Source organism: Suncus etruscus, chromosome X (genome assembly GCF_024139225.1).
Source record: "Suncus etruscus isolate mSunEtr1 chromosome X, mSunEtr1.pri.cur, whole genome shotgun sequence".
Classification (NCBI taxonomy): domain Eukaryota; kingdom Metazoa; phylum Chordata; class Mammalia; order Eulipotyphla; family Soricidae; genus Suncus; species Suncus etruscus.
In genome coordinates this window covers 87,693,796-87,765,884 of record NC_064868.1, presented here as the reverse complement: position 1 = coordinate 87,765,884, position 72,089 = coordinate 87,693,796, and the positions used below count along the sequence as shown (strand labels likewise).

Below are 72,089 nucleotides of genomic sequence, written 5' to 3'. Positions count from 1 at the left end.
GCAAGGCAAGTGCTGTACCCTCTGTAATATCTCTCTGATCCCAATATACTGCTTATATTTTTATAATTGAGTATACATATATAGTATCTACCTAGATAAAGCTATAAAGTAGATGTATAATTTTTAATCAAAACTTAATAGTATGTTAGCTCCAGGAAGTTTGAAATTTTACTTGATTGATCATATTTTTAATATAAGATATATTATATATTATATCGTTATTATAATATTATCTATAAAAACTAATTCAGTAGATACTGACTTCAACAATGTAGGTATCTCCAAATCTACATCATTGTCTGTTGATAGACATGAAGTAGTCTCTGCTTTGTTATTGCTAACAGTGTTTCAGTGGCAAAGACAAATCATTTAATGGACATGGTTCCAGACCCTTGCAAAGAACCATGCAAAGAAGCAAATGTAGTAATTTCCATATATGTGTGGTGATTTCCAGGTTGAAATACATTGTCTGTTCTGGTTGCTATCAACTTTGAAAGAGAGGCAAGAAAGGATACCAGTTATTTCTATGTTCTTCTGAAAGTCAAGACAGACTGAAGTCAGAGATTTTCTAAGTCTGACGGCCATAAATTCCACTGCTTTGAGTGGAAGGAGGAGTCGAAGCAGAGCACAGTTACATGACCTCCAGGCTTGCTGGCTCCTTTCACTACTTCTCAAATGTCTGCTAGTTGAGCTCTCAGATATCTGGACACAGCTTTCACACTGTTTGCAAACCATCTGTTTGACCAGGAGCCTTTATCTAGTGTAGCACAGAGAAGAATAAAAAGGGAAGATGCCAACTCTGCCAATTCACAATATAAAATGGGACCAGGTCTAAGCTGTGTTCATTTTGTGTAAAACAGAATGAAACATAGCCTACATCATGAAATTAAACAGTCATACAAGGAATGCAAAGAATATATAAAAAATGTTGACGTGTAAGAAGAGTTCAAGAAGATATTGTGAATAATACCTTTTTTGAGATAAATTTTACATATCAAAGACATTATCCTGTTTTTGGAGGAGGGGCACACTTTGCTAGGCTCAGAAGTTACTTCTGACTCTGTGCTCAACAATCACTCCTGGTGTGGTTCAGGGGACCATATGCGTGCCCAGGTATGAAGCACTGGGTTGGATACATGCAAGGCAAGCTCCTTACCTGCTGTGATCTCTCTGGCCCCAAATTTATCTTTTTTAAGCATATAATTTTGTAGTTTCTAGTGTATTTACAGAGCTGTGAAATCATCACTATAATATAATTCTTGAATATTTTTATAACCCTAAATAGAGCCCTCCAACTCCTTCACAAGGCCTACCATTTAATTTACTTTAGTCTCTATATTTTGATGATTATGAAAATTTTCTGTATGTGGAATTATAAAATGTTTGTCATTTCATGGCTGGCTTCTTTTGCTTAGCTTATTTTCAAGGTTAATCCATATTATAGCATGGATAGGTTATTTATTCCTTTTACTGAAGAATATTATTCAAATATACATATATGACACATTTTCCCATTATGCAGTGGACCAATATTTTGGTCTGGTTCCAATTTTTGACTCACAGGTCTTTGAATTTCTATTGTAAATACGTTTGAATTTATATATATGAGTATATATACTCCATACTCCATATAATTTTTTGATTTATTTGTGCACTCTATTAACTGAGTTTCATTATGGTCAGAGAGCATATGCTTGAGCACATACTTTGTATTCTAGAGATCTAAACTCAATCCTCGAGACCATGTGGTTCCTTGCCCAATGGCAATAATGTCCCCAGGTAGAGCTGGAATTCATTATAAAGTATTATTAGATACATCCCCCAAGCAAACAGACAAACCACATAATTAAAGTTCACCCACACTATTACTGTTAAGCCAAATGAAAAGTCTGTGAAGAGTATTTTGAGGAATTGGAAAGCTATATCTCAAAGGAATTGAACCATTTTATAACTCTACCTGTAATGTATGAAGACATGATTTATTCTTGCTAACATTTGTTATTTCCATTATACATTTCAAGAATATCCATACTGGTGGGTGATAAGTTGAATCTGATTGTATTTTGGAAAAGATTGTTGTGTGTCGGCCACATTTTGTATTGCTTGCAGGTCTCTGGTGGAGATAGGATGGGCCATGAAGTGCCTTGGGCATTGCACATGCAACATAACTGCTCTTTACTTTGCTCACGTTCCATGTCCCCTAACGTTGATTTTAATTTATGTGGTTTTATAGTGCCGGGGATCAAACATAGGTTTAATGAATGCAAGGTAAAAGACTTTGTAGCTGATAAACTACATCCCTGCCCACTATTATGATTTTTAAATTGCATTAAGAAAAAAACCTAATGAGTTTGAACTTTTTTTATTTTTTTGTTTTTTTTGGGCCACACCCGGCGGTGCTAATGGGTTACTCCTGGCTGTCTGCTCAGAAATAGCTCCTGGCAGGCACGGGGGACCATATGGGACACCGTGATTTGAACCAACCACCTTTGGTCCTGGATTGGCTGCATGCAAGGCAAACATCGCTGTGCTATCTCTCCGGGCCAAGTTTGAACATCTTATCAAAAACATTTTAAGCAAGATTTTTGCTACTTATTTAGTATAAATTTGCTGAATGATACTTTGGGAAAGTCATTTTGATCATTATATGGATTTTATTCATAAGTGCTCACCATCATGTATCATTAGGGAAATTCAAATTATATATATTTTTTATTTTTATTTTTATTTATTTTTAATTTATTTAAACACCTTAATTACACACATGATTCTGTTTGGGTTTCAGTCATGTAAAGAACACCACCCATCACCAGTGCAACATTCCCATCACCAATGTCCCAAGTCTCCCTCCTCCCCACCCGACACCCGCCTGTTCTCTAGACAGGCTCTCCATTTTCCTCATACATTCTCATTATTAGGACAGTTCAAAATGTAGTTATTTCCCTAACTAAACTCATCACTCATTGTGGTGAGCTTCCTGAGGTGAGCTGGAATTTCCAGCTCTTTTCTCTTTTGTGTCTGAAAATTATTATTACAAGGGTGTCTTTCATTTTTCTTAAAACCCATAGATGAGTGAGACCATTCTGCGTTTTTCTCTCTCTCTCTCTGACTTATTTCACTCAGCATAATAGATTCCGTGTACATCCATGTATAGGAAAATTACATGACTTCATCTCTCCTGACAGCTGCATAATATTCCATTGTGTATATGTACCACAGTTTCTTTAGCCATTCGTCTGTTGAAGGGCATCTTGGTTGTTTCCAGAGTCTTGCTATGGTAAATAGTGCTGCAATGAATATAGGTGAAAGGAAGGGGTTTTTGTATTGTATTTTTGTGTTCCTAGGGTATATTCCTAGGAGTGGTATAGCTGGATCGTATGGGAGCTCGATTTCCAGTTTTTGGAGGAATCTCCATATCGCTTTCCATAAAGGTTGAACTAGACGGCATTCCCACCAGCAGTGGATAAGAGTTCCTTTCTCTCCACATCCCCGCCAACACTGTTTATTCTCATTCTTTGTGATGTGTGCCATTCTCTGGGGTGTGAGGTGGTATCTCATTGTTGTTTTGATTTGCATCTCCCTGATGATTAGTGATGTGGAATATTTTTTCATGTGTCTTTTGGCCATGTGTATTTCTTCTTTGTCAAAGTGTCTGTTCATTTCTTCTCCCCATTTTTTGATGGGGTTAGATGTTTTTTTCTTGTAAAGTTCTGTCAGTGCCTTGTATATTTTGGAGATTAGCCCCTTATCTGATGGGTATTGGGTGAATAGTTTCTCCCACTCAGTGGGTGGCTCTTGTATCCTGGGCACTATTTCCTTTGAGGTGCAGAAGCTTCTCAGCTTAATATATTCCCATCTGTTAATCTCTGCTTTCACTTGCTTGGAGAGGGCAGTTTCCTCCTTGAAGATGCCTGTAATGTCCTGGAGTGTTTTGCCTATGTGCTGTTCTATATATCTTATGGTTTTGGGGCTGATACCGAGGTCTTTAATCCATTTGGATTTTACCTTCGTACATGATGTTAGCTGGGGGTCTAAGTTCAATTTTTTGCAAGTGGCTATCCAATTGTGCCAACACCACTTGTTGAAGAGGCTTTCCAGGCTCCATTTAGGATTTCCTGCTCCTTTATCAAAAATTAGGTGGTTGTATCTCTGGGGAACTTTTTCTGAGTATTCAAGCCTATTTCACTGATCTGAGGATCTATCCTGATTCCAATACCATGCTGGTTTGATAACTGTTGCTTTGTAGTACAGTTTAAAGTTGGGGAAAGTAATTCCTCCCATATTCTTTTTCCCAATGATTGCTTTAGCTATTCGAGGGTGTTTATTGTTCCAAATGAATTTCAAAAGTGTCTGATCCACTTCTTTGAAGAATGTCATGGGTATCTTTAGAGGAATGGCATTAGATCTGTATAATGCCTTGGGGAGTATTGCCATTTTGATGATGTTAATCCTGCCAATCCATAAGCAGGGTATGTGTTTCCATTTCCGTGTGTCCTCTCTTATTTCTTGGAGCAGAGTTTTATAGTTTTCTTTGTATAGGTCCTTCACATATTTAGTCAAGTTGATTCCAAGATATTTGAGTTTGTGTGGCACTATTGTGAATGGGGTTGTTTTCTTAATGTCCATTTCATCCTTATTACTATTGGTGTATAGAAAGGCCATTGATTTTTGTGTGTTAATTTTATAGCCTGCCACCTTTCTATATGAGTCTACTGTTTCTAGAAGCTTTTTGATAGAGTCTTTAGGGTTTTCTAAGTAGAGTATCATGTCATCTGCAAACAGTGAGAGCTTGACTTCTTCCTTTCCTATCTGGATTCCCTTGATATCCTTTTCTTGCCTAATCGCTATAGCAAGTACTTCCAGTGCTATGTTGAATAGGAGTGGTGAGAGAGGAGAGCCTTGTCTTGTGCCAGAATTTAGAGGGAAGGCTTTCAATTTTTCTCCATTGAGGATAATATTTGCCACTGGCTTGTGGTAGATGGCCTTCACTATATTGAGAAAGGTTCCCTCCATTCCCATCTTGCTGAGAGTTTTGATCAAGAATGGGTGTTGGACCTTATCAAATGCTTTCTCTGCATCTATTGATATGATCATGTGGTTTTTATTTTTCTTGTTATTGATGTTGTGTATTATGTTGATAGATTTACGGATGTTAAACCAGCCTTGCGTTCCTGGGATGAAACCTACTTGATCGTAGTGGATGATCTTTTTAACGAGGCATTGAATCCTATTTGCCAGGATTTTGTTGAGGATCTTTGCATCTGCATTCATCAGTGATATTGGTCTGTAATTTTCATTTTTGGTAGCGTCTCTATCTGGTTTAGGTATCAAGGTGATGTTGGCTTCATAAAAGCTATTTGGAAGTGTTTCTGTTTGTTCAATTTCATGAAAGAGTCTTGCCAAGATTGGCAGTAGTTCCTCTTGGAAAGTTTGATAGAATTCATTAGTGAATCCATCTGGACCTGGGCTTTTGTTTTTCGGCAGATATTTGATTACTGTTTTAATTTCATCAATGGTGATGGGGGTGTTTATATATGCTACATCCTCTTCCTTCAACTGTGGAAGATTATAAGAGTCCAAGAATTTATCCATTTCTTCCAGGTTCTCATTTTTAGTGGCATAGAGTTTTTCAAAGTACTTTCTGATTACCCTTTGAATCTCTGTCATGTCAGTAGTGCTCTCTCCTTTTTCATTCCTGATACGAGTTATCAAGTTTCTCTCTCTCTCTTTCTTTGTTAGGTTTGCCAGTGGTCTATCAATCTTGTTTATTTTTTCAAAGAACCAACTTCTGCTTTCGTTGATCTTTCGGATTGTTTTTTAAGTTTCCACTTCGTTGATTTCTGCTCTCAGCTTTGTTATTTCCTTCTGTCTTCGTATTTTTGGGTCCTTTTGTTGAGCATTTTCTAGTTCTATTAGCTGTGTCATTAAGCTACTCAGGTAAGCTCCTTCTTCCTTCCTGATGTGTGCTTGCAAAGCTATAAATTTTCCTCTCAGTACTGCTTTTGCTGTGTCCCATAAGTTCTGATAGTTTGTGTCTTTATTGTCATTTGTTTCCAGGAACCTTTTTATTTCCTCCTTGATTTTATCTCGGACCCACTGGTTATTGAGTATGAGGCTGTTTAACTTCCAGGTATTAAAGTGTTTCTTCTGAGTCCCTTTGGAGTTCACAAATAATTTCAGAGCCTTGTGGTCAGCGAAGGTAGTCTGCAAAATTTCTATCCTCTTGATCTTATGGAGGTATGTTTTATGTGCCAGCATGTAGTCTATCCTGGAGAATGTCCCATGTACATTGGAGAAGAATGTGTATCCAGGTTTCTGGGGATGGAGTGTCCTATATATATCCACTAGGCTTCTTTCTTCCATTTCTCTCCTCAGGTCTAGTATATTCTTGTTGGGTTTCAGTCTGGTTGACTTATCCAGTGTTGACAAAGCCGTGTTAAGGTCCCCCACAATTATTGTGTTGTTGTTGATATTATTTTTCAGATTTCTCAACAGTTGTATTAAATATTTTGCTGGCCCCTCATTCGGTGCATATATGTTTAGGAGAGTGAATTCTTCCTGCTCTACGTACCCCTTGATTAATATAAAATGTCCATCTTTGTCCCTTACAGCCTTCCTGAGTATAAAGTTTGCATTAACTGATATTATTATGGCCACTCCAGCTTTTTTATGGGTGTTGTTTGCTTGGATAATTTTTCTCCAGCCTTTTATTTTGAGTCTATGTTTGTTCTGACTATTCAGGTGCGTTTCTTGTAGGCAGCAGAAGGTTGGATTGAGTTTTTTGATCCATTTCGCCACTCTGTGTCTCTTATACTGGTGCATTTAGTCCATTGACGTTGAGAGAAAGAATTGTCCAGGGATTTAACGCCATCTTTATTTCAAAATTTGGTGTGTCTTTTGGGTAGTCTTGTCTTAGATTAGGTCTTTCAGTTTTTCTCTTAAGACTGGTTTTGTGTCTGTGAAGTTTCTGAGCGTTTTTTGTCTGTGAAGCATGTATTCTTCCGTCAAACCGGAAAGTGAGTTTTGCTGGGTATAGTATTCTGGGTGAAGCATTCATTTCATTCAGTCTTGTCACAATATCCCACCACTGCTTTCTGGCATTGAGTGTTTCTGGTGACAGGTCTGCTGTAAATCTCAGGGAAGCTTGCTTGAACGTGATTTTCCCTTCTGATCTTGCTGTTTTCAGAATTCTGTCTCTATCTGTGGGATTTGTCATTGTGACTAGGATGTGTCTTGGGGTGGTTTTTCTGGGGTCTCTTTTGGTTGGTACTCTTCGGGCATGCAGGATTTGATCACATGTATTCTTTAGCTCTGGAAGTTTCTCTTTAATGATGTTCTTGACCATTGATTCTTCCTGGAAATTTTCATCTTGGGTCTCTGGGACTCCAATGATCCTTAAGTTGTTTCTGTTGGTCTTATCATAGACTTCTATTTTCATCTGTTCCCATTCTTTGACTAATTTTTCCATTGTCTGCTCATTTGCTTTAAGTTTTTTGTCCAATCTCTCCTGCTGTATGGAATTGTTATGTATCTCATCTTCCACAGCACCAAGTCTATTCTTAGCTTCTGATACCCTGTCCCAGAGCTTATCCATTTTGTCATTCACTTCATTTACTGACTTTTTCAGTCCTGTTAGTTGACATGTTATTTCAGTTTGGAGTTTTGTGATTTCTGTCTTCATATTTTCTTGGTTCTTATTAGTGTTCTGTTCAACTCGATCCATGGTTTCTTGGAGTCTGTTGAGCATCTTCCATATTGCTAGTCTAAAGTCCTTATCTGAGAGGTTGATTAGTTGGTTGGTCATTATCTGGTCCTCAGAATTGTCATCTTCATTCTCTATGTCTGATGCTGGCCTGCGTTGTTTCCCCATTGTCACACTTGTATTGTGGGTTTTTCTACGTGTTGTGGTGGTATTCATTGTCTATATGATGCAGGCAGCACACTCCTCTGGCTCCTCCCTTTCTGGATGGGCTGACTTGCCTCTAAGGGAGGGGAGTCCTCTGTGGATGAAGCCTCACACTGGGTCAAATCTTAGGCCCGAGCATGCAATAGAGAAGACAGTCCGGAGAGAAATGTTTGCTTTTGTGATATAGCGCCATTCTTAGTGTGATTTTTCCTTCTTGGTGCAATGGAGTTCTTTCCTTAGAAAGAGTGCATGGCCGCGTAGCGAAGTGGAGCCAAAGTGCTCCGCTGGAGCCTCTTTTTGCCCCACTCGCAAGAGTTTCACGCAAGAGGACAGTAGACAGACATAGACAGGTCACACTCACAGTTTTTCACAGTTGGGCCCCACTGGGCCGGTGTAATTTCGCGGATTTTCCCCGCCTGGTGTCACACACAGGGAGCTGGCTTTTGCAAAGCTTAGCCGTTTTTCATGCTCTGTAGTCCCTCCCTGAATATGGCGTCTGGGCGAGCGAGGTTTCTGGAGCCTCTTTCTGCCCCACTCGCAAGAGTTTCACGCAAGAGGACAGTAGACAGACATAGACAGGTCACACTCACAGTTTTTCACAGTTGGGCCCCACTGGGCCGGTGTAATTTCGCGGATTTTCCCCGCCTGGTGTCACACACAGGGAGCTGGCTTTTGCAAAGCTTAGCCGTTTTTCATGCTCTGTAGTCCCTCCCTGAAAATGGCGTTTGGGCGAGCGAAGTTTCTGGAGCCTCTTTCTGCCCCACTCGCAAGAGTTTCACGCAAGAGGACAGTAGACAGACATAGACAGGTCACACTCACAGTTTTTCACAGTTGGGCCCCACTGGGCCGGTGTAATTTTGCGGATTTTCCCCGCCTGGTGTCACACACAGGGAGCCGGCTTTTGCAAAGCTTAGCCGGTTTTCATGCTCTGTAGAAATTCAAATTATATTACACCAATAAGAATGGCACATATCAAAATATTAGGAACAATCAATGCCGGGGTGGGGGGGGATGTGGTGATAAAATAATTCTCATCCACTACTGATGGGAATGTTGTTTGGGTCAATTCTGTGGAACATAGTATGAAGAGTACTCAATTAATTCAGAATTGAGCTGCGTTATGAGTAGCAATTTCACTTCTGGGTATCTTCTTCCAGGACTTAGACACATTCATTTAAAAGTACATTTTCACATCATTGTTCATTGCTGCAATGAGTATACTAGTTAAGATCAAACTAGGTGCTCAATCACAGATGAATTAATTATCAAGATGTAATACACACACATTATATATAAATATATATATACACATTACACACAATGGAAAGCTATGAAGCTGCAAGGAACAATGAAAACAAGCAATTTGCTGCACCTGGATGGACCTGGGAAATAATATGTTGAATGAAATAAGTCAGGAGCTTAAAGGCAAACACATAATGATCTCTCTTATATGTGGTACATAAATATTTGGAAATAAAATATAGTAAATTTCGATGCATAGATCACTTTTGATCCCAGACCATAGGGAGAAAGACAGAGAAGAAAGAAAATTAAGGCAGGTAGGAAGATGAGAAAATAAACACTGGGAACACGAGTCCTGGATTTGGTTAAATTGGGGATGTGGGAGAGTGGCATAGTTATAAATCCCAAGCACAGTCTCAATGATACTGAAAACATGAGATCTAAGCTGCATTCCTGAAACATTAATGTGCCTGTCAAGGTTACAGGCAGTGGTTGGTGAAGTTGTTTGGGGGATGAGAGATGATGACATATGGGGGAGAGATGATAGAAGTTGACACTGGTGATGGGATTGGTATTGGAATAATATATGCCTAAAACTAAACTATCAGTAACTTTGTAAACCATTATTTATTATTTAAATGCAAATTTTAAATAAATAGAAGCTTCACAGAAGCTTTCTCAGAAAAGAATTCCAAATGGTCAAAAGGCACATGAAAAACTGCCCAATATTAGTAACAATCAGGAAATGCAAATGAAAAGAACAATGATATACCACTTCGTCCAGAGAGTCCGGCACTGATCACAAAGAGCAAAACAAGTCTTGGTATGAATGTGAGGATAAAGGGACTGATGATGGGAATGTTGGCCGGTGCAACCATTTGGAAACCAGCTTGGACATTGCCCACAAAATAAGAAATGTAGCTTCCATACAATTCAGCAATTCTCCTTCTTGATATATACTCTAAGAACCCCAGAACACAATGCAAAAATGCATTTTCCCTCATGTATTAATTGAAGCAATACTGCAATAGCCAAAATCTTGAAAGAAAAAACATGTGCTCAAGAACAGATAAATGGATAAAGAAGTTATGGATAAAGAAGTTATGGTACTTTAGAGAATGGAATGATATGCAACTGTAATAAAACAATGAAGTAATGAAAGTTGCTGATACATAGATAAATATGAGAATGAAAATATTCTGAAGGAGAGGGACAGACATAGAATGATCACACTTATTTGTGGTACATAAAGAAGCTTTGTAGGAGAATAATGTCCAAAAACAATAGAAATGAAGGCCAGGAGGAATGGTCTTTACTTTAGTATAAAGCTTGACACAAAGAGGGCAGGGTGGTTAGGTCAGAGAAAGGATCAGTTTTAGAGTGATAGTCAGAAGCACTCACCAAGGACAAGAAATGGGTGCTGGAAATTGGTAAAATGTGGTATTGCCAACCACAGTGCCTTAAGGAAAAAAAAGGAAAAGGAAAGAATTCTGCCATAGAGGCAGGATGGGCAGAGTGAGGGAAACTAGCTATATTGGTGGAGGGAAGTGAACATTGGTGAAAAGCTGGGTCTGGGACATGGTATGACTGAAACTCAGTCCTGAACAACTTTGTAACCCTATCTTGTGGTGATTCAATAAATTAAAAATTATCTTTGACAAGTCTGCCACTCCTTGTGTCCCAATAGAGTGTGAGTACTTCATGCAAACACACTGGGGATGTCTGTATGCCCTCTTCTGGGATGTGGATGCTTCTGGGTTAATCTTGGTGACTGAGGCATTTAGTGCCTATTACAGTCTCTACGCTATCTCCTAGAGATCATGAGTCTAATTGTAATTCTAGTATTTCAAATGCTTTCAAATATGTCTGCAATAAGTATACTAAGTCTTGGTTGAATTATTATTATTCTGACATTTAAAAATATATTTATTATGAAAAGTACATGTTTATTTTATATATATAATCTCACTGTTTCTCAGAACATGGAGCAAAACCACACTGATTTATTTCCAACTTTGACTATTTTGAGCACTTTACTCCAAAGTTATAAATCATGTTGAAAATTGGAAGCAGACTTTATTTACTAAATACAATTTTGCTTTTCTTAACTCATTTTCCACCTGTTTTGCCATTGATCATATGCTCTAAGAAATTAAACATATTCAAAAGGCAAGGTGGACTCTTGGTGAAAACTTTATCTTAATAGTAAATAGATTTGATTCTCATTGCCTGCTGTTGCTCACTAACTGAGTGTTTGGTCGTGGGTATTATAGTATGGCAAATAAGGTCTTCCCCACAACACGTCAATGCCATAATCACCACAACCTGTGTGTAATCTCGAATGACAAGAATGAATCCACAAGGAGCGTTTAATGTTATTGAACTTAGGAGGGCCCTAGTAATCTCAGTCAACTAATCAATGGAATGCCAGGAATCATTTTCTACCTAAAGTCAGACTTGTACAGGGAAGTGGTAGACAAGAGTCCTGGTGAAAGAGGAAGACTCAGTTTCTTTCCTCCCTATACTCTTGAGTCAAGGGTGTTGAAGACAACTCTCACTTAGACCATTGCGTTTCTTCATGCAATCATAAATGCCACATATAAATGATATCATTCTTCATTTATCCTTCTCTTCTTGCGTATTTCATTTAACACAATAGCTTCCTATTTCATCCATACAGCTTCAAATTGCATGATTGCATCATTCCTTACAGCTATGTACTATTCCATTGTGAAGAATCAAATAATTAATGATGGTGGTGGATGGTGAAGGATTTCTCTCTGCCACCCCAGGCCATGACGCTCCGCAACCCCCATTCAGGCTCTCTGCCCTGCTGGGCCCTCTGGCTTTTGGGTCTTTGCCTCTTTTGGTCTTTGACCAGGATGGAGGTCAAAGGAAGATAGCTGAAAGGAGTTAAGATGCAGGGCTACCTAAGAATGGCTATGCTTGAAAGGTTATGAGATAGGCCACACACATGTGGTGGATAGGGCATGAATAAAGATGATGCTTCCTGATGCCTGTCTCTGGATGAGTCTGATTCCGCCGTTCACCTAACCTGGGACCCGCCGGCTGGATGGGGTTTGCGGAGCCACGTGGCCTGGGATGGCAAAGAGAAATACCTCCATCCATCACCATCCAGCACCATCCTTAATTATTTGATTCTTCACCATTGTACATAGGAGAAACAAATATGAAAGGATGGGGGCCAGGGATCAAGTGTTAAATGAAAGTAAAGAACTAAATATCCAAGCCAAAGGCAACAACAATGGAATCAAGAAACCCAAACTTTTACAATGTAAATTTAAAGCGGACTTGTTATACTAGCAGGCTGGGGGTCCAGGGGATGATATAGAATGCACTCAGGGAATATTGGTAGAGGGAGGTGGACACTAGTGTTGGGATTAGCCCTGGTTCATTTTATATCTGAAACTTATGAAGAACTTTGTAAATAATAATGGTTTCAATAAAATAAAATAAAAATCAAAGACCTAAAAGAAAGAGCTATAACTATAAAAGTCTTAGGATAAAATAGGATTAATCTTTATAACCTCAGCTTTAGGAAAGATTCTTTGAAATGACTTAAAGAGCATTAGGATCAAAATAAAAAACATTATCTTTATTTGATCAAAATTAAAATCTCTGTAGTCACAACAAACAAATAGGAGAAACGTTTTGCAAATAGCACATCTGGTAAATAACTGGTATAGGGAATACAAAAATGAACTTTTAAATTTCAATAATAACAGTTAAATATCACAATTTAAAATTTATATAGCATATGACAGGCATTTCTTCAAGACACAAAAATTTACCATACACAAAGAAAAATGATCAAGATAATTAATCATGAGAAAAATACAAATCAAAACCAGAAGGAGATACCACTACACCCCCAGTCACCTTTATAGTCCCTAAAATCCAAAAGTCACAAGTATTGATGAAGATGTAGAGAAATCAGAATCTTCGAAGTGCTAAGTGGGATATAAAATAGTACAAATAGTTTAGAAATAGCTTGGCAGTTCCTTACATGATTAGAAAGAGTTACTATGTGATTTAGTAATTATATTTCTAGTATATATGCAAGGGGAAGAATTAAATTAAATGCCCTCTCAAAATATGTACAATATAATTGATAGCAGCATTATCAAAATAGCTAATAAGTAGTATAAACAGTGACAGAGTAGTGCATAAACATAATCTGGTATAATAAAGTCTGGAAAATAGCTCAAAGGATTGAGTGCATATTTCACATGCTCAAGGCCAGAGTCATATCCCCAGTATTGCAGGAACCCCAGCATTGCCAGGAGTGATCCTCAAGCAGAGTGAGGAGTAGCACTTAGATCCACTGGGTTCAGCTTCCCCCAATCTAGTATTATCATACTAATCGAACGTTATTTAATGCTAAAAAGAAATGAAGTCCTGATAAAATGTGACAGTCTATATCATGTGAATGTGCCAACAACTGCATATATAGCATAATTTTAGTGAATTGTGTAATATTTATAGAATCATACCAAAATAGATGGAGTATTTCTAAGAATGATGCAAAATATATAAAAACACAACTTTAGGGCCAGGAGAGATAGCACAGCGGCGTTTGCCTTGCAAACAGCCGATCCAGGACCAAAGGTGGTTGGTTCGAATCCCGGTGTCCCATATGGTCCCCTGTGCCTGCCAGGAGCTATTTCTGAGCAGATAGCCAGGAGTAACCCCTGAGAAATGCCGGGTGTGACCCAAAAACAAACAAAAAAAAAACAAAAACAAAAACCACAACTTTATTTTAGTGTTTCTCAATAGTTTGAATATATATTCTATTTTATTTTTTAACAATATTTTATTCTTGTCTTACATAAGAATATAATAAGCAAAAATGGAAGAAAAAAGAAAGAGGAAGACTAAGAGATTTAGCTCCTGGAAGGGTGTGGACTTGATTTGGCTGGTTTGAAGATGGAAGGGCAATGCAATGAAGGACATGTAGAGCTTTAAAAGTTTGAAAGCAATATCTATATCACACACAGCAAGGAAATGGGAACCTTAAACCACAGTGTCAAGGAACCAAATTCAGGGCCAGAGCAATATTACAGTGCAAGCATTAGACCTGAGTTTGGTCCCCTGTACTCCATATGGTCCACTGAGTCTTACAGGCCTGATACCTGAACACAGAACCTGCAGTAAGCACTGAGTGCAGATATGTGTGACCCCAAAACAAAACAGAACAAAAAAGGGTACCAAAATCTGAAACCCACCTTAAGTAGTTTGGAAGCTGTCTCTCCCCTGAGCCTCCAGCAAAGAGCACAGCCTTGCCAACTTTTGGTTTCAGTCTGTGAAAAAAGGACTCAGTTCAACCCTGCTATTCCCAGATTCTGATCTACAGAATTCGGAGAAGGTAAATTGATGGAGATTCAAGATTTTAAGTTTGTAGTAAGAGGTAACAGTAGTAGAAAAATTTACAGTAAAATACTGACTTTAAATGAGAAATAGCACTTTAAAAATTATCATAAAGGAAATGCTTTTCAAGAAAAAGTTTCAACCAATTCCTTAAGAGCAATATCTTGAAGGGTTGCTGTAGAGATTAGAAATCACATGTGCACATTTCATGGCATATACTAGGTACTTAATGAATGATATGTGAACACATCAAATGAAAAGAGGAGATAGATGTTACTAGAAAGAAAAGGTGACTTTGTTTATCTGTGAAGCTCCATCTTTGCCAAGAGGTGAATTTCATTTGGATTTTCATTTGGATTGCACAGTCACCGCAGGTTATTGGTAGCAGCTTACAACCATCAGCCTGCTTGATCTGCAGCTGAGAATTTTTAGAAACAGTATTTTCCAGTGACACATGAGTCATGGAAGTGTCATGTAGCAGTAAATATTTAGTTTAACTATCACAACACTGGGATTATACTGGGTAACTTATCCTTTCCCCATTTCTAATAAAATAGTTCTCTTCTGGTGTGTGTGTGTGTGTTTTATTTTTCCCAGTAAAATTAGTACTTTTAGGAGGAAAATATATTCCTGAAAACCTTTACTACCTTGAATTTCTCCATCTAGTGGACATACATGTGCGACATGCACGCATGCACACACACACACACACACACACACAAATAATTCCAAGGAATAAATACTAGCTGCTCCAGAGATTTGGTAAAGATCAATTTCAAGAGCAGCAATGAAAGATCTTATGCCTTTCATTAGTTTAAACAACAGGATTTTTCCGAGTAGATCATGGAAATTTCAAAACGATTGCAACATATGGTAGTGTGATCCCCTCTTCTGCCTTTGCACCACGCTTAGTCATCCCTTCTGGATGAGTCAGCTCTCATGCAGCCTTCAACTCTTGAAAGCTTATTAATGATTGATTTCTTGCACATTGTACCATCCTGGTGAGTCTGGGTCTGCTCTTGGCTTTGAGTTGACTTCATTTTCCTCATTTATCACATTGAAATAACAGCCATTATTTAAGATACACTAAGTTTATAGGCAGAGGAAATGAACAAAAGTCATGCTGAATCACTCCATGCAGATTAAGACATAGTATACCCACACATAACTCACTATCTAAGTACAATATCAACAGGTAGACAAGACCCATATGAGGTCCTGAATGTTACATAGCACTCTGAGTTGGGATGTGGATTCCCTCAGAACAGAGCAAAAGGAGGAAGCCTTGGATATCACATAGCAATCATACTTTGCCTTCAGTCCACTTGAATGAAAACTTCCTATTTCAAACCTCTCCCACTGAACTTAACCATTGCTTTTTCCCCCTAGAACCCAAGGATACCTCTTATTGACTGAATGGGAGGGATGAGTTTGCTCTTATGGTTAGAGTTTCCCTCCCAAGTGGGACATACTCCATTCTCTTTTTGTTTTTGATCTCTTTGAAAACTCAATTTTATTTCCAGAAAAAAAGTTTTCTAAAATTAAGAATTTTCAAATTTCAAGCATTGTCATTTACAAAGTTATTCACAGTTGAATTTAAGAAAATGTTTCAAATCTGGGGCCGGTGAGGTGGTGCTAGAGGTAAGGTGTCTGCCTTGCAAGCGCTAGCCAAGGAAGGACCGCGGTTCGATCCCCCAGCATCCCATATGGTCCCCCCAAGCCAGGGGCGATTTCTGAATGCTTAGCCAGGAGTAACCCTTGAGCATTAAATGGGTGTGGCCAAAAAAAACCCCAAAAAAACAAAAAGAAGAAAATGTTTCAAATCTAATCCCACCAACAGTTTCATTTTCCCTCCACCAATGTTCCCAGAAACCATCCCTTACCCCACTCTCAGTCTGCCGTCTTAACAGGCACATTTTTAAGTTGGTTGTTAAAGTTTGGATCTTGGTTTGGATATTTAGTTCTTTCAGTTTTTTTGGGTTTTTTTTTTTTGGCCACACCCAGTGATGCTCGGAGGTTACTCCTGGCTATGCGTTCAGAAATCGCTCCTGGCTTGGGGGACCATATGGGACACGGGGGAATTGAACTGCGGTCTGTCCTAGGGTAGCGTGCACAAGGCAGACGCCTTACGTCCTGCACCACCGCACCCGCCTCGAGTTCTTTCCTTTCTTAACTCCACCAACGTACCTGAATACCTTTGGCCCCTTGGACCCTGTTATTTCTTATCTGTTTTTCTCCTCCTTCACTCTTAATGAAGATCAGAAAGCAACACAAATTGTTTCAAAAGTATTTGGCACTTATCAAGGAATAAAGAAGTAATGAAATTTTCTTATACGTGGATAGGTATGGAGATTATTATGTTGAGTGAAATGAGTCAGGAGGAGGGATAGACATAGAATAATCTCAGTTATTTGTGGGATATAAGAAAAATAAAAGACAGTATGGTAATTATATTCAGAGACAATAAAGATGAGGATCAGGAGAACCAGTCTATGGTAGGAAGCTTGATAAAATTGGTGGTGAGTACATTTAGAGTAGGAAAGGGTCCAGTATGACAATGATAGTTGGAAATGATCACTTTGGACAAGAACTGAGTGCTGAATGGGGATAAGGTGACATGCATGGGCTTAGTACTCGGCTCAGTGAGGCAGCGCTGTTCAGGCTTTGCTGTGTCCACAGCCATCAGGCCCACAGGAATTGCTGCCAACATTGCCCTATGTGTAGCAAGTAATGGGTAGTTCTGGGACCATACCTACTGTATACTTGGAGAGCCATTTGGTTTTAGGGATTGAGTTCTGGCTCTCCACATGTCAGGCATGTACTCCAGCCCTTTGAACTGTCTCTCTGAGCCACTGCCTCCAGTTTTGGGGGAAGGATAGTGAAATTGACTGAGGGAATCCTCATGGGTGTCTCTAGTCCCGGCTACCCAGGCATTCATTCATCCTGTTCTCTATGCAAGGAGGCCTCAGGGGGAGAAATCAATTTGGCAAGATGCTTTGTATGCCCAGCATTTCTGACTGACATTGAAATGTAGAGCTTCAAAAGAGAAAGCAATGGCTCTTCACTTGTATTAGTAAGTACTTTGTGCTTGAAAGATTCTCGCCATAATCAGTCTTTATAATTTATGTAGAAGAGACAGGGTTATTTCACCACATCGGTAATGGGTAAAGGAACATGAGCTTCATTTTCCATTTCTTAGTATTTACTACTACTGATCCTAACCAACAACCGTGATTGGGAGAAAAACTTTTACTGGGACCACAGAGAATGACTCAGGGGTTGGACAACCTAGTATGCCTGGAGCCCAGAGTTGGTCTTATGCCAAAATACTTCAGGGATAAGGTTCCCCTATATTTAGGCCAAAGACTTTTCCTTTCTATTTCCCCCATATTTTGCTGATCCTATGCAAACAACAACTGCCACACACATACCATTTTTTTGTACTTTTTATCTCTTATCTTAAAAAAAGCTTACTAGAACTTCTGCTATTATTTTAATGAGTTCATTGGTGATGCAATAATTTTCACAAGTAGACTTGCTACTGAACATTTTCTTCTTTATTTTCTCTGCTATTCTTTAAGTTTTACTTTATATTTTCTATTTTATAACTTTTCTATGTGATGCATTTTCTTTAAATAAATAAAAATAAAATCTGGCTGATTACAGATTATGAATATGGATGATATTGAGTCTGTGGAATCTTGTGCTGGATCTCTATATGAAAGTTCCTTTTTGATTCCCAAAAACGAGACTTATTTTAAGTATCACACACAGACCTGATGAGGTCATTAGACATCAATTCTTTCCTCTTGTGTTGGCATAACCATCATGAGTCAATGGTGTCTACCATTTTTATACTCCATTAACTCCTTAAGGTATTTCTTCATTGGTGTGTACAGAAATATATCTTAATTTTTTCTTTTAGAGAAAGAGTGCCCTTACCCTCATCTACTATTAGTATGAATGTGATTTGCTTGCTTTAGCCTCAATGGAAAGCAATATTAAATTTCTCAAAAATAACAACAACAACAAAAACAAGACTAGATATCCCTTATGACCCAGCAAAATGCATTCTTGACATCTATTTCCCAAATACAAAATCATTAATTTGAAAAATTATATGCACTTATGTTCATTGCAGCATTTAATGCACTAGCCAAAATGTGGTAACAACACACATGCCAAACTAGGCTAAACACATCAATAAGTTGTGGCATATATACACAATGAAATACTATGAAGCTTCAAGAAAGAGCAAAATCAGACAATTTTCCTGGATGAAACTAGAAGAAATTATGTAGACTAAACTCAGTTAGAAAGAACATTTTCTTTTATCAGTGGGACTTTAAGATGCATAGCAATGTAGCAAAAAATGGGCTAAAGAAATAAAAACTTTGGGGATGTAAGAGAGTGATATATGTCCAAAGTAAAGACTCAACAACACTAAAGAAAGTAGATCAAAGATGCAGCCACTGAACTTTGTAATGTGCCTGTCAAGATTGTAGGCAGCAGTTAGGGGTGGAGGACAATGGAGTATGAGAGCACTGTTGATGGAGTTGACATTGGTGATCAGAATGGTGTTGAAATATAATATGCTTAAAACTCTACTATCAATAAGTTTGTAAATCACAGTTCTTTAAATATTATTTAAAAACAAAACCACAATAAAGGCTCTGACCCAAGTCTCTCTCTTGTTCTTTATGCATCCTGCTCAACCCTGGTTATTCCCAGTAATTTTATATACTCCCTCTGTTAGGAATCCTAATTAACAAGCTGTCTTTTCTATTTAAAATTTCACCCTATTGTAATCAATGTGCTGTGTATCGTTTAAATATTTCCAACACCATATCCATCCCCAGAGTTCTAGCTTCTCTCCACTTTTCCCTTTTCCTTTTATCTCTGTCAGGAAAACCTGGTTCTGTAGACCAGCTCTCCAGTTCTGTTGCCTTGGCTATTTTATGTTTCTTCATATCTCCCATGTGAGAGTTCATTATGCATTTATGTCTCTCTTTCTGAATCACTTAACTGAGCATGATAACCTCCAGTAATAAAATCCAGAAAATTGTATGGTTTTCTCTTTTCTTATAGCCGAGTAGTATTCTATTGTGTATATATACCACACTTAAACCAGTCATCTATTCTTGAACACTTGGATTGTTTTAAGATCTTGGCTATAGTGAATAGTGCTGCTATTAACACGGGAGCACAAAAATTCTCAAGATCATGTTTTGGGACCTTTGGGGAATGGATCAGAAAAAAAGACTCTTTTAAATAGCAGTTTTCTTATGATTAGTGGTCCTCACTATACCTGAAGAAAAAGGGTCTTAGAGCTAGAGAGATAGTACAGGGGTTTTTATTACTCAGGTTTTCTCTTCAGAGAAAATCTCTCCTTGTATAAGTTACCCTGGACATTATCAGAAGTGATACCTAGTAGAACTACAATAAGCACCTTAAGTATGAGTAGGTGTGGACCGAAAGTATATGACAAAAAAGAAACTCATTTGAAAGTACATTAAAAAGCTACCAAGAAGTTGTTGCCTGAGAACACTTCTTTCCTTTCCTCTAGGACAATCAGTACCCCAAAACTCAAAGGCTCTGTAAATTAATGTTATTGGTATCACATCCCCTCCCCAAACAAGCTATGGCCATGCCAAATCTAAATAGGTGAAGTTACTTCTATTTTTGAATTATCAATATATATAAATACTATTGAATCACTGTGAAATACAAAGATGAAAATTTATTGATGATTGAATTACTACAATGCTCCAGTCCCCATTCTGGAGAAAATATTCATTTTTCTGCCACCAATGTCCCCACTTTCCCTCACATTCCTTTTCCACCAGCCTTCCTGTATGAAGACACTTTTCTTCTCACTATCTCTTTCTCTCCCCACTTATTTTTCTTTTTAGGCACTATGCTTACAGGAAGGAGGTTATGCATATAATTTTCTCTACTAGTAGCAGCCAGTTCTTGTCCAGAACGATCATTTAAAACTGTTATTCTCATCATGGTCCCTTTTCTGTCCTAACTTTATGCGGAATTCCTTCTAAAGTGAAAGATTTACATTGTATCCAGATTTGCCTTAATAATATGTAAAATGAGTCCAAGGAGAGAATTCAGAATTCTGGAGATTAACAAATCAGACAGAATCTCCAACTATATGATCTCTGGTCCCAGCACTCCCAAACACCACTAGGTTTTGTCTTGGTGGTTCCCAGCATGCCAGCCTGCATCAAATTGCATTGTTGGAGCTGAACACCCACCCAGCAGACCCCTAGAGACAGGCAAGTCTCCCAAACACGACAAAAATATCAAACCACATAAACTAATCAAACCCAGTAATTTTTAATATAACTAAAACTCAATAGAAAGTTACTCTTCATGCTCGCTTTGTCAGCACATATACTAAAATTGGAATGATATACAGAATATTAGCATGGCCCCTGTGCAAGAATGACATGCAAATTTGTGAAGCGTTCAATATTTTTATATAAAAAAGAAAGTTACTCTTCATATTATATAGTTAGGAAAATTATAAGTGAAATGAGAAACTTAACTGTCTATCCCCTGTAAAACAGATATTAGAATGATCTAATCATATTTTAAAGTAAAAATTATAAAATGATTGTAAAAAGAATTCACAATTCTATGGAATCCATAAAACAGGAAGCTATCTCAACAACTTCAAAGAGAATGGATGGGTCCTGGATTGATGGAAGTGGCAGCACAGTATTAACTTGACCTGCCCTTCCAGTGAACCTGGCTGTGGCCCTCCAGTGGAACAAAATGAAAATAGAATCTACATACAGTAACCAAAATAAAAAGTTCTTTGGATATTCTTGTTAGGGTATTGAGATGGACAGAGTAAAAACTCAGAATTTGAAAACAGAAATTAAACTCTATGATCAACAGAAAAAATATATTTAAAATGAATAGTTTTAGGAATCTGGGAGCTAACAATCCACATTTATTTGCTGAAAAAAAATGAAGAGGAATAAAGAGAGAAAGAGAGAGAGAAAAGAAAAATGCCTCAAGGCAGCCAGAGGACAGGGCAGGAGGGAGGTGAGAGGAGAATTGGGGACAGTGATGGTGGGAAATGCATACTTGGGAAGGGTGTTGGACAGTGTATGACTGAAACTACGTCATGAACAACCTTGTAACTGTGAAAAAAAGAAATGAGGTCATACACACAATGAAGAATAAATTAAAAGAAGAAACGTAGGTAATCTGAATGAGTTTTGAAAGAAATGAAGACCCAAACTGGGAGTAGATATAAGCCTGTATATTAAAGGGTCTAAATATATCTCATATAGGAGAAGCACATTTAATAGAAAACACATCCCAATGAAAACTAAAAGCTTAAGAAGAGAAAGATAGAAAAATAACCTATTTGTGCACACCAACATACACACACACTCTACTGGGAACCAAACCTTGTGAGACTTGTGTTTTTCCATATAACTCCATCCCTAGTGTTGTGTATGTAAACATTTTATGGGATTATTATGTTACTGACCCTACCCTGATCGGTGATTGTGCCCTACCCTAGGGTGTGACCTGGCATTCTGCCCCCACCCTAGGGTGGTACCTGATTCTGCTTCCACCATTGGGTGGTATCTGATCCCACCATTGGGTGGTATCTGATTCTGGGGGATAAAAACAAGGGTCTGTGGAAGGTGAGGGACTTTTGCTGGAACTGATGCAGTCCAAAATATTTCCACAAACCTGACTGTCTGCGAGCTCTTTACCCGCTGTTTCACCTCAGAACCGTTGGCTGGACAGAGTGGCAGGCACGTGCTCCGAGCTGGAGGGGAAAGACCTCATCCTTCATCTCTCCATCAGTCAACCTCTTCAGGGGCTGACTTGCAACACCTAGCTCAATAAGCATTGTGAATGCAGCCAGAGAGGAAGACTATAGTCTAATGATGTGAGAGATTTTGATGCTGAAATTTCTCTCTGCAATTTTGATGTCTCCAATTTGATACTCAATATTTCTTTTAATTTTTTATTGAGACCATTGTGAATTACAAGTCTTTTATAGTTGGATTTCAGGCATACAGTGATAGTGAATTGGGGCTATTCCCATAACCAGTGTTGATTTCTCTCTACCAACTTTCCTAGCATGCATCTTATAGCTCCACTCTTAACCCCCTACCTAGACTGACAATGTAACAGGTTCATTTTAAGTTTAGACAATTATAGTTTGGATCTCTTGATTCTATTCTCATTGACTTTGGCTTGGGTATTTAGTTCTGACTTTTTTTTTCTCTACCAATACACCCTGGACTATTTGTCTCCTGATCGCCATCCTCTTTTTTGTTTGTTTACTCAATTTGTAGAAAGAGCAGAAATATGAAGTAAAACAGAGTAATTCATGTTCCAATGTTCTATGAAAAAGGTGGGAGCCCCTATCTAAAAGATACAAATAAAATAGAAAGGAGGGTTGAAAGTTTTATATATTTTTATAGGTGCAGCAAACTTTGAGGAAATTAGAAAATAAATACACAGGCCTAAAAATACAGGGTGCCTCTACCTATGAAGCATCTTGGCAAAAGTCTGACTCCAGACTCCAGAATTACTAACTGTCCAATCCCAAGGTCTTTTTTTTATGGTTCCAGGAAAAGTTTTACTCAATTGGTATTGTCATGGTCAGGCTTCTGTAATAAGAGATCTTGGTTTTTGCACAAATACTAGGATGAAGCTGTGATGTCATGGAGTGCTTTTTTTTTTTTCAACATTTAAGTAAATTTTTTATTAATACATTATCATTTAACATATGATTACATATAATTAATTTTATTGTTATCATAATTTACACAAAAATTGATAATGAGATTGAATAGAAAAGACTAAAATATGGTTCTTCAGTTGACTGCTTGGGTTTTACTTTCTGGACTTCTTTCTGTTTGATCTAGGAAAAATTTTCAATTTTCTAGTACTGTTTACAAAGTGTTTAAGTGACAGTGTACTGTTTCTTGGGATTGTTATGGCAATCAAATGAGTTAGTATTTTTGCAATATTTAGATAGAGCCTTGTACATAGCATATGGTTTATAAAATAAGTGAACTAGTTTTAATTGATATCCTAACCATTTAGAGAGTTTTAATTTAAACACAGGAATGTTCAGCACCAAAGCCGTATGCTCTTACTCAGATCCAAGTATCTCTCATTTAGAGTTAAAACTTCATTTTTTTTATTAAATAGCTGTTCAGTATTCCACAGTATATATACTACAATTTTATTCACCTATCAGTTAGTTGCTTGGCACTTAGGATGTTTCATTTATTTTATATATGATGCTTCAATTAATATGTAATACATAAATGATGTGGCTAATACTTCCAATTTTATATTGAATATAGTGATGAGAATGGACATCTTGTCTTGTGTCAATCTTAGAGGAAAATCTTTTCATCAATGAGAATTAGGTCAATAGTGGGTTTATTGGACTTTACTATGTTGAAATGTATTATGTATTTTGTATTAACTAACTTATTAATTAACTATAAAGAATGTTAAATTAAAAATGCCTTATCATTAGCTTTTATTATTATCATATGATTTATATTTTTTCTGTTGATGTTTAGTATTACATTAATGTATATGGACACGTTGAATCAAAACTTGTATCCCTGGGTAAATAATGTTTTGTCATGATGTCCAGTGATATTTACAGTTGCTTATTTTTACTTCTTTGTTAGCTATTTAATGATCAAAAGTGTAGTTGCATAGATACATTAGTTATAGAAATAGAGTTCAGTCTTCAAGGCAAACTTTTGATATTACATGTAAAATTAATTCTTCAATTACTGAAAATTTCACTCTACCAGTTGCTATTGTACAAAGTTTGGGTTTCAGTTTCTATTTTTATCTTTTATGCTATATATGTTAACTATCAAAATATGGTTACCCATATTTCAATATTTCACCTCCACCTTAGACAAAGTGATTAGTATTTTATGTATGAATTCTTGATATACGTTATATTTCACTATACTCAATTTCACTATATTTTATTAAAGCACTTTCTTCTCCATACCCTATGATTTATATTTAAAGGGTATAATAATATAAACCAAGAAGTAGGTAGAAATTTATTGAATACATTTAGTGTATGAATAATTGACAAATTACAGTATCAATAGTCAGCATGAAGAAGATAATGAGCTCAATAAGGATTTGAAGAGAAGGCAATGATAGTTCATATTGTGACAGTGACTGAGGAAGATTTAGTTAAAAATGAGGCTAGCTGAATGGTTGTTATGTTGTGGTCCTTGTGTCATTAGATTAATTCACCCCTTAAATATATTTTAGGCTTTCATAAGATATTATTTTGGACTCACACCCCTCAGTGCTGGTACTTGAGTAGTTTGATAATCCCTTGCTTGATTTCTTGAGTTCGTACTCCGTAAACAATAGGATTCAGAGCTGGTGGGATGAGGTGGTGCAAGACATTGAGAAGAATGGGTACCTCTGAGGGTATCTTCTTTCCTGCCTTGTTTGTGAAGATGAAGACAAGTAGCAATGTATAGAAAAAAAGTATTAGTATGAGATGGGAGCCACATGTACTCAAAGCTTTGGTGGCTGCACCCCTTGATTGCAGGCGCAGAACAGCCCTTAGAATGAAACAGTAGGATAGCAAGATGAGTACCAGATCGGATCCCAGTAGACACCAAACACTCACAAACTGGTAGAGTTTATTTAGACGAATATCCTCACAAGAGAGTCTTGCTACAGAAATGTTGGCACAGATACAATTCTCCACCACATTGCCAGCACAGTAGTTGAGCCTAGCAGCCATAACTGGTGTTGGCAGTGTGGCCACCAAATTGCGCAAGACAATAAAGATGGTTGCATAAATGACAAACTGCTCTGTGATGATGGATGGATAGTGCAGAGGGCGGCAGATAGCCACATAGTCATGGAGTGCTTTTTGATTTAATATCACCTTTAGGTGGTGAGGCAAGGAAATCTGCGCTGAAAGTGAGTTGTTGCTGTTTCCGGGTCATCAGGGTGGCATATGAACCTACCCTGAAGCGTTAGTGACTGGGTGGTATTATAGCCTCCCCTGGTGGAAGTTTGATTCCTGGTGCTGGTTCAGAAAGCCATGCCAGTTCTAAGAATAGGATACAAGTTTTGGTTAGGGTTAGATGATTGATGTCTGATCAACTGTGGCATAAGTCAAGTTACTATGACAAATGTTCAGGGTGAAAGGCGCTGCTGCACTATAAAATTTGTGAGTTCCTATCCCTGTTAGATAAGAACTTCTTTCTATACATAATATTTTCCCTCGTTTTAATGTGTCTATGCAAAATGGAACAAAGCCATATGATACTACTGGTGCATGTGGAATTAAAAATAACAAGCTAACCAAACCTAAAATATAGTTCTAACCTGAACTCAGATCCCAGGATAGAATTATCTACTAGAATTTACTATTAAGAAGATCCAAAAACAGATGGTAAAAGCTATATCTACATATGGAAACATACACTAATAATTATAACTATTAAGGAAATGCATCTACAGAAATATAAAAAGGAAATACAGACATCCTCTTTAAGTTTTTTGAGATAGTCTGGGTGAATAGGGGGATAAAACCCAGAGCACAGTTTCATCCAACACCATGGTTTTGTGGTGTCTGAGAAATGGTTTGCAGAAGTTAGGGGTCAGGCAGTATTCTGGTGCTGAGGGTTTCTTTGTAGCTGAATCCTGTAGCAAGCAACAGTCCACAGTGAGGGGAGGTGGGAGAAAAGGGGGCACATAGGATGAAATAGCAGGAGCGATGGTGGCAGCTTCTTTCTGGGCCAAGACAAGGCAGGCTGGGGGCTTGCCTTTCACTTTGAAAGCTGGCTGGCAGTTTGCTCAGCAGGGGTAAGATTCTGGTTCCAGAGGAATTAGGAACTGAGGGTGAATAGGCTTGAATAAGGAAATATAATGGATCATCGTTGAGAAGGTGAAAGGGAAGGATTTGTGAGCTCGTAAGCAGGGGAAGGGAAAAGGGGGAGGTTATACATAACAGGAACTTTATACAACATAGACAGGAATTATGTACAATACAGATTAGATATAGAGGGGTCCAAACATACAAACTCACGCACACCCACATAGACAGACATTAGAGATTAAATCATAGTTTGCAGTAGAAGAACTGACCCTTGTGGAAAGGGTTAGAGCACTTAAAAATATGAGGACGGCAGATCAGGGGGAAAGTTTTTACAGTTTCTAGGAAAATCATCATTGGTGAGGGTAAACTTTACTAAATCAAAAAGCTTTTGGGATTATATTGTGCGTGAAGCATTCTCAGATCGTAATTTTCACATCTAGAGTACTAAGCAGTATGATAGTGAGTCTACCCCATGAAGTATCGTCTACTGGGTCTTGAGCATCCAAGTTCATTTCCTGAAAGCAAACTGACAACATGGCATTCTGATACAATAGTAAACTAGTTAGAGTTGAAAAACTTACAAAAACATACTCAAAGAACGACGACTAAGTCTATGGTGTACTGTTGCTTATTTTAATGGTTTCCGTGGACATAAACATTAGATCATAAGAGCAGGCGTAATCATATGGAAAATGGATCAATTACAGTGTTTTGTCAAAACATTACCATATTGAGCACTGTATTTGGAGTCTAATATGATATAAAACTGAAATGCAAAATTAGGGTGAGTAATATATAGCTCCAAGACCCACTGTGGACAAAGAGGTTAAGGAGTTATTATATATATATATTAAAAGTAAGACACTAAAACTTTCTAACAGTGAGCACTATAATGAAAGTCCCTGGCTTCCAAATGCATTCTTCACTGGTTTTCATGGATTAAAGCGTTAGATCTATATACCTCTATGACAAACAGTTGATTAAAAATCTGTTCAATCTAAACAGCTATATACATTGCAGCAGGTTTCTTTGTAAAGGATTTTGTGTTTCTTCTCTTCCACTCAATTTGTTTCTTTCCCCTCACTATACCCTAGTACCTATGGTACCCTATTACCTAATGGTAAATCTACCATTTACATCAATGAGTTTCTTCATCTATTAATTCTAAATACCACATATAAGTGATATCATTCTGTATTTGTCCTTTTTCTTCTGACTTACTCCATTTAACATAATGTTTTCTAGTTCCATCCACATTGCTGAAAATTGAATGATTGTATTATTTCTTACTGCTATGTAGTATTCCACTGTGTATATGTACCACATTTTCATGATCAACTTGTCTATCGTTGAATATCTAGGTTGATTTCAAGTCTTTGCAATTGTACAGAGTGCTGCAGTGAATGGCGGTGTGTGTACATTATTTTGGATCAATGCTTTTCTGTCCAGTGGATAGATACCCAAGAGAGGGATTGCTGGGTCATATGGCAGTTCAATTTTGAATTTACTGAGAACCCTCCATACTGTTTTCCATAGGGGTTGGACCAGGCAGCATTCCCTCCAGCAGTTTCTTTCTCACTACATCCTTGCCAACAGAGATTGCTCCCAGTATTTTTGGTATATGCTATCCTCACTGGTATACGGTATTTCATTGTTGTCTTTATTTACATTTCCCTAATAATAAGTAATGAACATTTTTTCATGTGCCTGTTGGCCATACATTGGACTTACTCAGAGAAGCATCTGTTTATTTTCTCTCCCCACTTTTTGATTTTTTTTAGGTTTTTTTGGAGCTAACATTTGTGAGTACTTTGTATATTCTAGATATCAAAACTTTATCTGATGTTTTGTTATACTCAATATTTCTAAATCATGGACTACTTAATATGAAACTCTAAATGTAACCCTCAACATGTTTAAACTTGAACTATTTCTGCCTTATACTTAGTAGTCCAAAAATTTCTCCTATTATTTATTTTATTTGGGGCCACATCTAAATTATATCTCTTATCCCTCTTCTCCATTTATGGCAGCTTTATCTTTCCAGTCATTCTAGACAAAAGACTTAAAATTACTTTGTGAATTACTTTCTTCTTTTAATTTTAATTTTTCAAAATATTCAATGGACTCTTCTTTCAAAATCTATATAGACTCTCATTTTATCACATTTATTTTTGCTTTGCTGTAGTAGCTTAATAACTGATCTGCCAGTTTTCCCCCTTTTTTATCCCTTTCTCTCTCACTTCTTGCTGTTTGTGTGTGCTTTTAGGTCACTTCTCACAGTGAGTGCTCAGGGATCACCCTGGTAGTTCTCAGGGAACCATAGCTGGGGGTTAGCTGTTGCCAAGCTAGTACCCCACCTGATATCCCACTTTCTCTTCAATTTATATGATTAACTGAGTATCATTAACTGAGTTCTTATTAGAAGTTGATAATTGGGGTCCTGAGAGATAACTCAAAGCTCTGGAGCACATGGTTGATGTTAGAAAGCCTGGGTTCTATATCCCCTGTGTCAGTACCTGGTCCTTTGAGCACAACTGGGAACAGCCGTCAAACATAGGTTCTGACCTAGCCTCTGGGCACCACCAGATGTGAGCCAAATACGAAGTCTGATTCTATCATTCTTCTATAAAGAACCCTGGAATAACTCAATATTTTGCTCAGACTAAAACCTCTGATCCATTTAATGACTTTGCAGTACTTTAAGTCCTCACTTCACCTCTCCTTTCTCCCTCCCCTTCCCTTCCTTTCCTTTCCCTTTGCTTGTTTCTCCTTTTTCCTTTCTTCTTCCCATTTTCTCTTCCTCTTGCCTCTCCTTCTTTCCTTCTTATCAGGATCTCTTGTTCCCTTTCCATTTTCCTTTCCCTTTCCTCCCCCTTTCACTGAGGAGTAAAAGCCAAGCCTCCCATATGCAGGTGAAATCACCTCCTCGGCTTCAACATTTCATTGCTTCCTTTGTGTCTTTTAGTCACTTGTCTTGCCACACTGGCCTCCTGTTCAGAAATTTTGCTCCTTGCATCGGTGTTCTGATTTTCTATCAAGGATTTAGCTGTCAAATCCTTGCTTTATTTGACTGCTCAGTGAGGATTTCTGGGAGCTGTTTTGTGTGTGCCTGTGTGTGGGTAAAATTTCTGGCAGTGCTTAGGTGTCTCCTGCATGCCAAGTTGGCTCTCCAATCCTCTGCACTTTCTCCTATCCTCCGCCCATCCCTTATCATAATGTATTAGGTTATACCCTATCATAACACTTTTAATGTACTATATAATTTATTTCTTATATTCTATTCACTCTTTGCTTCTCACAAATAGAGTGCAAATTTGTGTGGGCATGGATCTTTGTCTATTTTTTCACCAATGTACCCAGGTATGTGTGTGTATGTGTGTGTGTGTGTGTGTGTGTGTGTGTAGTGCTTCCTTGTATAGTTGATGCTCAACCAGAACTTATTGAACAAGTGAAAAAATTATCTACTTTCTTGATAATGAAGCTCTGTGACACAATTGTACAATGGCTTTATTATATATCAATATTATTAATTTATCATTTAAATTATTATACATGCAGTATGTTGCTAGAAATTTGATGGCGAAGATTAACTTGTTTCAGTTAGACAAGAAATCTTTCTCCTTTGGTCATTGTTAATAAGGAATTAGTATTTATATTAAGAGGCAGGTGGCAGAAATCCTCTTCACATGTAGAGTCGTTTAGCTACCATACTGCTGAAATTATAGTTGATTAAATGTGTTATTGTTTCAGACCTGGCAGTGTTTGATAGATCATGTGGTGTTAGGGATTGAACACAGAGATACTTCCTGCATGTGGTCCAGTACCTTGAGCTAGCTCCCTAGCTCTGACATAAATATGTCACATAATATGGAAATTTATGTTTGAATTTGGTTCTATATCTATAGCTCCTAGGCAGATTCATAGAAAATGTTCACTAATGTTTGGTTGAGTGAATAGTGTGATGGTGGAATGAATAGAAAATATGCTAATTGACTTTCCTATACATCTCTAGCCATAAAGGATTGTCTTCAAATTTATCATTTACTATTTTTCCATATCCTCTTGCACATAGTAAGTATACACAGTATGTCGGATTAGTGACTGAATAAGTCAATCAACTACTGATGTGCCAGAAATGCTCATTAGACTCAATCTGATCAATACTTGGTATATTTCAATACACCTAATGTAGACCTAATAAAATCTACACTTTTGAAGGAGTCATGGTGCATCCTTCGTGGGTATTGGTTTTTACATTTTCATCATCTGGGAAGAGAACAAAGGTAACATTCTAAGTGTATTGAGGTTCTATTCTGAACAGTATTATTCTTTTATAAATACCTCAAAATCCACAACTCTAGCTTCTTTGTTCATTCATTATCATTGGTGAAAATTTATTATTTCCTTGGTGTGGTTGCCAGCATATTATAATGTTTCCATGCAAAAGGTTTCCAACATTAGCATAAATGTTAAACATTGACAGAACAGTTAAATTAATTTACCTCTTTGAGCTATCTTGTTGGAAGCTGACTCATCAACAATGGTGTTAAGCTACTCAGTTGTACAGTGAATACATAAAGAGCTGGCACAGAAGATTAGATTCATTTTTATATTTAATTTTTCATTTTAACATCAAGAAATGAATACATTTTTCATAAAACATTTGTACTAATTTAGGTTTATCATTCATGTAACAGCAGCATTAAACTGGCAAAAGACTTGTTTTGGCTCAAAGATTATTAATAATTTATCTTCTAGTTTGAGGATGGTATCAGGCTGAGTAGTCCCCCCAAAAGGCAATTAGTATTTATAATATAATTGAAACAAGAAGTACTGATTATGGACATATTTTGCATCAATGAGGATTAGTTTTGGTTGTGAATGTGAAAGTCAGGAAAATTGGGACAAACAGGTAGCTCAACAGTCTGGAGTACACATTTTGCATTTAGGAGGTCCAGGTTTGATGACTGGGACCTTATTGCCCATTGAGCACTAGCAGTAGTTAGTAATCGCTACCAAGCATTGAATAAGGAGTTGCCCCTGAGCCTATTGAGTAAGCCTGCCTCCCCCAAATCAAGGAAAAGACAAAAGAAAGCAAATTTAATAGACTACACAGTATGCAATTTATTTCAGTGTGGAGGGGGCAAGTTCAGGACTGGAGAGCAAAGCCAGAGATAGCAAAACCACGCAGGCATGCCCCTAACTTCTTTTATTTTGCTGCTTAGCCCTGTTGGGTTTAAATCAACCAAGTACCCTCCAAGTCTGAGGTAACTCCAGTAATTGCATCCACATGCCTTGTAGTAGAAATGGGAAAGAGCAAGCAAGAAAGGCATCACTACTTTTCTCCTAAGAGCACCATACCAGACTTTCCTACATGCCTTGATCTTAGTCATGACTAGTCCAAGCTGAAAGGCAGCTTGGAAACATAATTTTTCTTAGTCAAGTTCTAGTTATGTAGCTAACTTAAAAATTGGTAATTTTTAATGAGAAAGTATATAGTGCATATTGGGGACACAGCTAATTTCTTAAAGTATGAACTTTTGGGGAAGAATTTTTATATATTGTATTTATAAAATACTTTAATTAATTTTTGTTAGAACCTCCAATGACTTATATCAGAGTCTAACAATGTACCTTGGGGTGATGAGATATTTTAGCTTGTTTCATTGGACCTGTGAAATTTGCTTTCTGTATATAAATTATTCTCAACATTTTTCATGATCAATTGACTGACATGATTATATTTGGAAAGAATTTACTAATTACTCTTATTTTGTTATAATTTCTTTTCTCTTTTGGTGGTATTCAGTGCTTAAAGGTCTTAAAAGTAAGTTATTTCTTAAAAGTAAGAGGGGGGCGGATCACTTGTCCCTAAAGCTGGAATAAGTTTCAGCATGCCATATACCCGCATATAAAATGACTCCCGGCTTTTCGGAAGTTTTTCATGGGTTGATACAAATATATCTTCTTTTCTTTGTAGAAAAATCAATGTATGATTTTTTTTGTAGAAAAACACATCACTTTTCCTTGGTAGAGAATGTATTAATATTTAGAATATCATAGAAAGCTTTATTTCAATTCAACCTCATAATTGACGGTTGGGATGAAAACCTCTTCATTTCACCTTCTATCTGAATGTTATTTTAGGATACAAAATTAATATAAAATGAGCTGATGCCACTCATGCTGTGAGTTATTGTCACTAGTAGTGAGCACTGTTTCAGGGATAAAACATATTTAAAAACTATAATAAATGGAAGATATTGTTTCTCCACTTCTCTGTGATTTTGTTTCTTCACATATAAAATTGCAATAAGTTTTGTAAATGGTGGTGATTTAAAGATATATACATTAATGATAATTAATGGGTTTAATAATAATAATTATGCAGTGGAGTCAAAGGAGTTAAAGCAGTTGTTTAAATAATTAATTCCCTCCTGTAGATTCATTTATTCAGCACTCTCACTGATTATTTGATTAGTATCAAGTATTTCATACATCTATATATACAGAATATTTAAATACTAAAATAGCATATGCACAAGTATATATTTGGAATTGAAGAACAATCATAAGACAGTCCATAGGCGTATTTGATTTTTACCCCAGTTTATCACTTTTCTCTTCTTCAAACAAAACCACATAACTGGAACTATCTAGTACCGCCTCCCATTTAGAGGAGGAAACAAGGGAAGTACCAAAACCAAAATAGGTATAGGACCACTAAGTAGTAAGCTAGGCTCAGAGGGGACCGTGTATTCTAGCAGCCCCGGGGGTGAGGGAGGAGGATATGGAAGGTAGGATGGGAACGGAGGTGTAGGGAGGATAATTTGGTGATGGGAATCTCCCTGATATTATGTTAATATGTACCTAAAATATTATTGTCAACAATATGTAAGCCACTATAATAAAAATAAAAATTATATTTAAAAAACGGGGTTTGATTAACAGTGTTGGGGGTTAGGGAGATAATATAGTGGGGTAAGGTGCTTGTTTTCCATGTGGCCCACCCAAGTTCAATCTCTGAACACTGACAGGAGAAAGTCTTGAACACAGAGCCAAGAGTAACTCCTTAGAACCTCAGGGTGTGGTCCAGAAACAAAAAAAGAGAGAACAATGTGAAGCAGAGAATGCTTGCTATTCTTCCTTGGTAGTAACATGCTCAACTGTATAGAATGTCATGCCATCTTGACATGAACTGGATGAGAAGTGATACAAGTGACCTCTGAGCACAAGCCAGAAGTAACCCTTGATTACTTCCTGGTGTGCCTCCTCAAAAATGGGCCATAGAGATAGTATAGGAATTTTGCGTAGTATTATACAGGATAATACAGGTGTTTTCTTTCTATGAAGTCAATCCTGTCCTGAGCACCTCCAGGAGTGATCCCTGAGCACACAGCCAGTTTTAAGGCCTGAAAACTACTTCCTATGGTCCAAAAACTACCTCATAAAAGAAATAAATGTTGGTATTTTTCTCTTGCTAAAGTTGTCATTCAAAACAGGAAATAATACAGGGGTTGGGTGACAGTACATGGGTAGGGCATTTACTTTTCACATGGCTGACAGAAGTTCTATCTCCAGAACCCCTTATGAGTCCCCAAATACCACCAGTAATGATCGCTGAATGCAGAACCATGAGCACTGAGTACTGCCAAGTGTGGCCCACAAAAATAATGCTTTTTGTTGAAGGGTAGTATCACCTAAAAAGTCAGGACAATCTGTTTCCTCAATAAATTTTTGCTGTTATAACAACAGCAGTTTAAGAAAAATGCCATGATATTGTTTACCATGACTTTGCTTTCACATCTAGTTATCTTTTTTTTTCTTTTTTGGGGGAAACACCTGGTGGCACTCAGAGGTTATTCCTGGCTCTGCATTCAGAAATCGCCCCTGGCAGGCTCAGAGAACCATATAGGATGCCGGGAATTGAACCCGGTTCTGTTCCAGAACAGCTGCATGCAAGGCAAATGCCCTATTGCTGTGCTATCTCTCCATTTCAACATCTATTTTTTTCTGTTTCTTTTAGTTAATGATTTTCAGTGAGATGCCATAGCTTAAATACCAATATTTTTAAGCAATGGAAGATTTAATGGATAGCATCTCAGAATGGAGTTGAAGTGTAATGAACCTCTTCATTTACAGGGTGGGGGTGGTAGACTGGAAGACACTTTATCAATTATTTTATTTGGTTTTGGGTCACACCCGGTGGCGCTTAGAGTTTACTCCTGGATTTGTGCTCAGAAGTTGCTCCTGGCATGCTTGGGAGACCATATGGAATGACGGGATTCGAACCACCACCTGTTTGAATCAGCTGCATGCAAGGCAAACACCTTACCACTGTGCTATCTCTCCAGTCCCACTTTATCAATTCTAATATTACTTAATCCCATAGGCAAAGAATAGTGAACACATTTAGAATGGAGATTCTTGAAACTATATTCACTCATTATCAAGCTACAAATGGATAGAAAAGGACAAGTCGAAAGATAGTGTCAAAAACACTTCAAAAAGTTGATATACAGAAAGTGAGAACTGGTCTTAGTAGAAACCATATCACTATAAGGGATGTGGGGTTATGAGACAAGGAGAAGGACAGTGTGACCTCAGTGGAGCAAAGCTAACATTCTAGTGGAGGGTGTGGTGTTGATGTTTATCAATTATCAATGTGTAAATCAAGATGCCTAAAATTAAAAATAAATAAATGTGTTCTGGGTTTGACATTATTAGCTAGAAATTTCTTTTTGGGGGGACAGATTTGGGTGACACCCAGCAGCACTCAGGAGTTACTCCTGGCTCTGCGATCAGAAATTGTTCCTTGCAGGCTCCAAGGACCATATGGGATACCAGGAATTGATTCCAGGTCTACCTGGTCGGTCTCATGCAAAGCAAATCCCTTACCACTGTGCTATCTCTCCGGCCCATTAATAGCTAGAATTTCCATTAAAATCTTCGATTTATATAAAAATGTCCTTTTATTCTGACCCTTGAAGCAAACTGTTTTATCTCAACAATGCTAGTCCACTCTAGAGTGTCACAATCTCCCCACTGCTGTCCTTGTCTTCCTCCATCCCCTGAACCTTTGGAAGTTTCAGTTCTCAATTCTGTTGATTTTCCTTGGATATACTGAAAGTTCAGTCCCATATGTATGATGCATCTTGAAGAAATACATGAGAGAGTAAAACCAAATTATTTCTGATTGTATGAAGCTCTTCAAATGGAGAAACAGAGATTTGCTGTGCATCTAAAGATTAGTTGACTTGCCAGTTTCCTCGTCAGAAAATTAGAAACCAGAAGGTAGTATAGCAGTTGATGTCTGTCTAGCATGCGCCCAGCATGGCTTTGATGTTCAGCACCATATGACCTTCAGAACACTGCTGGGTGTAACCCTTAAGGACTCTATCTTCAAGTAGACAATGATGGTCCACAAGAACTGTCAGTGTTCACCTGAGGGTCCCCAGGAGTCCAAGGAGCACCATGGTCACAGAACTTAGCACTGAACCACTGCTCTGGTTGGCCAATTATCACCAGGGTGAGAACTTCAGGGCCCCTTAGAATGACTTGAAATACCCCAAACAAAAAGAAAATACATAAGGATATTTAAAACGATGACCTCTATTGTCCCTTATTAAAATTTTAGTAATATGCAGTAGATGGTATGCAAAAATTCCCAGATAAAGAAATTCCCTCATTCAAGTGAAATTCTCTGTCACTAAACCTAATGTTGAGACATGGCATTGGCTTCGAGTGTCTAGGACAGGATGTCCTTCATGATGGATAGCAGTTGTAGGCTTGCTTTCTGGGTGTCTATCTATGGCTGGTAGCAAGCCAAATTTAATGTACTCTTCAACTGTTCTGATTAGCTATATGAAAAGATTAAGAAGATCATGTTTCATAAATTCATAAATCGTGTTTCATAAATTCTCCTTTCATCAGTGCCACCTAAGTTGCATTATTTGGAGGCAGCCTAAAATCCCTTGTGACTCAAATGTAAATTGTTAATTCATACAAAGAAATGTAAAACCTGCTGTAAGTATATTTTGTCTGTATCCTTAGTTCATTCTCAAATGGGCAGCAAGTACAAATCACACATGGAGTGATATCATTATGGCATTCAGACATTTCCATTCTGCATTCATTTCCAGTAGAGTAATTTTACTGTGTATTACAAAACTACAAATAACCATTAATAATATGCTATTTACTAGGATTTTGCATAATGTTAGTTGTTTAAACACTTATTTCTAATTGAAAGTTTATTCTAATGACAGAAAATTGGGCAAATCCTTCCTAGTCTCCTCCTAAGTTGATTAGTACCAACAATTTCCCAAATACTTGGTGGTGCTCAAGAGAAATTCAATTCACGCAGCCAAAATTAATCTGAGAGAACTGATTTCCTATGGACTGTCTTTTTTAAAATATACTTTTTATTTTAATTATAGTGGCTTACATATTGTTGACAATAATATTTTAGGTACATATTAACATAATATCAGGGGGATTCCCATCACCAAATTATCCTCCCTACACCTCTGTTCCCATCCTACCTCCAATATCCTCCTCCCTCACCCCCAGGGCTGCTAGAATACATGGTCCCCTCTGAGCCTAGCTTACTACTTAGTGGTCCTATACCTGTTTTGGTCTTGGTACTTCCCTTGTTTCCTCCTCTAACTGGGAGGCGGTACTAGATAGTCTTCTTATTTTGTCTTATTTTTAATTTAATTTTATTATTTGTTGTTCCCATTTCCTCTTTGTCAGGATATCATATTAGAGCTGGCACTTGTTGGTGTCCGAGCAATATTGAGTATGTCCTGGATGGGATTTGTTTCCTGTAGCTGTTGTGAAAAACTGTGTTGTTTCTATGACTGGAATCCAAGGTTCAAGTCTGGACAGATGGTGTCTAATCACCTGAGGTCTAAGTTGGGTCCACATGACATATTTTCAACAAACCCTGTTTTTGTATTTGCCAGTTGTAACAGTCTGGTGGGCTGCAGGACTGAAAGTGTAATCCTTCCTCTTAGAAAAGAAACTTCAAGTCCATTTCCAAATTGCTCTTCTCCATTCCCAAATAGTCTACTTCTTGGGTCTGCCTTAGTTTCCCCCAGTTCTTTCTGCTCATGTCCCACTAGTGTTTAAATGTATCAGTTATATTATACAAATGTATAGTGATAGAGAAAAGTGAACCCAGATCCTACACAGCTTATTTGATTTAGACAATACTTGTCAGCACACAGACTTAACTTCAAGTCATCTGGGATACATGAATTATAGGAGAAAACTTTCTGTTCATTTGCCAAGTTCACAGTCCATAGGCATAGAAATCTTTCAGGCATGTGTTGAGTGTTGGGAGATGTTATATCTTGTAATTCATGGAGGCTCTTTTCCTTCGTTGTAATACCTCATTTGTCATTTTTTTTTGTAGGAAATAGACTAGTTCACATATGTGACCAATTCAGGAACCTGGATGTCCCCAAGCTAAGTTAACTTTAGTCTGTTTCATTGCTCGAATGCTGAAATTAACTGTATAATTTGTTGTCTTCTCCATTGGCTGGAATAGATGATATGGTCCTTTCTTTGAAGTTTTAGGGTGAATATGACAACTGATGAATTTATTGTGTCCTGTCATGGAATGCTTTTCTTTCCAAGATCTATTAAAGAGTTGAATCATCCTTATAATTAGTGGGCCAGGACTGTGACACTATACGAATTCTGGCATTTTATTGGGAACTTCTCACTCTTGGCTTAATTTCTTAGAAATCTCACTTCCAATAATCTGTCTTTTCTCTTCTCTTTGCCTGCAACAACCCAATAATTCTATGATCACCCCAGTTCTACATGCTGATCTTTCCTTTCCTCTTGGTGATATTTTGAAAATTGGGAAACTACAGATGAGCATGATAGAAATAAGTATGCAAGAGTTGAGAATGAACAGATTTTATTCAATTACATAAATTTCCTCCTGTGAGAAAAGAAAATCATGGGAACGGGAGCATCTGAGTGTTGACTTCTCTCATTTGAATGCTTAGGTTTCATTTTGTTTCCTTTCCAGTGTTAGCTTAATTCTTCTTCAGTGATGTTCAGATTATAGTTGGAGGGGCTAAGAATTCTGTAGAGATGTAAAAAGTAACCAAGGATGCAGTGTGCGTGTGTGTGTGTGTGTGTGTGGTGTGGTGTGGTGTGGTGTGATGTAAAGGAGATGGTTGCTATATTAGGATCATGGTTATGGCAGGAGAGTCTGACAATTATATTTTTATTCTGAATGAAGAGTGCCTCTCCATTTTTTATACAATGAAGGTAAGATTTTTTTAAGAAATGTTCAAGTAAAAAATAAAAAAGGGGGACTGGAGAGATAGCACAGTGGTAGGGTATTTGATTTGCATATGGCTGACCTGGGACGAACCCGGGTTTGATTCCCAGCATCCCATATGGTCCCCTGAGCCTGCCAGAAGTTATTTCTGAGCTCAGAGTCAGGAGTAATTCCTGAGTGCCACCAGGTTTGGCCCCCAAATAAACAAACAAAAAACCATAAAACTGAAACTTAAAATAAAACAGCACATAAATAGAACTTATATTCTTTGAAAAATCTGAATAAGTAACAGGATAACTTAATTAGGCAAATGTTCATTCCAAGAACATATTATGTTCTAACTTGGTATTATCTCATATTGCAAAGGCATTTAACATTTTCTAGATGTGAGTAAATAGTTGAGTTTTTCATAATATTATAATTCACAAACACCATTTTAATGTTATAAATGGCAAGTGTACATAAAGCATATATTTGATTTTCCTATCTGAATTGAACAGCTGAACATGGTTTAGAGAACTGAATTCCAGTAGAAATATATTTCCTAAATAAATATTTTTCAATAAATATTTTCAATGTTAAAAAGTATAAATACCCACCACCAAATTTGTCCTCCTGATTCAATGTTAATATGTACCTAAAATACTACTGTGAAAGATATGTAAGCCAACATGATCAAAATAAAAATTAAAAAAGTGAAAAAGTAAAAAAAATTATAAATAAATGAACAAAATACTTTTAATTTTACTTTAGCTTTAATTTACTTTTGTTTTAGTTTAGTTTAATTTTAGTTCAGCTTAGTTTTAATTTTAGTTTTGGGTACACAGGGCCCATATATAGTATAGAAAATCTAACTGGGCTGAACACAATCAAGGCAATAGCAATAATACTTTTACTATCCTAATAGCCACCAACATTTAAGTATTTGATTATATCAGCATATCTAATATATTCCATTTAACAGGTAATCAATATAAAAATTAAACTGCTTCTAGGTCAGGAGAGATCTTCCACAGTGCTTTACACATAGGATGTCCAGATTCTATTTTTAACCCAACATAGTCCCCAAACACTGTTGGGTGTGTTTAATATCTAAGACACAAAAGTTTAATTGATTCAGTTTTCACATTTAAGTGACTTAAGATGATGATGTAATATTAAAATTTCAGTTTGTCATTTACATTTTAAATAGAACACTATTGGTATCTAGTGACTATTCTATTAATCAGGATGGTTTTAGACCATTTAGGATAAATTTTAAATGTTCAACAAATATTGGCTAACCCTTACATGAGAAGAACATAAAGCCAAATTTTATTAATTCAGGCTCCACTAGTTTATAATTTATGAATTTTATCAGAGTTCAACTGAAGTTTACAATGTGATCTGTCTTTGGAGAAAGGTTTTACTTGGCACATTCACTATATAAATCAGATCACAAGAGGCATGTTTAATTCACTTAAGTGTATTAAGTATTTTGTGGGACTTTTGCACAACATTGATGAATGCAAATATATTCTTCTGTACATAGCAGAGTGTCCTTTATTCATTAAAGTGTATCTTAATTGGGTGACCTTTCCTTGAGGGACACTGTTAGCATTTAGTTATTATTATGTTATATGGGAAATTATATATATATGTTTAATTTCCTCTAAAATTATTTTAAAATAACTTTAGTTAATAGTTCAAGTAGTTCTTAAGTGAATTTAATAATGCTTCACAAATGAAGTCTATCAAACTGAAATCAAAATAAAATGGCCTTGATTTAACGTGTTAATGTTATCTTTCTCACTGGGTAGTCAAATAAATTGAAATAGGGGAGTTTGTACGATACAAAATGCTTTATGTATGCATGTGTTACTTTTTTCTCCTTTTCTGGGTGTCCACACCTAGTGGTACTCAGGTATTTCTCTAGTTTTGCATTCGGGTTTCAATTGAGGCAAGGCATGGTAATGCCAGAGATCAAGTCTGGGTCAAGCTCCTACATGCTATATTATCTCTTAGGAATCCTCTTTTTATTAATTTACTTTCTATTTTTATGTGTTTAGAGATTTAACACAGGTTTTTTTTTACCTTTAACACAAGATAAACTCTTTAATGCTGAAATATATTCCAAGACTAAGAATTGTCTTCTCTAGATTTTTGTTGGAGATTTTAATCATATCTTATGATGATTGGGAGCTACCCTTAGTTCTGTGCTCAGAACTTAGGTCATTCCCAGCAATGCTCAGAAGATCATGTGGTTCTAGAGATTAAATTGAGGTTGGGCATATGCAAAGCAAAAGCTTACACTAACTAGACTATCTCTCCAGTCCTCCCTTGTGCTAGATTATAAGACTAGAATTGTGTAGCAGATGTGCAGAGAGAAGAAATATTCAATGAGGAAAGATTCTAAGGACCATAATAGGGGAAGCATCCAGTGCTAAGAAAGCATAGGAAATTCACACAACCCAGAGAAGTTGGAGAAGGTGATCAATGAAGCTTTTCTGGAAAAAGTGGCTTCTAGGGTGAACTATGGAAGTTCATGTATTTGATCTTGGTAAAGGAGTGAATTTAGAGGAAAATACTCAATAAAAACCAGCATGTACAAAATCTAAGAAGTGAAATAGAATGACGTATTCCTGGGAGTAAAGCTTCTTTGGAGCAGTAGACAAAGCAAATATAAGAATAGAAAATGGTGCTAGTAGAGAGGCCAGCTGAGACCCAATCACAAGAGATCTAAAGAAGTTGGACTCAATTTTATTACACGAACAATGAGTGGTTATTGAAAAGGGGTTTATATAGTGGAGGCATGATCTGAATTGTTTTGGAATGGGCTTCAGCCTCCTCCTGAATTGCTTTCTTTACTCTCTTCTACTGTCTCCTAGCAACACAATAAAGCTAAGCAAAACTAAATAGAAGTTAACAATGTGTTATGCTTCTTTATAGTTGCTTATTTTAAGCTGTCCTTGCAGATTCAGTCATATTCATCAATATCTATATCTGTATCTTCTGAATTCCCTCTCATTCTATTTGCCTTCCTTCCCACCTATATTTTGTATGTTTAAGGAAGGAAGGTATAAGATATATTTATTTATTTATTTTGCTTATGGTCATACCCAGCAATGCTCTGGGATTATTCCTGGCTCTCAGTATACCATATGGGATACTGAGTATTGAACGGTGGTTGTCATGTATAAGGCAAGAGCCCTATCTGCTGTACCATATTTCCAGCTCCAATATAAAAGTTACTTTAGCACTGGAATAAATGATTCCTCTTGAAATGAAATGACCACATTTTGTTTTGATTTTAAATACTCATTGGTTTCCCTGCAATTGAGAGGGACTGTCAATACTTGGGAGTTGGTAAGGGAAAACTACTAGAAGCACCATGAGCAGTATGCATATAGTGATCACAACCAAATTTTTATAAATTACAATCTGAAGGGTCAGGTAGAAATCTGGTAAAAAGGAGTGTTTCTGAAAAGGGCATTAGGAGGGCAGAGAAGTGAATGAAATAAAAAAGCATTATGATTCTAATGAAGGTAGGTGGATACTAGGTCTTACTAAACATGACAATCTGAATTATGAATCTTTGTAACCAAATTTCTATCTAGAAATTTTAAAGGCTCAGTGAATAGTTGAAAGCCTTAGCCTTGCTGGACTGACTTCTAGCTAGAGATCAGGATTTCTCAAGCGGGATATACATGGCCCATGAGAACCTCAAGGGCCTCCAAGGGGCACAATCAATATTGCTTAAATACTGGAGGTGGACACAGCACAAGACTAAGTTAATGGGCAGGCAAGGGGCCATAGGAAAAAGAAATGGTCATAAAGGGTCCATGCTTGAGTAAAGGTGGAGAACAAGTCTATCAATAAAACAGTGTCCTTACTCTTGTCATTTATGTTCAGTCTCCAATGTGCTCCTTCCTTTTCAAGGTCTCATTCTAGAACTTAGCTTGAGGGACTGGCAAATGCTCATGGAATGCCTGATCACCTTTTCTCTCAAACATACAGACATTGCCTCTGAGTTTTCTTTCTACCTCAATATGTATGTCTTTTCTTTGCCTGTGTCTTAGAGGTAATGCAACTTGTTTTCTTGTACTGCATGAAAATTCGTCCCTCAAGGAAAGTCACTCTCACAGGCAACTAGCTTAGACAACATACAAATATACGCTTGATTAACAATGAGCATGATTTGCTAAAACAGTATATTTCAAAGCCATGCCTCCAGGGAAGTGGTAGTATTCGTGAACTGAGAAGCAAAATGGTTCATCTCATCTCTTTCCTAAGTGTCCAAGACTGGAAAAAGATGCCATGAGACCTATACACAATGGGATCCTGCTCTGCTATCAGGGAAGACAAATGCAATTTTTTGTTCTGTGAATGGATCTGGAGACTCTCCTCTGAGTAAATTTAGGGAGAAATAGAGGAACAAATGCAAATTGTTCTCACGATTATTGGATAGCAAGGAGCATAGTAGGAAAAAACATTTCCAATGCAAGAGAAACAGACTTAACCACAAATGGAGAATGGGAGGACATTGGGACAGTAGTGGAGGAAAGTAGACACTCTTGTGGAGGATGTGGTGCTGGAATGTTTTAGGCATCAAATATTAACAGATTTGTAAAGAGATATGCTTAAATTAAACTTTCAAAAAGCCAAACACAAAAAACTCAAAACTTTTTTTGGTCACGCCTGTCAGTGCTTAGGATTTACTCTTGGATCTGTGCTCAGAAATTACTCCTGGTGGTGCTCAGGGGACTACATGGGATGCCAAAGAGCGAACCTGGGTTGGCCACATGCAAGGTAAATTCCCTACCCACTGTACTATCTTTTTGGTCCCCAAGCAAAATATTTTTAAGGATTTAGGTAGATGGTGCCAGGGATGTGGCTATGTGGTAAAATGTGTAAGGATCAATCCCGAAAATATATCTTTTTGTTTGTTTTTTTTGGGGGGGGCACACCCGTTTGATGCTCAGAGGTTACTCCTGGCTATGCCCTCAGATATCGCTCCTGGCTTGGGGGACCATATGGGACGCAATGGGATCAAACCGCGGTCTGTCCTACGCTAGCGCTTGCAAGGCAGACACTTTACCTCTAGTGCCACCTCTCTGGCCCCTGAAAATATATCTTTCTCACACACTTCCTAAAAAATATCCCAAACTATCTGTCACTCTCCAATAGTTTTATTCCCGTTTTATCTCTTGCCCTTTTAAAAAATCACTATAATTAATATGTAAATGATATTACAAAATTTGAATAAAATCTGTGCATACAATCCATACAATCTTCTTTTTCTTCTTTCTTTCTTTCCTTTCTTTTTTCTTTCTTTCTTTCTTTCTTTCTTTCTTTCTCTTCTTTCTTTCTTTCTTTCTCTTTCTTTCTTTCTTTCTTTCTTTCTTTCTTTCTTTCTTTCTTTCTTTTCTTTCTTTCTTTCTTTCTTTCTCTCTCTCTCTCTCTCTCTTCTCTCTTCTCTCTCTCTCTTTCCTTTCTTTCTTTCTTTCTTTCCTTCTTTCTTCTTTCTTTCTTTCTTTCTTTTCTTTTCTTTTCTTTCTTTCTTTCTTTCTTTCTTTCTTTCTTTTTCTTTCTTTCTCTCCTCCTCCTCCTCCTCCTTCTTCTCCTCCTCCTCCTCCTCCTCCTCGTCCTCCTCCTCCTCCTCCTCGTCCTCGTCCTCCTCGTCCTCCTCGTCCTCGTCCTCGTCCTCGTCCTCCTCCTCCTCCTCCTCCTCCTCCTCCTTCTTCTTCTTCTTCTTCAACTTCTTCTTCTTCTTCTTCTTTTCTTCTTCTTTTCTCCTTCTTTTTTGAACTACACCTGGTGGCACTCAGGGCCTACTCCTGCTTCTGTACTCAGACATCGCTGTTGATGGGCTCAGGAGACCATATGGTATGCCGAGGATAGAACCTGGGTTCATTCTGAGTCTGACATATGCAAGACAAACATCCTCCTGCTGTACTATCACTCTGGCCCCTGTTTCAGTTCTTCTTAATTCACTCGTATTTTAACCACTTGTAATCTCACCTCTTCTGTTACCCAAACTGATTTTTTTGCCACACCGAGTGACGCTCAGGGGTTACTCCTGGCAATGAGATCAGAAATTGCTCCTGGCTTGGGGGACCATATGGGATGCCGGGGGATTGAACCACAGTCTGTCCTAAGCTAGTGCATGCAAGGCAGATGCCCCACCACTGGAGACACCACTCTACCCCCACTCAAACTGATTTTTAGTGGCTTGCCTTGTGAAGGCAAAGGGCTTTTCCTCAGATTTTATCTCTTTCATTTGATTTGTAATTATTGAAACTGGTAATAGCTTCTTTTATTCCTTCGATTAGCTGGTATTCTGTCAATTTCTCATTTTTCTTTACTCTGTTTAAAGTTGATCAACACGGACTAGAGTGGTGGTGCAAATGGTAGGGTGTTGCTTAATACGCGCTAACATAAGATGGACCACAGTTCAATACCCCAACCTCACTTATGGACCCCCAAGCCAGAAGTGATTCCTGAGCACATAGCCAGGAGTAACCCCTGGGAGTCACTGGGTGTGGCCCAAAAATCTAAACAAAATTTGGTCAACATGAAATTACAAATTTTTTCAAATTGGGTTTCAGGCTTATAACATTTCAACACTAATTCTGTTATATTTGACTACTTCACCCCACCAATGCCCCCAATGCCTTTTCACCTTCCCCAAACCAGTTTGCTTTTATGACAGGCACTTTTTACCTTTTTTTTAAATTGCATTGCTGTTTGTAGTTCTGTTGCTGATAGGGTTTTTCATACATAATGTTTTCTCACACTTCAGCATTATCTCCTCCTTTTCCTTGTTGAGTGCTTTCCTACTATAGTTCTTGTCAACTTCTTGTCCTATCCCTCATCTCTCTCATGTGTCATATTTCCCACAAGTACCATTTCTTATGTTTTTATTTTCCTTGAGTGTGGGTATCCATTGTTACTTCACCATTAGGTTTTGTTTTGTTTTGGGGTCAAACCTGGCAGAGCTCAGGGGCTATTCCTGCCTCTGCTCTCAGAAATTGTTTCTGGCAGGTTCAGGGGACTATATGGGATGCCGGGAATCGAACCACTGTCTCCTGAGTTGGCCACGTGTAAGGCAAATGCCCTACCATTGTGTTATCTCTCCGTCCCCCACCATTATGTTTCTTGATATCCCACATATGAGAGAGATCATTTTGAGTTGGTCTTTCTCTCTCTGACTAATTTTACTCAGCATTCATTCTCAAGATCTCTCTATGGGCAGCAAATTGCATGAACTTATATTTATTTAAGGCCAAGTAATATTCCACTGTGTAGATGTACCATAGTGTTTTTATCCAGTCATCTCTTCTTGGACACTGGGTAATTTCCGGATTTGGGCTATTGTGGATAGTTCCGCAAGGAACTGGCTTCTCACCTATGTTGGAGTCAGCATGATTGTTCTCTCTCTCTCTTCTCTCTCTCTCTCTCTCTCTCTCTCTCTCTCTCTCTCTCTTTTACAGAAACATCTTCTGTAATGTCCTTTCTGTATTATTGTTCTTTTGACTTTTCAGTCACTCTTAGCAGTATTCAGGGACTACTTCCAGAATACTACTCTAAAATTACCCTCTGAAGTACCTAGGGATCAAGTGATGCCAGGTATTTAATCTGCCATCCTGCATGCAGATCGCTCTCCAGCCTTTTGATCTGTTTCTCTAGCTCCTGATGTCCTTTCTAACTAGAGAATGTTTTTTGAATATGTGATTGCTAATTTATTGAGAAAACATTAATTTATGAGTGCAAATATTCACTGGCTTTAGCACAAAATTCCAAACCATATCCACCATCAGATTGCCAATGACCTTCCACCATAGTCCAGAGAAACCTTCCATTTTACTCCCACTTCCATGTAGAACTCATTTCTGTTTAGGAAAAAATTCAAAAATACTCTGCTTAAGTGCACTTCTAAGAATAAAGTAACTCTTGAGTATTTTTGTTTTAAAACACTACCTAGCAAAGGTATTATTCGTAACATATTTTATGTTATTATATAATATTAAATTATATTATTATAAGATATAATACGTGATTTGGAGTATGTTTTAAATATGCTATTAGTGGATTATTATTTTGAGACATGCTAACTGTATGGGTTTATAATAATTCAACCCTCATTTTAGGATACCTGTTAAAATTTGACAAGTACGGTCTCACGATATCTGCTACTTACTTGATAATAAGCCTCTTTTTCTTTTTTCTTTTTTATTAATTACTCTATTTAATCACTGTAGTTACAAAGTTGTTTATGATTGATTTTCGGTCATACAATGTACACCCACTTCACCAGTGCCCATTACCTACCATCAATGTCCCCAGTTTCCCTTTCACCTTCTCCTTTGCTTGTCTTTACTTCTCTCTCTATCTTTTCCTCTTTAGATACTATATTTTGCAATATTGTTAAAAGGGGGTACCATGCATGGGGCTGAAGTGATGGTGCAGCGGTAGGGCATTTACCTTGCACGTGGCTGATTCAGGACAGACTGTGGTTTGATCCCTCCGCATTCCATATAGTCCCCAAAGCCAGTAACAATTTCTGAGTGCATAGCCAGGAGTAACCCCTGAACATCACCTTGTGTGGCCCAAAAATAAAAAGGGGGGGTAACATGCATATCATTTAATATCCTTTTGGCATCCTGTTCTTTTCCAGAGAGATAAGTTTCAACTATAATTGTCATTGTCATAGTGGTCCCTTCTCTGAAGCTTGCCACAAATAGTGGAGAAGTACAGTTAGGGTAGAAAAGGTACCACTATGCTCTCACTTTTTGTTTCAGTACTGTAATTTGCTATACAATATTAATAATAAAATTTCAAGCATATATAGTGTTCCCATACTATATCTTCCATCATAGTGCTAGCAAATTTCCACTACTATATTAAGGTTCCCTCAGATCCACCCCCAAACACTTGATAAACTCTGTTCTATTGGCTTTCAGAGTCTATTCGCATTGGCCATTTATTGCTTTCTTATGTATTTGTACTCCACATATGAGAGAGCATTCTATGTTTGGCCCTCTCCATTTGACTAAGTTCACATAGGACAATAACTTCTAGTTCCATCCATGTATCATAATTGCAGGGTTTTCAGGATTCTATATTTCTTATAGCTGAGTAGAATTCCAATGTGTATGTGTGCCATAGTTGCTTTATGCAGTCATCTGTCCCTGGTTACTTTGAGTTTCCAAATCATCATCACTATGAATAGAGTGGCTATGAACATAGGAGAATAAATGACTTTCAAAATATTGTTTTAAAGCTCAGAATAGATATCACAAAGTGGAATTACTGAGGCATATGGAAACTCAGTTCTTAATATTTTGAGCAGGATCCATCCTATTTTCCAGAATGGCTGAACCATATGGCATTCCCACTAACAGTGGATGAAGTTTCCTTTTTCTCCATAAATCAGCCAACACTGGTTGTTTATACTCTCATATGTGCCAGTGTAACTGGTGTGAGGTGACATCTCATTGTTTATTTATTTGCATTTTTCTGATGGTAAGTAATGAAGAGCACCGTAATGAAAAGACAATATAACAATTAGCCATCTGTATGTTTTCTTCAAGGAACTGCCTATTTAGCTTCTCTCCTTATACTTGATGTGGTTGTTTATTTATTGCTTAACTCTGTGAGAATTTTTATAAATATTGGGGATTAGCCATTTGTCAGAAGTGTGTTGAGCAAATATTTTCTTTCCATTTCTAAAGTGTCTTTTTTTTCTTTTTTTTCTTTTTTTTTTTTTTAGTTTTTTTTCCTCTTTAATTTTAATTATGACAACAAAGATGCAAAGAAAGAGGACATGGTAAAGTTACAGTGGAAGCCCAATCACCCATAAGCAGAATTCTCGGTAGTCCCAACGATGATATCCCAGCCTTGATCTTTCAACCAAAGAAAATTAAGAAAAACAAAACTGAACCCATGTACAATACAATTAATTTGTCCTTCAAATTCCCAGTTGTATTACATACTATTTCTTAGCAGCACACAATATAATCCAAAGAGATTAGACTTATGTAACTCCTTAAACATTGAGGGCAAAGTACATTTATCTAGTTCCATGCACATGCTTACTAGTTTAAGTTAACCTCAAAAGTTTTAGTGGGTTGTTTTTCTTAAGGATTGGAGTCAAGGGAAAATAGTAAAAAATGGTGTTAGAGTGGCATTTGTTTGCATAGGCCCACCAAAATATAAGGGACATGGAAAGAAAAATTATGGTCTAAATACAAGGAGACCCTACCCCTGAAGTTTCCCGGCACAGGACTGACTCTAGGCTCCAGGCAAACTAGTTTGTCCAATTCAAGTCATCGTCTGTAGTGGCAATACACCTTCATTCCTCACATAGTCTCTGTTGTTGGTATCATGTTTCTGTATTAAAGGTCCTGGAGTCTGCATATCCCATATTGCAGTCAGGATGGTGCAGAGCATCCTCTCGTTTCACCTCACACTTAAGGGGCACTAGAGAGAACCATGTCCTGTAGAGCAGGTCATTGTTGTTGTCAAGTCTTCTCAGTGTAAATGGAAGTCTCCTTTTAGGAGGTCGATGTCAGACCCTTGGTAGTGTCTTTCCTGGTAGAGGACTGCTTCCTCTTCTTCTTAGTGTAAACGGAAGTCTCTTTTTAGGAGGTCGATGTCAGACCCTTGGTAGTGTCTTTCCTGGTAGAGGACTGCTTCCTCTTCTTCTCAGTGTAAACGGAAGTCTCTTTTTAGGAGGTCGATGTCAGACCCTTGGTAGTGTCTTTCCTGGTAGAGGACTGCTTCCTCTTCTTCTCAGTGTAAACGGAAGTCTCTTTTTAGGAGGTCGATGTCAGACCCTTGGTAGTGTCTTTCCTGGTAGAGGACTGCTTCCAGCTGTTGCTATTAAAGACCTTGGATGTTTCGTAGATAGCTTGCCTGGTTCTGGCATGAATGGAGGATTCCCATTCTTCTGAGGCCTGTGCCAGGGCATTATATCAATGTTCAGGGTGTAAGGTACATTGTACTGAGATTTATTAGATAAGAACTTATCTGTAGGTATAGTGTTTTCCTATTTTAATGTGTCTATGCAAAGAAGGATCAATGCCATGAAGCATTATTGGTGCATCTGGAGGCAATAGGAACAAGACCTGCAATTTCCATGATATAGTTCAATCATAGGCATTAAACTGAGGGACAGTTCCACTAACAATCCTTATTGAACAGCTTACAAAGAAAAGACAAGATGAAAAGTGGATAGAAACATCATGGTAGAAGAATATAGAGAGAGTTACAGCCGTTAAAGAAAATATACATAAAATATTCAAAAGATATATGTGTGCAATTTATGTCCTTCTAAATAGTTCTGGGATTGTTAGATCCACTGTATGTCTTTGGTCTGAGATTAGAACTGTGTATTATTGAAGTTAAGAAGGGTAAATCGGGGGTACTGATGGTTGGGAGGAGAATACGGGCGCTAGCCCCCGCGGTTTGATTCATGTAGACTAGTATGAAATTGCCAGTGACAGCCTGAGTATAACTGACCAACTATCTGCCACCCCACAGATCAAACACCACCCCCCAAGCCAATCTCAGGAGCTCAAGCCCCACCCTAGGCCAATCTCCGCAGCTGGCCTGGGAGTGGGGAAAACCCAGGGTGCCCCATCAGGTCCTCCCAGAAACCCACCTGGAGATCTGGAGGAAAGGGGGAGAGGGGGGTCGGGTGACCCAGGTCCAGGCCCCCCTACCCTAGGCCGGGCCAAGTGGCCCCTGGCACATACGGAGGTCTGCCAGGAGCCAGCCCGTGCTGGCTGAAAATCCTGCCCCAGGAAGGGAGGAAAGCCCTCCCAGGCCCCAAGGACCAGAGCTCAAGCCCCACCCTAGGCCAATCTCCGCAGCTGGCCTGGGAGTGGGGAAAACCCAGGGTGCCCCATCAGGTCCTCCCAGAAACCCACCTGGAGATCTGGAGGAAAGGGGGAGAGGGGGGTCGGTGACCCAGGTCCGGGCCCCCCCCCCACCCTAGGCCGGGCCAAGTGGCCCCTGGCACATACGGAGGTCTGCCAGGAGCCAGCCCGTGCTGGCTGAAAATCCTGCCCCAGGAAGGGAGGAAAGCCCTCCCAGGCCCCAAGGACCAGAGCTCAAGCCCCACCCTAGGCCAATCTCCGCAGCTGGCCTGGGAGTGGGGAAAACCCAGGGTGCCCCATCAGGTCCTCCCAGAAACCCACCTGGAGATCTGGAGGAAAGGGGGAGAGGGGGGTCGGTGACCCAGGTCCGGGCCCCCCTACCCTAGGCTGGGCCAAGTGGCCCCTGGCACATACGGAGGTCTGCCAGGAGCCAGCCCGTGCTGGCTGAAAATCCTGCCCTAGGAAGGGAGGAAAGCCCTCCCAGGCCCCAAGGGCCAGAGCTCAAGACCCACCCTGGGCCAATCTCCGCAGCTGGCCTGGGAGTGGGGAAAACCCAGGGTGCCCCATCAGGTCCTCCCAGAAACCCACCTGGAGATCCGGAGGAAAGGGGGAGAGGGGGGTCGGGTGACCCAGGTCCGGGCCCCCCTACCCTAGGCCGGGCCAAGTGGCCCCTGGCACATACGGAGGTCTGCCAGGAGCCAGTCCGTGCCGGCTGAAAATCCTGCCCCAGGAAGGGAGGAAAGCCCTCCCAGGCCCCAAGGACCAGAACTCAAGACCCACCCTAGGCCAATCTCCCCTAAAGTGTCTTTTTATTCTAGATATTTCTTCTGCACTGCATTTTTTTTATTTGATGTAGTCTCATTTATTGTTGTTGGCTTCTGTTTATTTGACCAATGGAAACAAGTCATTGAATTTTTCTCAAGAATAAATATCAAGTGGATTTTTATGTATGTATTCCTTGGGCCTGATATAGTATGCTTTAATCCATTTTGAATTATCTTTTGTGTAGGAGTTGAGATAGAAACCTGAGTTCTCTCCTATTGTATGTGACCATCCAGTTTACCCAATACCACTTGTTGAAGAAGCGTTCTTTGCTTCATCTTTTACATGTACATTGCTCTTGAAGATTTTATGTCCTTATACCTGAGGGTGTATCTCTTTATTCAAGCACCACAGTATTTTTTCAAGGGTATCTTCAAAGCAGTACTCAGGAGGCCTGATGACTCCCAATGATTTTTGACCACCAAGGCTGGAGGTTCAATGCAAGTGTATTGATGATACAGTGTGCTCAATACCTGCAGTGATGGTGATTAATTAAAACAACCTGGACCCTTAAATGCCAAGGATTATCTGGACTGCGCTTGTGGTCCAAGTGACCTCAACGACCACACCTAGCATCTCATGGGAGCATCTACATCTGTACCTGGTGACTTTTAGGGAACCTTAAGGATTGACGTGGGTTTGACTGTATGCAAAGCAAGCTCCTTAACCCTTGTACTACATTTCAAGTCCCCTCATTTTTTTTTGGTACATGGCACCACCGGGTCAGTACCCGCCAGAGGTCAAGTCCCCTCATTCTTGCCATAAAATGTAGCATTTTAATTTTTATAATATGCCAGTTTACCATAATTTTTGTTCATATACTTTTTGTAGTATCTTTAGAATTTTTTAAATATAGTATCATGGCATCTGAATATAATGAGAGGTTGACTTCTTCATTTCATATCTGTATAATCTTGATATTATTTTCTTGTCTAAATGCTATTGCAGGTACTTTCTGTACTATAGTGAATAGAAGTGGTGAGAATTGACAATCTTATCTTGGGCCTAAGTTTTGTGTCTTGTGGCTAAAATCCTAGAATAAAGGCTTTTAGTTTTTCTCCATTGAGATAATGTTTGCCTTTGGCTTGTGGTTAATGGCTTTGCTACATTGATAAAAGTTCCTTCAATTTCATCTTGTTGAGAGTTTTTAACATGCATGGATGTTGAATCTTGTCGAATGCACTTTTTACATCTATTGATACAATCATTTGACTTTCATTTTTCTTTGATTGATATTATGTTGATGATTGATTTGTGTATGCCAAATCATTCTTCCGTTTGTACAATGGATGCTATTTGATCATATTATATAATCTTTTGTATGAATTGTTGAATTCTATTTGATATAATCTCTATCCTCTAGAATTTGTGGTGTATTTTATGTCCCAACATGAGCTCTAATCTAGATAATGAATATACTGTGTTCATTTGAGAAGGTATATTTGGCTTTTGGGGTGTGAAAAGCTATACATATTCTCTAAGTATCTCCCTTCCTTTTCTTCCTTCAAATCAAGTATTTCCTTATTGAGCTTTAGTCTAGTTGATCTATTGAACAGTGACAGAGCATTGTTGATATCTCTCACTACTGCTCTCAATGCCTTTCTTAAAGTCTGGTATCAGCTGTTTTAAGTATTTTACCTTTTTTCTCACTAAGTGAAAATCTGTTTAGGAGCATGAGTTTTATATGATATGCATGTCCCTTAATAATTAATAAAATGACCATCATTGTCACCTATAACCTTTTTTGAGCTTGACGTCTATGTTACTTGATATTAATATGGCTATACTGGCATTTAGAAGTTATTTTCTAGAAGGATCGTGTTCTAACTGAACATTAAGTCTGTGTTTTCTCTGTCTTTTTAGATTTTTTTAATGCAGACAGAAGATTGTTACATTCAATTTTTAAATTCATTTTGCCACTTTGTCTCTTAAGTGTAGTGGTTCACCATGGATATTGAGAAGATTATTTTTATGGGGTTTTGTGCCATCTTTCTGTAGAAGTTTGATATGTTTATCTTAAAGTATCACCTTCAGTTTTTCTAAAGCACTTTGGAGTTTATGGAGTTTGGGGGCAATAGTATTTTCATGGATTTTTGTATTATGAGAGTTTGACTGGATAATGTATTCTTGGTGAAGTGTTCATTTTGTTTTTTTTATTTTGTCGTGGTACCTCACCATTGTCTTTGGGCCCAACGATATCATATAATAGGTGTGCTGTAAATCTTAAAGATGCTACAATTTGTGGAGCAGTAGAGAATGTCTGTCCCAAAGACAGGAATGGCAGTGGGCAGGAGGGAACCTGGAGACATTGGTGGTAGGGAATGTGCACTGGTGAAGGGTTTTAATCATGAACAACTTTGCAATTGTGAAAAAAAATAAATGAGATAAACCCACAGATAATGATTAAAACATTATCACTTCATGACATGAAAGAGAATCTGAGAACAATAGTAGAGGGAAGTGGACAGTGCTGGTTGAACTGATATTAGAACATTGTATTATAAAACTCAACTATGGTAAATTATAGTGTCTCAATACAAATTTAATTAAAAATAGAGGTGGGACGTCTCCGCCCCACCCCCAATAGTGTCTCCGAGGCTTCTGGCATCTGCTGATGGTAGGGGACATTTCCCCCTCTTCGCTCCTCCCCTGATCACGTCCCTGAGGCTTCCGGTGCCTTTTGACATAGGAGACCTTCCCCTGGCTCCAACCCTCCCCCCTATCGCGTTTCCAAGGCTTCCGGTGCCTGCTGACGTAGGGAACCTTCCATGTCTCCGCCCCTCCCCTCATCACGTCTGTGACATAGGGAATCTTCCACGTCTCTGCCCCTCCCCCGATCGCATCTCCAAAGCTTCCAGTGCCTACTGAAGTTAGGGGACCTTCCCCCGTTTCCGTCCCTCCCCGATCATGTGCTTGAGGCTTCCAGGGCTGGCAGACAGTAGAGGACCTTCCTCTGTCTTCGTCCCTGCCCCACCATGTCTCCAAGGTCTTGGTGCCCCTGGAACAGGCTAGGAACTACAGATGGAAGGGGCTTCTGGCAGAGGCCTGGAGGGGGCAGAGCTCCGCTGACATCCACTTAGGGGAGAAGGGTTCCAGACTCAACAGCGCCCTCCAACATTGTGGCCAGGAGTGGTGCTGCACTGGCTGGCAACAAGAGGGGCAGCAACTAATCAGGCTCCGCTAGAGGGCACTCTAGAGGCCAAATCTCAGCCAGCCCACCCAACAGTTCCACCAAGAGCTGCAATCCAGAGAAGGTACTCAGCCCCACACCACAGGGAGTAAAAGCAGGCCAAAATCGAAAGGCACTGCTCTCCAAGCCACACCAATAAATGCAGAGAAACATGGGTAAACTGAAGAGGACCCTAATAACTAGAGACACAGAGAGAAACCCATGTAAGTTCCCAAGTCCACCAAAACACAGAGATCCAACAGATGAAGATTTAAAAGGAGGCATGAGAAAGGAAATGCAAGCCATAGTAAATGAAATGAGAGAAGCACTAGCCAACAAGTACAAGAAATCCATGGAAGAACAAATTAGCCAAATTAAAGAATATCTGATACAAAACAAGAGAGACTCCATACAAAAGGAATTAAAGGAATTAAAAGACATAGTTAAAAGCCATCTGAGCAGAATCACAGAGTTGGAGAAGCACATAAAAATACTCGAAGGAGTAGGAAAACCTATGCCTGCCCAGTGATTCCCGACTGTGAGTGTTGCCTGTGTGTGTTTTTCCACTGTCCTGTCTCCAAAACCTCTTGGGAGTGGGCCAAAAAGGGCCCAGAAAAATAGCACTTCCAGAGGCTCCAGAAGAGTGCAGCCGCGAAGCGAAGCAGAGCAGCCGCGAACTCTCTCTACCCAAAGAACCCCATCACAACACGCAGAAAAAAATCACACTATAAGAGGGAAAATAGGGAAACCTTGCAGGCAATCAACATGCACAGAGAATGAAGACAATAGCTCGGATGACCTAAAAAACTTCGACCATCTAATTAACCTCTCAGACAAGGAGTTTAGAATAGCAATATGGAAGATGTTTGTAGAACTCAAAGAAAGCATAGATCGATTTGAACAAAACACAAAGACAGAAATCAGAAAACTTCAAACTGAAATAACAGATCTGAAAAACATGGTAGCTGAACTGAAAAACTCAGTAGATGGCCTCGCGAGCAAGATAAAAGCAGCTGAGGACAGAATCAGTGTGCTGGAAGATGAGATGCAGAAAAACTGAACACAGCAGAAGAAATTGGAAAAGAACCTTAAGACAAACGATCAGGCAATGGAAAAAGTACTCAAGGAATGTGTACAGATGAAAATAGAAGTCTTTGATTAACTCAACAGAAACAACATAAGAATCAATGGAGTCCCAGAGACCCAGGTAGGAGATCTCCAGGAAGAATCAACTGTCAAAGACATTATCAATGAGATACCCCCACAGTTAAAGACTACATGCAATCAAATCCTGCATGCCCGAAGAGTACCAGCTAAAAGAGATCCAAAGAAAAACACCCCAAGACACATCCTCGTTACAATGACAAATCCCACAGATAAAGATAGAATACTGAAAGCAGAAAGATTAAAAAGGAAATTACATTCAAAGGAGCATGCAGTGTGGCCCTCCTAATCACCTCTCCCTAATGTGGACTGTGGCTTGATACCAGATTAGCTCCAAAAAAACTCCCAGTGCAAGAACTCTACCCAAGACCTCCCTGCCTGGAACCCCCACCTCACAAGGAAATCTCAAAAGACAATGGGGAAGCCTATACTATCATCATAAGTATAGACCTATATAACACTACCTCTTATACTGACTCTCCCCAAATGTAATCTCCTGTATCACTTTCTCCCTTTTACTTTTTTTTGTTTGTTTTCCCCCTTGTTTGTTTTGTTTTGTTCTTGTTTTTGTTTTTTGATTTGATTTTTTTTGCTTCTATTGGGTCTCAGCTGGCAGTGCTCGGAGGGTGCTCCTGGCTCTGTGCTCAGAGGTTGCCTCTGGTGGGTATGTGGGACCATGTGGGATGCCAGGATATGAGCAACCGTTCTTTTGCAGGAAGGACAGACGCCTTGCCTCCATGCTATCCCTCCTGGTCCCACTTTATTCCTTTAACTATGTCTTTTATTTAATCTTTTTTTTTCTTTTAAGAAACTCTTTTTTCTTTAGATATGTTTGAGTATATATATTTTTAGTTTTTGTCATGGGTCTGTTTTCTCTCTCCACCCCCAAATCCACCAGCAATATAATGTAGCACCACTTCCTGCAAAGGCATATTAAAAATAGGAGAAACTTTACGTGTAAAAACAAGCTCTTATATACTAGGGATAAGAACTTATACTTTTTTACATCACAGGGACATCTCTCACCCTGAATGTATGTCATGTGGAACCAGCCTAGATTCCAGGGAAATAGGCACCAAACATCCAGCCTTGACTCCTGGATCCCAGACATAGAAATGACAGAGTTCTCCACAACAGTTCCAGGAATCAATTCTCCTCCAGGGCATTCATAATGCTGCTTGACGCCTGTTCTAAATTGATAACCTGACAACAAGGAAATGGGAACAACTAGATCTAAGAGCAAGTTATCCTTCCTCTCCAGCCAACGATAAGACAAAATCAGAAGACATGACATCCTTTGATCTGTGAAAAAATCAAGATTGTTATATACAGATGACTGGTTGTTACAACCAGGTCTAGACAGTACGCATCCAGGGACCACCACCACCAACAACAAAAAAGCTCTAACCTAGCTTTTGGTCTACAATCTGTTCAACAAACAATGTCTCCAATTCCAGAGGTCTGACTGAGACAACTGCAAGTGAATGGGTCTTCCAGAAACATAACGAAAGACTCTATCCCAGGCTCCATTCTAGGAGCAACATAATGACCAAAAACACCAACTACAGAAGATAAATTAAAACAACACTGAAGAAGCAGAACTGCTAGAACCACAAAGAAAGCCTTCATCATAAGTTCCATTCCTTGAGCTGCACAGTCACCAAGATCTCTAGATACAGAGGTCTGATTTTACCATCCATGACGAAGCAGAAATCTTCCATACACCACAAAAGCACCGAGGAAAGAGTAAATGATCATGCAAGGAGTTTATAGTTAATCCCATGAAAGTATACTTCAGGGGTGGAAAAACCCTGAATCTCCTAGGCCAAGGGGATTTCCTCTATAGTATCCCCAATCGTTACTGTGCCTATGCAGGGAAAAAAGAAATAAAAGAAAAAGAGCACAAAATAATCATTTTTTCCACATATATATTTATTGATTGATCAATTGTTTTTTGACGTCCTTATTTTGGTGTAGATATTGAAGTTGATATCTCCTTTTTATTTATTTTATTTTATTTTATCTTATCTTCCTCTTTCTTTTTGCACTCTGGCATGATTTGATTTCAGAATCGAGACTATTGTGTGGTGCTTGTCTTTATTGCTGTAGTGCTCACTGGATATTTAATTTGACATTTATTTTTGTATTGTTATGGTGTTTCAATTACCTTTTTTATGTCCTCTCTCAAACTGAGATTGATAGCAACTAGAAGGACTCCGCTCATTTTCAGCATACTTTTTAAATTTTTTTCTTCTTATTCTTTACCCCATTCTATTGCCTTTCTTTCCCTCAAACAAAACCACATAGCTCGATTTATCTAGCTCAGCCTCTCAAATAGAGGGAGAAATAAGGGAGGGCACCAGGACGAAACAGATATATGATCACTGATAGTAAGCTAGACAGAGGGGACCATCTACCTTAGCAGCCCGGGGGGTGATGGTGGGGGATATGGGTTGCAGAAAGGGAACGGGGAAAGGAGGAGGACAAATTTGGTGGTGGGTATTCCCCTGATTCAATGTTAATATGTACCTAAAATACTACTGTGAAAGATACGTAAGCCACTATGATAAAAATAAATATTAAAAAATAGAGATGGTATGTTCTAGTATAAAGGGGAAAAGTTGCTTCTTTGTAATATCCTTCTTTGACCTTGATGCTTTCAGTATTCTATCTCTATGGTTTTCATCATTCTCATTAGATATGTCTTGGAGTCTTTTAGTTTGGATCTCTTTTAGCTGGTTCTCTTCAGACCTCCTTGATCTGTGTGCATGCACTTGATAGCTTTGGGAATTTCTCAGAAATTTTGTCATTTATGTTGATTCATCACATGTGTTGTCTCTCTGTTTTTTCGTGACCCTAATAATTCTTATTTTGTTCCTTTTGAATTATGATCCAACTTCTCTTGTCCCCTGTTCATAAATTTTTTTGTAGTGTTCTTTATTTTTGTGTGAAAGAAATAATATGAGGAAGTACAATTTTTGAGAAAAGAGACATAGTTGCCCTATTTTAAAAAAGTATATACTCAGGGACCAAACAGTAAATTGTAAAATGTTTGCTTTGCTGTGAAGAACCAGAAGACCTGGGTTTGATTCGTGATACCACATAGGTTCCCCTGAGTGATTCCTGAGCACAAAGTCAGATGCAAGTCCTGAGTACCACTGGGTGTGGCTTCCAAACCAAACTAAAATAAAAATAAATATCTTAGCCATGGTATATAGAATAACTGAACAATGAAATATAACATAATTGAAGGGAGATCTAGATCACCTTTGGCTTCACTATAGAAAGGGGAGGGACAGAGAAAGAAATGGGTGGAAGGAAGAAGAGGAGAAAGAGAAATAATGCATGTTCATAAATTTTAAGGTGCATTCCCCCCACTTTTTAGCTGTTCTTTAGAGGTTCTATGCATTGCATCTTGTAGCTAATTATTTTTGTCCTCAGTTATGTTATTCAACTGTTGAGACCCTCTTGTTTTTCATTTCTCTTACCTTAACATTTCTGATTGTATTTTTTTTATTTCAGCTCTTACATCCTACTGTTTTATTGTCAATTGCAAGATATCTTTGAGCTTATTAAGAATTCTCAACAGTACCTCTATGAAATCTTTTTCAGAGACATAATTAATCTAGGTGGATATTCTTTTTTTTTTTTTTTTTTTTTTGGTTTTTGGGCCACACCCGGTAACGCTCAGGGGTTACTCCTGGCTATGGGCTCAGAAGTTGCTCCTGGCTTGGGGGACCATATGGGACACCGGGGGATCGAACCGCGGTCCGTCCAAGGCCAGCGCAGGCAAGGCAGGCACCTTACCTCTAGCGCCACCGCCCGGCCCCTAGGTGGATATTCTTAGTTGCAATTTCAGAGCTCTTTCCTTTGTCCATTTCATTCTGAGGAGATTTGTATCATTTTCATATGACTCTTTTGGTAGTCTGTGGGAAATTGTTTTTAATACACTATTGATTTACCCTCCATTGCCAAGAAGGACTTTGTAGGAAACTCTATGGTTGCTGGTCTCTTCTTTTCCTGTCAAAGTTATTCCCTTCCAATTTGGTGTCCTTTTGTATTTGTGTGGTCTCTTGAGATGGTTCAAGGGATACATTCTCTTTTACTTGAACATGCTGCAACTGTATGATTAGAGGCCTATTGTCACTTGCTGCTACAGCTACTTTTGTGTGGATTTGTGGGATATTTTATTAGACAGATGGCTATTACAATATTGAAGAACACACTAGTACACTAATAACAGAGTTACTAAGTTCATCATGGGGAAGTTAGAGGGGCATGATGGGCTTGTGATGTGCAGCAGGCTTAGAAAATAACATATTTGGGGCCGGGTAGGTGGCGCTGGAGGTAAGGTGTCTGCCTTGCAAGCGCTAGCCAAGGAAGGACCGTGGTTCGATCCCCCAGCGTCCCATATGGTCCCCCCAAGCCAGGGGCGATTTCTGAGCACATAGCCAGGAGTAACCCCTGAGCGTCAAACGGTTGTGGCCCAAAAACCAAAAAAAAAAAAGAAAATAACATATTTAACAAAAACTATTTAAACACTGTGGTTTACAAAGTTTTTCATAATGCAGTATTTGAGTCACTCAATCTTCCATCCCTCACACCATCAGTGTGAATTGTCTTCCACCAATATCCCCCAATTCCCACCCACTCTCTAAGTCTTCCCCTTTAGCAGACACAAAATAATTTACTTTATATTGTTTGTTATAACAGAATGGCTAATGAAATTTATTGGAAATACTTCAGTAAAATAAAATGTGTGAAAAAATTTATGTCTCATAATGAGGTCATTCAAGTCATAATCTGAGATCATTATCATCATCATAATCACCATTATCTAAGCTGTTTGTTTCTAGTTGAGCCTTCTGTGTTATTGTTTTGATTTATTGAGCTGAGTTGGCTTCTAAGTTACTTTCCTGTGTAATTTAATGTGTTCCTACTGGGCTGTCAGTATTATGAAATTTGGAGCTATCATGTGGCCATATATACAGTCATGTGCTTCAGCAATTCTAGGATCTTTAGAACTGGGAAAATGAACTATTCCAATGACTTGGCTTGGCTTGAAGCTCTTGAGATTTGTCATGAAGCTATGGAATTTGGCCATTATTTATATGGCACCAGCTATAGAATGCGGGTGTGACTGCTGGGAATTCTCTCAATACAAAGTGGTGGTAGGAGGCTGCTCAGCTCCACTCTGGGAAGATCCTAGAGTTTTCAGTACAAAAAAACTGTATACATGAAATTTTCATTGTCTTGGCATCTCTGCAGAGATTAATCTTCTCTTTTGCCATGCAGAAATTCTAATTTGAGGGGCTGGAGTTGAAGCACAGCAGTAGGGCATTTGCCTCGCATGCTGCTGACCCAATCCCTGCCATCCCATATGGTCCCCTGAGCCAGGAGTTATTTTTGAGCACAGAGCCAGGAGTAACCCCTGAGCACTGCCGGGTGTGTCCTCCCCAAATAAAAAAATCTTATTTGATGTTTTCCATTTGTCTATTTTTTATTTTTGTTGCCTTGGCTTGTAGTATCATATCATTGAATTTGTCTTTGAGGTCCAAATGTTGGAGATCTCTGCCTATATTTTGCCCAATACACTTTATAGTTTCTGACTGTATCTTAGGTCTTTGGTACACTTTGAGTTAACTTTTGTGTGAGATTTTTCCAGCTTTATTTTTACACATGTACTGAAACTTAATTGATTCACAAAAATGTACAACAAAGTTATATATTTATCATAATTAAATTTCATACTATCCTTTGGGTCCATGATCTGAGTGAAAAAATTAAGTAATTACTGAATTTTTTTATTTTAACTTTAACACAGATAAAACTAGTATCTTTAACTCTTGAAGTTTTCTCTGATAATTTTACCTTGGCAAAAATACTTCTATTTTCTCAAAAGCATGAGGAAAATTTGAAATAAAAAATTAGTTAAGAACAGTCACTTGATCTATATAAAATTCATGTTTATAAAGTGGTCTTTAAGCCTATCTAAGAATCTGTACATTTTCTTTGGGCATATTTTTCTTAAAATTACAACTAGCTGTTGAAGGAGATATTGTTTCATTGCTATCCATCCTGAGGAGTAAACACGGAAAAAGTCTTGTGTAAATTTCTCACTCATCATTAATTTCCTTGAGAAATGGGATATAGGCATGTAATTTTCTTTATGAATGTATTTAATATTTTACTTTATTGATACCACAAAAGTTTTTTAAAGCATTACAAACAATAAAATAAAAAGTTGCATTCTTATAACATACAGTTAATAACACATTCACTGTAGCGAGAGCAATCAGACTATTTCCCATGCACTCTATGACTAGGCTGTTGTTACTATTCTCCATTTATTGAAATCTAATATATCTTACTGTTTTTTCTTATTTTCTGTTTTTTTTTTGTGACCATAAAGATACCAGTGGTACTCTGTAAAATAACAATATAAAATATGCACGAGTTTGGGAGACCAACCCAAGCACCATGTTTCTAACACTTCGAGTGGATAGGTCTGATGAAGCAGTACTGTGGTGGAGTGATATTACGTAGCCAGTGAGTTAAAATTTCATAGGAGTTAGTCTGCTTTTTGCCTCATGGCCTTTCTCTACCATGTGCTGCTTATCTACTATATGCTCATTCTCCTGATCCCAAAACCAGACTTCTTAATTATCTAAAACCCCACCCACAAGGGTAAGGGAAGTTCCTATAATCCAGGTGGGCTTTTACATACCAAAATAAGAGGTTAGGTAAAAAGGAAGTTGGGAGAAGGATTCACCTACAGTGCTCAATACTTACTTCTGCCTCTGCACTCAGGGATTACTATTGGAAGGGCTTGGTGGTATATGGGCTACTTGGGGTTAGAACTTAAGTTGGTTATATGCAAGCCAAGTGTCTTATCTGCTGTGCTCTCTTTCTGGACTCCCTTTTATTTTTTGTGGTGATTAGGAATCTAATCTAGATCTCATGCACGCAAGGCATGCAATTTACCACTGAACCACATCCCCACACCTGCTATATCCTGTTCTGAACAACACATAAGTCAAGACCTGAGCCAGAGCACAGACAGCTATTTCATGATCTGATTAGAGAAACAGAATAAAGTGTTTCCTCTAGCACATGAAATTAGAAGGACAAAGCTGATATTAGTCTCTCATGTCAGAGTATAAATTTATTCCATTGGCAGGACAACTTCAATTGAATGGGATTCTGACCCATATTTGACATATACCAAGACTGTCCTAGGTAACTGGGACATATGATTAACATATGTTTAGCTCAATTTAGGAAGGCCCACACACAGTTCGTCTTACATTCTCTTACATTTGCATCTTACTTGGACATATTTCTATTTCAGTCTTCCCCTTCACAAAATTCTAAGATCCCTAAAAGTAGGATTATATTTTGCTTGTGTTTAGGGTCCCCCATATTCTCATTTATAGTTCTTTCTTAGTAAATGTAGCCCAATGAGTAGTCTCCTCTTAGGACAAGGCAGATTGACATAGTGTATCTGTCTTAATTTAGTATCTTTAATTTTTTCTAGCTATTTGACCCTACAAATTTACTAAATTCATCTGTAATCAGCAACTAAATCTCATAAATAGATTGAGAGTTACCTATTTAGTCTCATAAATAATCTGTACATTTTCTCTGTTTCATAGGGAAGAAACCTACATTGAACAGAATTATTTTTTAACTTGAATTGGATTATAATATTCCAGCAGACTAGTATGTTTTGAAAGGCAAACAGAAGTGAAAGCTGCATCATTTAGTTTGTCTAAACTAAACTATACATCCTCCTTTGACTCCCATTCTGAAGTGCAATGCTATCTGAGATCATCATAGCAGTTATTTTCCTAGAGATCTCTGTAAGTTTTTTAGTTCTTGAGACATATCTGGCAATGCCCATGGGTTACTACTGGTTCCACACTAAGAAATCACTTCTGGCAGTGCTCTGGGGACCAAATGGGGTGCCAAGATTGAACCTGGATGGTATACAAGAAAGACAAATGTGTTAATACTGTAAATTCTCCAGTCTTAAGAGTTCTATACTTTAGGATCTAAAGAAAATAGTTTCCTGGTTTGACTCATCTAGCCACCCCTCTTTGATTTTTCCATACCCAGAGTGCTCAAGACTTACTTATGCTCAGATCTCACTCTTGGTGGGGCTTAGGGAATTTTATGGGGTTCCAGGAATTGAACTCTAGTCAGATACACACAAGGTAAGTCTACTCCTCTAACCTGCTAACTAATCTTTCTAAATTACAAAAGTTTAATGCCTTGGATTCAATTATGCTATTTCAATTGCATTGCTATTCCTAACAAGAAATTGTTTAGTATTAGAGTGGTTGAAAGGATAAAATTGCATGCTATGTGTGAAGGATTTACCATGGAACTCATAGACACCAGATTATCTGTGGAAACCATACATAAAGTTTTATTTTTTTAGTTTTAAATGGTTTTTTGAAAAATGAATTGAGTTTTATTTTGTGTACTATGGCTAACAAACCTATTAATAATGGAATTTCATATGTGAAACCTTCTAGCACTGCCAGAGTGAGTTCTTCCCTCCACCAACATCCCTGTGTCCCTATGTTACCTCCTTCTTCCTCATGGTATCTTTCTTACTGAGGACAGGTTTTCAGGTTTAGTTGCTTTAGGGCCACAAATACAATTTTATAAAGAAGCATGTGATCAACTGTGCTAACACCCAATGAAGGGTCAAGCAAAGTTGATTAAAAAAGAAACAAACTTCCTTTGAATAAAAGTAGCGATCTAGTTGGTTTTAAGTCATACATAAATCTGGTAAAATTGCATTTAGCAATTGAAAAGGAGATGTAGGCCCTTGTACAGAACTTACAACTTACAGTCCAGAAAGGGAATGTGGTCATAGTTACCATCTCAAGAAAAGGCTGATGACTTGGTAGAAAGCCCCCTTGCCTCAAAGGACAACTTGGGCTCTGATCATGGAAGTGCTTCAATAGGGATGACCAAGAAACTAGATGATTGATCTGAAATTCCAGTTTGGGTACATGCTGAAAGTAAAAATAGCTTTGCTCGTCACATTTTATTTTGTAAGCTTTGACATAAAGAACTGTATGTAGAGACTGTTTCCTTTTGTGTAAAAAAAAAACACTAAATAGAAACTGTTGTTGATTTTCAGTGTGGAAGAGAGCCTTGTTCTCAGTGATATCAGTGGAATTGTGGGGGAAGAAGCCCGAGTGGAGTCTTTGAGGAGTTAATATTGTTCTATCAAGGGAAGAGGAGATAAGAGGCTGCACTTGACAGGAAAGATAGGATGGTGGGATGCCGGGTACATAATATAAATATAAAAACTAGTAATAGGATGATAACAAACTCGGCACATACCTAGAATGAGAACAGTGTGGAATGTGTGTACCTTAATCTTAATACCATCAACTGTGACTAACCGATGCTGATACTTTACAGTCCTGACTGATGACGTCTTGTTGCCAGTAATAATTCTCGTCAGCTTGGTCAGCCTGTCTTAGTTTAGCTCTTGCACATGTCTTAAAGATAATGATGATTAAAAGCATTTGGGAAAATGTCAATGCCTAAATCTCCAAACTCACCATTCCCAGGAGGTTACATCTTTCCTCAGTCATTTGGAATCTGAATTACTTTATATGTTGATTAAGAATTCCTGAAGTTATTTCCAACCTGTCTGCATGCTTCTTAGTTTAAAATCCCACTTTTATAAAGTAGGAGTAATCTGGCACTTTTCAAAGTGAAAGCTTGTTCTCTAGAAGCCTCCGCAATTATTTCAATGGGAGACAGGAAGTGTCAAAGGCAGCTTGGTCTGCTTGGATACAGTTTAAAAAGGGAAGTTATATTTATTACCTCAATGTTTTGCCTAGCAGGACACTCCATAAATATTTGCTGAGTGCTTGCCTTCTACAAGAATCTGGAGCATGCCAAAGCACCAGGCTACATTCAGGCTCCTTGTAAGTATTTTGACATTTATTTGAGGAGAGGCCTAACCATCACAGTGGTTTCAGACATTCAGTGGGATTTCTTTTTCACACGATCTTACTGGTCCTTCTCCGGAAGTAGATTATCTTAGTACTTCACTTCATAGATGGTCAATTGAGGCTCAACAAAGTTAAAATTTTCCCCAGACAGTTATAACACGGGAGAGCCTGGATTTGAGATTCTAGAAGAGAAAAAAAAATCATCCTGTAATGATAGAAATGCTCCCTGCCTGCAATTTTCTATAGAGTATTTGTCATTCACGTGTGACCCAAATACTGAACAATAGAAACATCACTAAAGCAACCTAGGAAGTGCATTTTTATCTATTTTGGGGAGAGTCACACCCAGCAGTATGTTTAGGGTTAAATTTTGACTCTGCACTCCAGGAGGATGAACCCTGTTGTGCCATGTGCAAAATCAGCTCCTTAACCATTGTAGTATTGCTTTACTCCCAGGTTTTATATTTTTAATCACATTTATTTATTTTGGAGGGCTTGGTCCATAGCCAGCAGTGTAAAGCTATACACATATGGCTTTACACACCATATATGGCCCCAGTGGTCCAACCGGGGTTGGCTACATGCAGGCAAGCACTTTACCACCTGTTCTAGCACTCAGGCCTCAAATTCAGATATCACCAAGTGATATCCACCAAGTGGCAGCTACCATAATTGGAAGTGCAGCCCCAAGAGGTGCAGATGCTTTCCATAGTGCCACAGAGGTCACTGTAAACTCGGCTTAATGAGGCTCCATAGCCATTTGATTTATTCCCCCAGCCTAGCATCATCCAATTCCTCCTTGAGTGTTGAAAGATATTTCCTCCCCATAAAGCAAAGACAAATAAAGGATCAATGAAAAACTCCATTTGAACCCAGAAATGGAGAAGTGATATGGGTCTTGGGTGGTGGTTAGGAGTATGACTTAGTTTGCTCTCTCAGAGCAATCTGGAAGTTGAAAATTATCAGCTTGGCGGCTGTGTAGCTGTACCATTATCTAGGTTGAGGAACTAGAGTTGATTTTTCTTACTAACTCTTGCTCAAGTTCTTAAAACCTAGTGGGCTTTGGTCTATATAGTTCAAGGTCACCTGAACTCATGTTCATTCTTTGTTGACCTGAGTGGTACCTTCTACTCCTTCAGAAGTCTAGTACATCATCTCAAAAGGATTTCATGGGACTCACCTTTCAACTTGTTTAAACAGAAGGATAAGGACTGGATATATTCTCTAGCTCTGCCTATTCTGCCCTTATTTTCTGACTCTCTTTCAAAATATGAAAATAGTGACTTCCTGTACACTGATCACATAAGCAAGAATTAAAAATCTTTAAATATTCACGTCCCTGCTTAGTTTGTCTTAGGGGAACTAGAAGAATTTTCCCCAAGTTCTTTCTAGCTCTGATTTCCATCCAAAGTCTAAGAATGGATATTCCCACACAGAGTGCTTGGTGTGTAGGTGGCATTTTCTCCAGGATTTCCAAGTGGAGTTAAGCCTGGATGCTAGATCATTTTCTTCTTCCTCTTTATCACTCAGAGCCAGGATTTTAATTTATATGCTTCTTAAGTCTAGATCTTTTGTATAATCTTCAGGCATTTTTCTGCCCCAATTTCTGCTCTCAGATTCACTCTCTTTTCTAACATTTCTAATCTGGAAAGACATCCTGAAGTTCTTGGAAGTTAACTCCAAATCTTCTATGATTGACTGGTTTATTTTGAACAAGGTAAATTCTCCCTAGTAGCTCTCCTTGATGAATCAAATGATTTATATGCCTAGTCTTCACTTTTCTTGCTCATTATTAACTATATGAGCAAATTTTTCTATTATGGCATAAGAATGGAGTTTCTTTTTCTTATAACTGTACTTGTATATGAGAACTTACCAAGTGTTTTCATAATGCAGTTATTTCATGCATTTGATGTTCCAATATCAATTCTACCACCAGTATTACATTCTCTCTACCATTTTTCAAGTTTCCCAAGTATATCTCCATGCCTGCTCCTTTTTGCCAGTATCCGTAGCAGGTACACAATAATTTATTTTACATTATTTTTATTATATTCGTAATAAAATATTTAATTCATTAAAGTGGCAAACAATTATCAGAAGTTCAGTAAAAGAAAAGCTGTAACTTTTTTATATCTCATAATGGTGTCATTAAAGTCATTGTCTTAGGGTTTACAAAGCTGTTCATTTATAGTTGAGCCTTGTGTACTATTTTCACGTATTGAGCTTAGTGGACTCTGTGTTTCTTTCCCATTTAGTTTGGTGATTCCTACAGGGCTGTCAGTAATATAGAATTGGATTGTGTAGCAGTAGAACTGGGACGATTGGCTTGGCATTTTTTGAAATAGTTGTGAAGCTGTGACGCTATGTTGTTTATATGCTGAAGGCTGTGAGGTATGGGTATGGCTTCCTTCTGGCAGTATTGGTTGGTGGGTGTCCCAGAGCAGGGCAGAAGCCCATGCACACTTTGAGAATACCCCAGTTTTTCTGGTTTCTTAAATAAGTAGATTAACATTATTTCTATAATTGCTCTCCAAGTTTCTCTACATACCCAGGGAGGCTTCCAGAAGCCTCTCCATCCTTACTTTAAAGAAGAAATTGACTAGCACTTACAAATCCCTCTGATATTTGAGAAATAAGAGGTAATATTGTTATCACTCCTGGTCACATCATAGTCATGTAATCAGAATATTGTACTTGGTTATCTTTGCTTAGTTTAGAATTATAACTTAAATTTTAGGTTTGGTTTTTCACTTTTGTTTACAGGCTATATCTGAAGTGCCCAAAAATCTTACCATGCAGTGCTAAGAGGACAGCATAGTCACAGGGGTAAGTCTGGGTCTTCTGCATGCAAAGCACACTGACCCTTTGTATTCTCTCTCTCTGGCCCCCAATTTTCAGCCTTTTAAGAGAAACTTTGTGCTTGGATATATTGCACATGTAAATATATGACATTGGCCTCTATACCCTAGCTAGGTAATATGTTTTTCACAGTAAATAACCCTTAGTTACTTTAACATCATCAGACTTTAACACCTAGGCTTTTAAATTTGGTATCTGTTTGCATCACAAAGGACTTAGAAGAGCCATAAAATTCTAGAACATGCATATGTACAATGAACACAATATTCTATCACTGTCTTATCATATGATTACAGACTTAAAAAGTTGAGAAGAGATCAAAGAAGCTGGACACCTTTTTTTGAGCACTTCTTCCTTTAATTATGTATTGATTATAATCTTTTGGGTAAGGCTATGCAGGTTAACCAGTTCAATGAAAATGCCACTTTCAAAAGTAAGGATTTGTATTTTAACAGTTTATTCTTCCCAGGTTTCTAATTTATTACATACTATCAAAATTATACAGGGGAAAATGAATGAATTGTGCTAATTAGACAAATACATACTTATGAATGCAGAGGGGTTTGAAAATGAATGGCTCTAATTTAACAGGAAGTACATATTGTTTACTTTTGCTTAAGTTATTGTAAATAACTTAAATTATTTAAGTCTTAAAGAAAAAAGAAAGCAGGAAGTTAGTATTAAGGGAGACTTCTTTTTGCTGATTAGTCCTTTTTCACTTTATCAGAACTAGTAGGGAGCCAGCTGGAATGGAGTCTGGAAAATATGGTGAGTAAAGTCCCATTCCAAGAATCATAGGATATAGTATGAAAAGGTGAGCATGGACAGGCCAAGATATAACCCTATAGTCATTAGACAACTTGGCAAGTCTGGAACAATTTTTCATAATCCAGTATGAATTAGATATCCATTGAAATCCATTAGAGTCCATTGAATTCCAGAGTCTTTAATTCTCGATACCTAATGGGATAAAACCAGTATCATTTCAAAGTCTACCACTTTCTTTGTGCTTGTACTCTACATATACAGCATGCCTTATTGACATCTTTGGAAGTGAACATTATCAATAGATAACTTCAGATCCTGCTCCCATAGATATCCCAGTATTTTCAGGGGGTTTTCTCCTTTAGGGTCCATTGAAAGGGTCAAGTCATACAGATAATCTAATAGTCCAAGGTACTATTTGTCTCCATTCATAAGACCTACAACAAATACAGTGTTTGGTTCACATTTGCCATAAACATTTTAGATGACTCTTTAATGTATTATCTAATCATGGAAATGTGGTAAGGATGATAGTACAGTAGATGGAGGACTTTCTTTTTTTTAAATAATTTTTATTTTGACCAAAGTGGATTACAAATCTTTCACAGTAATATTTTAGGTACAGAGTGACATTGAATCAGGGGCAATCCCACCACCGATGTCCTCTCCCTACTCCTGTTCCCAGCATGCACCCCATTTCCCCCTCCTTTGCCCCCCAAGCTGCTATATACTTGGAGTACTTTCTTTGCACATGGCAATTCCTAATATAATTCCCAGCATCCATATTGTCCCCTGAGATCATCAGGAGTGATACCTGAACAGAGATTTGACTAAGCTCTGATCACCACTAGGTTAGTGCCCAAAACCTACCCCTTCAAAAGAACAAAAAATATATAAGTTTTCCTAAGCAAGTAACACTTTATGGGGCATTTTATAATTCTCTAAACTAGCAACAACATTTTCTCCTTCATGAATTGAATCTGAGCTGGGTATCAAAGGAGATATGCATCACCCTCAATTTCTTACAGAAAAATAAAAATAACTGGACAATAGAACTAAATTACCCACAAAAGTCCATCAAACCCATAAAAATAGAATTATTATTTCTGAAGTATCTTGCTCTTTAAAATGTGAATGTTTTCTGACATATAGTCATTAGTAGAAGTCACAGTTGCCATTTATGAAAAGTCCTCTGTAGTCTAGGCATTGTGTGAAGTTATACAAAAACTATACATATTAGAGTGTATATATATGACCTGTATACTAAATGTGCAAAATATACAAAATCCTAATATTAAATGACAAATAATCTCAAATCTAAGTCATCTAGATTTAAATGAACTTAAAGACCATCCTTAGAATTTGAGGATCACTCTATATATCCTATGATTTGTTCTTCTAAACCCTTATTATCTAAATTCCATCCTGAAAACTTGTCAGAAAAGCAAAGTCTAAGTTCTTTCCTAGACTAAGTCAGAAGTTGCATTTCCACAAGTTCCAGAGGTGATTTACAGGCACACAGAAGTTCAAGTTCAAGAAGCTGGGTTAATAATTTTTATATCAAGGGATGAGGTAATAAATATTTGAAGTTTGGAGGGCCAGGAATGCAGCTCAATGAGACAGTTATATCTTACATATGGAGGACCCTGGGTTAAATCCCAACACTGCAAATGAAAAATTTTCTGGGCTGTATGTACTTGGTTACGAATACTCAGCTTTGTCATTGTAGCCCAAAAACAATAACAGGCAGCACACAAAAGAATGTAAGTGGCCATGTTCCAATGAATATATTTTTCAAAATTAGCAGTATGAGGCCACAAATTGCTTGTCAAGCTCTGTTTTTTTTATACTCTGCATTTGATTGTTTCCTACCACATTAGGACTCCTTGAATGAAGGTTATACCTGTTCATTTCTCCACTGCCATCTGTGGTACAAACATTCTTGATGGAGGTGGCTTTGTTCTGTTGATATGAAGGTCTATTCATTAACAGTTCAGAGGAGAGGCGAAATAAGTGTGTTGAAAGCACCATGTTCTTACAACATAGGAAGTCTCACTGCTTTGGTTCCAGTCAAGCACCACCTGTCAATTTTATAAGCATGGGAATATGCTTGTTTATGCCACTGAGAGAATATTTAGTTTGTTGAGTTTCCTTTTATGTCATCTGTTTTCCTAGATATCTAAGTTCATAGTAACTGATTTCTTTGAGACTTATGTGTCACACCAGAAAGAGCAGTACATTTGTGAAATATTTTTCACACCTGTAAGAATACGCACTGGCACGGATGTTCTACTCTCCCTTTAGATCAGCACATTTTAATTTGGAGTCTTGAAATTCAGATGATCCTGGAACACTTGAAAATCGTTTACTCAATGCATGTGTGAAGATTGGGAGATAGCTCGAAGGATTGAAATGCATACTTTGGGGCCCGGAGAGATAGCACAGCGGCGTTTGCCTTGCAAGCAGCCGATCCAGGACCAAAGGTGGTTGGTTCAAATCCCGGTGTCCCATATGGTGCCCCGTGCCTGCCAGGAGCTGTTTCTGAGCAGACAGCCAGGAATAACCCCTGAGCAACGCCAGGTGTGGCCCAAAAACCAAAAAAAAAAAAAAGAAATGCATACTTTGAATATAGTTTAATTCCCAGCACTGTATGTTTCCCAGATCACCACCAGAAACAGCTGAACACTGAGTCATGAAAAGCCTTTGTGGACTTCAAGGGTTTCCCAA

General features: G+C 38.1%; 1 protein-coding gene and 1 non-coding gene across 2 annotated transcripts; one reads left to right on the top strand and one right to left on the bottom strand.

Annotated features, from left to right (window-relative positions):
* Nucleotides 1–20,920: 20,920 nt before the first annotated feature.
* On the top strand, nt 20,921–21,027 carry LOC126000322 (U6 spliceosomal RNA). Its single transcript, XR_007492671.1, has one exon. It is a non-coding gene; the product is annotated as a U6 spliceosomal RNA (small nuclear RNA).
* A 3,860-nt stretch (nt 21,028–24,887) lies between these two features.
* LOC125998935 (olfactory receptor 56A4-like) lies at nt 24,888–71,393 on the bottom strand. The gene is made up of 3 exons (XM_049766953.1): nt 71,235–71,393; nt 65,175–65,273; nt 24,888–25,487 (listed from the first exon to the last, which is right to left on the bottom strand). Exons 1-3 carry the CDS (start codon nt 71,391–71,393, stop codon nt 24,888–24,890), a joined length of 858 nt encoding a protein of 285 aa, XP_049622910.1.
* Between the last annotated feature and the right edge of the window lie 696 nt (nt 71,394–72,089).

Excerpts from the sequence above, each read along its gene's own strand:
- LOC125998935 (XM_049766953.1), bottom strand. The coding sequence starts at position 71,393 with ATGGTGCTTTCAACACACTTATTTCGCCTCTCCTCTGAACTGTTAATG. Across the intron at positions 65,274-71,234 it reads ATTCAAGGAGTCCTAATGTG|ACATGTGCAAGAGCTAAACT; the intron begins GTAGGAAACAAT and ends ATTATCTTTAAG. Across the intron at positions 25,488-65,174 it reads ACTGTAAAGTATCAGCATCG|GTGATATTAAATCAAAAAGC; the intron begins GTTAGTCACAGT and ends CACCACCTAAAG.